The 60948-nt window shown below is 38.9% G+C and overlaps 4 protein-coding genes, 1 non-coding gene and 1 pseudogene across 7 annotated transcripts; 2 read left to right on the forward strand and 4 right to left on the reverse strand.

Annotated features, from left to right (window-relative positions):
* Nucleotides 1–12036: 12036 nt before the first annotated feature.
* LOC135706334 (regulator of microtubule dynamics protein 1-like) lies at nucleotides 12037–24138 on the reverse strand. 3 transcript variants are annotated; one of them, XM_065227948.1, is made up of 3 exons: nucleotides 23904–24138; nucleotides 23299–23538; nucleotides 12037–12773 (listed from the first exon to the last, which is right to left on the reverse strand). In XM_065227948.1, the coding sequence occupies exons 1-3, from the start codon at nucleotides 24093–24095 to the stop codon at nucleotides 12177–12179; spliced, it is 1029 nt and encodes a 342-aa protein (XP_065084020.1). In that variant the 5' UTR covers nucleotides 24096–24138; the 3' UTR covers nucleotides 12037–12176. The 3 variants fall into 3 exon arrangements, with proteins under 3 accessions (XP_065084020.1, XP_065084023.1, XP_065084021.1); XM_065227951.1 differs by lacking the exon at nucleotides 23904–24138 and adding an exon at nucleotides 23707–23801 and having other exon boundaries at nucleotides 12038–12773; XM_065227949.1 differs by lacking the exon at nucleotides 23904–24138 and adding an exon at nucleotides 23692–23784 and having other exon boundaries at nucleotides 12038–12773.
* A 12218-nt stretch (nucleotides 24139–36356) lies between these two features.
* On the reverse strand, nucleotides 36357–37295 carry Spase25 (Signal peptidase complex subunit Spase25). The gene is made up of 2 exons (XM_065228021.1): nucleotides 37155–37295; nucleotides 36357–37035 (listed from the first exon to the last, which is right to left on the reverse strand). The coding sequence occupies exons 1-2, from the start codon at nucleotides 37200–37202 to the stop codon at nucleotides 36499–36501; spliced, it is 585 nt and encodes a 194-aa protein (XP_065084093.1). The 5' UTR covers nucleotides 37203–37295; the 3' UTR covers nucleotides 36357–36498.
* A 150-nt stretch (nucleotides 37296–37445) lies between these two features.
* On the forward strand, nucleotides 37446–38770 carry PrBP (Prenyl-binding protein). Its single transcript, XM_065227967.1, has 4 exons — nucleotides 37446–37496; nucleotides 37533–37594; nucleotides 37663–37849; nucleotides 38029–38770. Exons 2-4 carry the CDS (start codon nucleotides 37542–37544, stop codon nucleotides 38242–38244), a joined length of 456 nt encoding a protein of 151 aa, XP_065084039.1. The 5' UTR covers nucleotides 37446–37496; nucleotides 37533–37541; the 3' UTR covers nucleotides 38245–38770.
* Nucleotides 38771–38837: 67 nt separating this feature from the next.
* Nucleotides 38838–40695, reverse strand: LOC135706414 (SET and MYND domain-containing protein 4-like). The gene is made up of 3 exons (XM_065228022.1): nucleotides 40643–40695; nucleotides 39217–40560; nucleotides 38838–39157 (listed from the first exon to the last, which is right to left on the reverse strand). Exons 2-3 carry the CDS (start codon nucleotides 40533–40535, stop codon nucleotides 38866–38868), a joined length of 1611 nt encoding a protein of 536 aa, XP_065084094.1. The 5' UTR covers nucleotides 40536–40560; nucleotides 40643–40695; the 3' UTR covers nucleotides 38838–38865.
* An 11031-nt stretch (nucleotides 40696–51726) lies between these two features.
* Nucleotides 51727–53711, forward strand: LOC135706415 (zinc finger protein 3-like; annotated as a pseudogene).
* Nucleotides 53712–53790: 79 nt separating this feature from the next.
* Nucleotides 53791–53862, reverse strand: TRNAD-GUC (transfer RNA aspartic acid (anticodon GUC)). The gene has a single exon. It is a non-coding gene; the product is annotated as a tRNA-Asp (tRNA).
* Nucleotides 53863–60948: the final 7086 nt, after the last annotated feature.

The following is a 60948-nucleotide window of genomic DNA, read 5'->3' on the forward strand; positions in this document are numbered from 1 at the left end:
TAGTGTATGGGTCTTCGAAATTATGACTGAACCTTTTAATGAAGCCTAGCATTCTGTTTGCTTTACTAATGATAGTATTATAATGTTCTCTAAAAGTTATTTTGGAGTCTAGGATTACACCTAGTTAGCTTACAATTTTGCATTTTTCTACTATTTGGTTGCCTAATGATATTTCAATATGCGGTGTTTCAATTTTTCTGCTAAATGCTATTGCACAACATTTTTTTACGTTCAGTTGAAGTAGACTTTTACACCAGGTGTTGAATATATTGATTTCATTCTGGAATTCTTCTGCATCGCTAGAATTACTTATTTCCATGAAGAGCTTCATGTCGTCTGCCTGCATATACAAGCAGTTTTATTTTTTTAAGTATGCAGGAAATGTCGTTTATATACAAAATAAAAAGCAGTGGGCCTAAATGAGAACCCTGTGCTACCCCAGAGGTGACTGAAATTAGTTCTGAAAGTTTATTTTGAAAGCGGACTATTTGTTTACGATGTGTTGTATGATTGAAGCCAATCCGAAAGTCCAGGCTCCATTCCTATTTTCTGCAATTTGAGGATTAATAATGGTTTGTCGATGCGGTCAAATGCTTTACTAAAGTCGGTGTATCCGTTACGAAACACGAATATTTCGTCTCGGAAAAAAGCATTTCATCCAATGAAAGTGAAACTTTGCCAAAAAAAGAAAAGACTGTAATGGTTGAATGTTTTAAACAACGATTCAAAAATAAGATGCTGGTGCATGGCCAAATGACTAGTGGGTTGAAATTTTCAATATTTAATTGAAGACTACTAAAATCTCAAAAGAACAGCTCGTGTTCAAAAGAAGGAAGCATTCCTAAAAATGTAATATTTTGATTTTTCACAAACTACTGTGAGCTGTGTCATGTCGTCAAAAAGGACATGTTGTTGATTGCCCATATCCTTAGATTTTGTATCATAAAGCAAAGCAAATTGAAAAATATTGAGATTGCCTATCTATATGTTTATTATAATTTATATAATTAATTTCAATGTGTTATTTATTTAACTTAAATATTGTTCCAAATGCTTGGAAAGGTTCTGGAAATATCCTTCGGAGGGTGGAACGCTAGGGCCTGATTTTTTTTAAATGCGATTGCAACTATGTGGTAGGATGCAGAAAAAAGTGGAACCAAGTCCTTCTTCTGCACGTGTTTCCATAAGTTTTGGCACAAATGGAACAGCCAGCCCATCACGCACCGCGGTCTATACATATGTAGTAAGTTGCTTTTGAAGCGTTGTAGTAGAACAGATGGAAACCAGATGGAAGTCTTACTGGGAACCATGCCGAACTCGATCCATCCGAAATCCGTGTTTTGCCCTGTGGGTCCATCTTCAGTCGCTTTTCACTGTTCACTCCTCATTTAAAGTCTGTTTCATTTAGAATTTGGCCGCACAAAATAGGTCATTTCTCCAAGGGGAAATAAAGTACAAAAACGCTAAAGGTATCATTTTGTAGGATTTTTATTTAGCTTTAAGGGAAGAATACAACACAAATTATTCGTCAGCTTTTCGGATGAATTTTCGAACTTTCACGGAATACCTCTCATCATGTCTTGCACAGTAGTACCAACAATCAATACGAAACTAACGATTTTAAATTGGCTCACCACTTTAGTAGCCTATTGGTCCCAAGCAAACGATTAACGTACCCTATTCTAATCGAAATTCTAGCACTACGCAATGTTTGTTTTGATTAGCTATGAAAGTTTGACAGATAAAATGAGGGGTTATTGGTTTTTCCTATGTTTCGAGGGGTGAATCGATTAGCTTGGGACCGAAGATAGTACCAGAGCTGAGCCAAAAAGTTGAGCACGTTTCTTCGGGACCTACTAGTCTTAGAGTTACCTCTATGGTAGTACCAACCGGTCGAAACTAACGATTTTAAATTGGCTCACTTCTTGACTAGCCTATAGGTCCCAAGCAAATCGATTAACGTATCCCATTCTAGTATAAATTTCAGCACTACACTATGTTTGTTTTGATTCGCTATGAAAGTTTGACAGATAAAATGAGGGGTTCGTGGATTTTCCTATGTTTCGAGGGATGCATCGATTAGCTTGGGACCGAAGATAGTACCAGAGCTGAGCCAAAAAGTTGAGCTCGTTTCTTCGGGACCTTCTGGTCTTAGAATTAATTCTATGGTCATATGTTCCACTTCTACGTTCGTTTTGTTTTGCACGATCCAACGTTAGTGTTTCCCGGTAACGTCCCAACAAACAATTCAAAGTCACAAATAAGCATACACATTGAATAAATGCTGTATAACAGTGTACAATGTTGAATAAAACAGGATGTCGAATTATGTGCTGAAAAAAGCTCATTGAGATCGATAGATGCGCTTTTATTCCGCCGTTTGCTCTGATATGATTAATTTCCTTATTAAAAGCTTTATAAACGTTGACTGTCTTCCTTATTCAGAACCAGAAGGATGATCTAATAACAAACTGAATAAGTGTAATTTGCACATACATTGTCGCTTTTATTCGACTGTTTTCAATTGACTGAATAAAATGCTTTTTTAAACATCTTATAAATGTTTTCTAGCTCCATTATTAGATTTCTTTGCATTGTTTTACAATATTGCTGTATAAAAGTGAATACACTCAGCAAAATAGCTCTTATACCACGCAACAAACAATTCAAAGTCACAAATAAGCATATATATTGAATAAATGCTGTATAACAGTGTGCAATGCTGAATAAAAAGAGTTGTCGAATTACGTGCTGAAAAAGCTCATTGTTCCACTCTCATCTGATTAATTTACTTATTAAAAGTTGTAAAAGTGTTAAATGTCTTCCCAATTCAACGCCAGAAGTTCGATGTAATAACAAACTGAATAAGTGTAATTTGTACATACATCGACTGTTTTCAATTGATTTAATAACATGCTTTATTAGACGTCTAATAAATGTTCTCCAGCTCCTTTATTAGATTTCATTGCATTACTTTACAATATTGCTGAATAAAGGTGAATACAGTTAGCATAATAGCTCTTATACAACTATGGGTCCATGTTGTAATCACATGATTTGTAAATGCTTTATAAAAGACGTAGGGGAATTTACGTATTCTTGTCAATCTAAGCAGCGTCCGAACTTCTATTAGCGATTTCTCAGCGTCACACACATAAATGACAGGTTTGTTTGTTGACATTTATCTGCTGCTTGCTGTTCTACCAATTCCAATCGACAGAATTGATCAAAACGGGTTGAACATGTTTTTACAACGCTCCAAACTTCTCAGGTGAGTGTGACTATTGTCGGCAGTCTCTTTTTCTTCGGCACCCTTTCCATTTGAACTGCGTGCTAACCAGCTGTTCTATTATCGGCAACTCGAAATCAGCCGTATTTTGTAGTGTGTATATTTCATTTAAAGAAAAATATGGCAGAACAGGATTGCACAGTCGTAAAAATGTAATCAGATTGAAGCTGAAAAGGTAAGGAATCGGCTTAATACATTCAGCGAAGAGTTTTGATGGGAAAATACAGTGAAATTAACGTTTCTATTTCGGTTGCCGAAAACAGTCAATGGGTGCCGAAGCCATAATTTACCCTATTAGATTCATTATTCCACAACACTGGTTCAGTCTTACAACAATACGAAATCAGTAGAGTAGTGGTTACCGTTTCCACTTTCCAAGTAGAAGGTCGTGAGTTCAATCCCAAGCTCAACCTTTTTTTTATTTGTGTAGAACATAATTAATTTAAATAGTAATATCGATCACAAGACTCACGATAATGAATTCATTGATCTAGTTTAAAATATAACCGAGCATCCTTTCTTTCGACTTGGAGATGTGAAGAGGCAACATTGGTCTCATTTAAAACAACGACGAATGAATTAATCATTCCCACAGGGCCTTGAAGGAGCTAGAGTTGCGATCGGGAGTGCTGATAGGTATTTACTTTCATGCAAGCTTTTATAGATTATTGAGTTGCCCATATGATGAATTCTAGGATAGCTCAGATGACAAGGCAAGCGGCTGGTGATCGGAAGGTACATGGTTCGAATCCCATACAATGGCATGTATAAGTATTTAATAAATTTTCTAATATCTGTGTGGTGCGAGCCCACGTCAGAAATATTAAAATACAATACACTTAAGAAACACACAACACCCTTCCGTTCCCTTCCCTGTCCCTGTCCCCGTGTCCTCTTATTTTCGGGTTAATTTTCCAATAGTTGAATAATCGTTAAATAAATGTATAATAATGTCTAATTAAACTTTACTTCATATGAGAATAAAGCGTATACAGAGCATCACTGTTTTAAGGAAGCAGTGATGTCTAATAAACACTGAATAATCAAAAATGTTGTCGTATAAACTCTGTTACAACTCATATAAGTCGAATAAAAGCTTCTAGACATACCTTATACAACACCAGTAGTTCAATGTTCAATGTTGAGGTTGAATAAATTCTCCAGATTTGTGTGAACAAAGCCTGAACAGAAGTTATTATTAAAAATAGTTCAAGTACTATTAAGCATGCAGTTGAATGAAATGGCCAAGAAGCCGTTTCTTCAATAGACGATTGTTTGTTGGGGTTTAAGCACGGTATTTACAGTCGATTTTGGAAATTTGAGAGCCTTTGCAATCATTCCTCCTGACCACGTTGGATTTTGCACGTGAGTTTGCAGATTTCTTTCACGTCTGTCACGTTCCATCTTCGATAACTTTTGAACAAGTAGGGAAAAAGTCGGCTTAGGTAATATCTTAACCTATTATCGTAAGGGGGTAAACAACGTCCTTGAGAGCTCAATTTTGACATGTGGATACATTGTGTTTCAGAGCATCTACTCGAACAAACACATGGCTGCACGTTTTCAAAGCACTATGCATGAACACTGATGGTTTGGAATGATGAATAGTAGGCGGTGGACGAAGTTTCGAAAATGATTCATGTAGCTTTTGTGCAAACTCGGTTTTATCGACGATCGTTGTCGGTGGTTCAAATAACTCTCCTGGAAGTCGCAGTGGCTACACTAAATCCGCAGAGGAACATTTGAGGTCTTCACGGTAAGCACTCCTAAGTCCTAAGGCCAAGGAGAACTAACGGCAATTCTTCGCTCCAACGATTCGCGTTCTTACACATTAATGCAGCTTTCAATGTACGGTGAAATTGTTCCACCATTCCGTTCGCTTGAGGGTGGTATGTAGTCGTATGGATATGGTGAGCTCCTAACATGAACACTAAAGGCCGGCGCACAATGCATACGTTTTCGGGTTTTTTGACAGATAATGCATGGGCTAACTGTAAAAAAAAACCTGAAAACGTATCTATTGTGCACCGGCCTTAATTCGCGAAACAGCTCCGACTCGAACTGATGCCCATGGTAAGACGTAACCGTTTCTGGTGCGCCAAACCTCGATATCCAACCCGATGTTATTGCCTTGGCGACGGTAGGAGCCGTCATGTCCTGTAAAGGAATTGCCTCAGGCCAACGCGTGAAGCATGGTTAGCATGTACCGGTTTCCATTTGATGGGGGATGTGGACATACCATAGAATGATGTGTATGTGCCAGAATCTGGACTTAGGAGCACCGAATGGAACAAGTGACGAAACGGTGTGGCGGTATATTTTCGAAAGCTGACAATCTATACACATTCGAACAAAATAATTGATGCCCTTGTTCATTGCAGGCCATACAAATCTGTCAGCAATCAGCTTGCATGTTGATCGTGCTCCAACGTGCGCAAGACCATGCAATTGCTGCAGTATAGCGACGCGATGTTTTACTAGAACGAAAGGACGAATTCGATTATAAAATATCGCAGTATACAAGTAGTGTGATGTTCGGGATTCCTATTGGTTCCATTTTCAATGAAGATGATGCCATTAGACTTTTCAGTTCTCCATCTCCGATTTGATCGTCGGCAATGGTGGATAAATCGATTGCAGCTACGGACTCCACTCTGGACAAAACATCAGCTACAGTATTGTCAACATCACTGATGTGACGAATGTCAGTGGTGAACTGCGAAATGTATCGCAAATACCTTTCTTCGTGAGGAAGTCTGCTCGAGGAATTGGTTCCTATAGCATATGTTAGTGGCTTGTGATCAGTAAGGGTGCAGAACTTACGACCCTCCAAGAAATGACGCAAGTATTTGACCGCCATCTTCATAGCTGTGAGTTCTCGACCGAAGGTTGAATAATTTCTTTGGGAATCCGAAAACTTTTCGGAATAGAATCCGAGAGGCTGCCACGCTGATGCAGATGGTGTTCATTTTTAAAGTAGTTAACGGTTTGCTGCCTCGATATTTGTGTGATCGGATTGAAAGAGGAAGTGATTTTCATAGATATAACACTAGAAACGCGGATGAAGTAAGAACACCACATCTTTTGAATAATGCTTCACAAAATTCATTATTTTTCAAAGGTATAAATGTTTTCAATTCGATGCCTAGACACATCAAGCGTGCAACTACACTTACAGAATTCAAGAGACGCTGCATTTCACATGTAAAAGCTGTTTTTTGAGCAGTTAATTTTTTATGAATGGATAAAACATGTATCTTGACAAAGTTATCACTAACGGATTAGTTTGTATGGAGACTGTCATCAAGACGTTTTAGTAATTTGTGTAGCATATACAAAAAACTACATTGTTTACCTCGATGGTGATGTTGAATTTTTAGTTTTTTTGATTTTGTAGTAGTAATAGTAAAAATAGCTTTGAGTAGTCTACAATGGTTTGAGCCTCGCGCGCGGAATACAGGTATAAATGACTAATACGTGGAAATTGTGGCAAAAGCCTTAAATTAGTAAAGGATTGGCTGGAAGTCGTTTCCTTGGATATAGTCCTGGCACTGCGGAAGCTTAAACGTGTAAATCCCAGGTCACGTGTAAATGGAAGTATTGTCGAGGACTATACTTGGACTTTTGATAACTAGCTACACCTTTGAATGTTTTTGGTTGATGCCTATAGCATATTTAACAGGACATTTATATCTGTAATTGTAACCAGCTCGATTTTGTTTGCAAACCTGGTTAAAATGTTTATATTTAATTATCTTAAAGATAACTCGTCCAGCTCAAACCTTTGTAGGGGTAAGAGGTGGGACCATCATCATCATCATCATCATCATCATCATCATCATCATCATCAGATAGCTGTGGAAGCACCGCACCCGCGGCATTGTTGGATGCGTCGATCATTAAGGCTAATGGTTTATTCGAATCAGGATAATGCAAGAGCGCGGAATTCGCCAACGACTTTTTGCATAGCTCAAAAGCTGCTTAGCTTATCAGCTGGTATCGTTCTTTTTATTGTCAGGTATCAGTTTTCGTAATTCTAATTGCATATCGACTGCCCTTGGAATGAACCGCTTGTAAACATCAACTAATGCCAAGAACCTGCGTAGGTCTTTAACGGTCGATGGACGTGTGTACTCGAGAACAGCTTGAACTCTCGATGGAAGCGGTTGTACGCCTTTGCTGCTCACCAAATATCCAAGGAATTCAAATTGAGGCTGTGCAAAATTGCATTTGGAAACATTGATCATCATACCATACTGCTTTAATCGATCAAAAACAATTCGCACGTGTACCATATGCTGTTCAAACGACGTCGATGCAATACAGACGTCATCGATAAAAACAACTACGAAGTCTAGATCACCAAAAATTTTATTCATGAAACCCCTCCTTTTTTCCTTTATTTCACGTCGGTCTTTGTTCCACAATCTAGTGCCAATCACCGACGGACATCCATTGCCATCCATTGACGTCAATCGAATGTGCAGGAAGGCAGCTTCCACACCAGCGTAGGATATCGCACCCATTCAAACACATATGAACCGGGACTAACGGCTTTACTTCCCTTCTGAGGAAGACGTGACCAGCGGTTTTTATGCCTCAGAAAAATCCCACCGACCTCGGCTGGGATTGAACCCAGACCCATTGGGGTAAGAAAGCAGTCACGCTTACCACGATTGGCTTGCGTTGCATAAGCCGAATTTCATTCGGGTCAACTCATACATCCCGAACGGAGTAATCACAGCTGTTTTGGGGATGTCAGCCGTTTCAACAGGTATCTGGTGATAAGCCCTTTGCAAATCTAAGGTAGTGAAAATTATCTTACCTTGAAGTGAGTTGAGCAAATCGTGCACGTGAGGTACGGGATAGCGATCCGGAACGGTGACCTTGTTCAGCAGTCGATATAGTCCCCAACGAACCTCCACTGTCCGTTCTTTTTTGGGATGCAGTGCAGCGGACTAGCCCGGCTGCTGCTAGACAGTATGCAGATACCTAGTTCCGACATCAACGCGAATTCTTCTTTTGCTGCTTTCAACTTGTCTGGGTGCATTCTCTTCATTTTCGTTGCAACCGGAGGACCCTTGGTTACAATGTGGTGCGAGACATCATGTCGAATAACCGCTTGCAACGTTTCCTGGAGTGTTATTTGCCGATATTCCATTAGCAGCTCGTGGAATGGATGATTCAGATTAACTGTAGTGATGCTGTGGATGTTTGTGGTCATCATGTCACCAGTGGACTGCAGGTTGGTCTTGGCATCGGCTAGCCTCCTGTTTCTAAGGTCGACTTGCAATCCGAAGTGTGCCAAAAAATCGGCACCGATTATCACGTGGCTGACATCGGACACCAAAAAGTTCCACGTGAAGCGTCTTCTTAAACCCAGGTCGGTTGAAATGAACTTTGATGAATTTGTTTTTATTCCCGAACCATTTGCCGCATGGAGCACGAAAGGCATTGGTCCTGAAAGTTTTTCTTTTCTCGTTGCTGGTACTATCGACACGTCGGAACCCGTATCGATTAAGGCTCTGAACCATTTGGTGGATTATTTTAACTTTTGGTTAAAATTTGACAGATGGAAAGTTATCGATTAACCCTGCTATCCGAGCGTGGTTATTTCTGACAGACAAAAAGTTAAATTTTGACGACCGTGGCTCGAAAACCGGTCGATCGACAGCACGGGGATTTTCGAACATAAGAAATAACTTTCGAAATGTCACTTTTAACTACGAGTTAAATTTAACTCGGCAAATGGTTCACAGCCTAAGAAGCAAAGTCCACTCGTTTTATTAAATAACTTGAGCCGCCGGCTAGTAAAAGCTCCACCTACCTCCACCGACTAGGTGAGCAGATTTTTAGTTTTTTGGTTCCTTGTAATAACATGCTTGCTTGCATCGCTGGGTTTGGCGGCCGTATTTACGATGATACCAGCAGGTTTCGTTCTCCATCCTGGACCGTGATGCCGAACGACTACGACGACCATCAGAACCACTTCTGATGCGACGAAATTCGGTGCTGAGTGTTTCTAGTTGCTCTTTTACCGGGTGAATCTGATCATCTGCCCCAGCCGAGGTGGAAACAACTGGGACGTGGGGTGATTCCATCATTTTGTCGGCCATCTCGGCCAGTTTTGTCAAGGTTCCATCGCTAATTGTCAGAATCGGTCGAACGTGCGGTGGCATACGTTGAACGAATAGCATTTTGAGGTCATTGTAATTTATAATCAAGCCGGTGGCCAATTCTTGCATTTTAGTCAAAAGATGCGTTGGGCACATGTCGCCAAGATCAGTAGACCCGAGGAGCCGTTCCAAGCGGGCTTCTGGCGAGAACGTGAATTGGGCAATCAAGCGATCATTTACCGCCTTATATTTCTCCTGCTGCGGTGGATTCGAGACCAAGTCAGCAATGTGGCAAATTATTGACTGATCCACCTTTGCCACTATGTGGTAAAATTTGGTTTCATCGTTTGTTACGTTCCCGAGGATGAATTGACCACTTTGTCAAGCAGTTTTGACGTGACTTTCTACCAGCGATTTCAAGGAACCAACTATTTTCTATTTTTTTTTATGAAACGCACAAATGTTGGCGACTTTTCTAGTTGTTCTAGAAGAAAAAATCTCAAAATAATGTTTTATTTCAAAGTTCCAGGGGTATAAAACGTCATTTTAACTGCTCGAATGAAATTGCGCTTCCGTCTGCGCGAACCACATTTCCGGATCTGTTTACCAGAATTTCGGAGGTTTGACGGAAACAAACGCTGCCTGCTGATTTTCGTTTGGCGACATTTTGAGGTTAGGAAACCGAAGCCGACGGAAAATTCGACCGGATGTTTACGAACTCCGTATGAGCGGGTTTCCGAGATGTCGCGATATCACGTCAGGGTCACCGTGGCGAACGGATGCGAATGGAATCGAATGAACACGTCTGTGATTAATAATAACTTCCTTTTATTCACTGCAAATTATGCGGTTGTTCTTCTATACTCTCTATGGTCAAACGAATGACTTCTTCTCTCTTCCTCGCTTCTTCTCATGACGTTTCTCCATAAGGGCGCGTCAACAATTACGTCACATACTTTTTTATTCAGAAATCCGGATGTTGTATATTCGATTGTCCCAGCAGTACTTAATTATAAACAAATTCGTATGTACATAAACGAGGTGTTAAGTATCAAATCAAACTAAAAAATGGTAAGAAATCGCAAGTAACGGCCAAACATCAATATCAATATCAAATTGAACCGTTCTACAGAACTCAGCAACGAAAACGTGTAAGCACAGCTGATTGGCGGTTTTCTCCACTTATGGGAAACATATTTCCCCGCCGCTCTCGCTAATGAGTGCAGTACACGCCATGTACTTATTTCATTCAATTAGCAAAGTGTTGATCGCGTCTATAAACTACGAATGACAAAATCAGTTCACGTACATACCTTTGCAGGTATGTAGGTGTAGACGGGGCAAGATCGCCACCCGGGGCAAGAGGAGTTGAAGGGTTTACAACATAAATCTTATATTTTTGAAAACTGCACTTACGTACCTTTCAACAATGATTCTAGGATGTAGCGTTGCAACGTGCCGACCGAAAAAAAATCCTCTCTTCCACTCACTTGCTAGATTAGATGATATAATGATATGTTGTACTTGCAAGTAACAAGAACAGGGTGTAACGTGTGTGTCTGATTATCATCGATCTCACGAGTGAGCGCTCACGAATCATCAAATCGCTGACTGTGACGCACCGAAAGCAATATTGACAGGTTGTAGTATCAAACACACACTTCACGACTTCCTCTTGTAACTTACAAGTACTGATTACCATTATAAGATCTAACGACCTCAAAATTACGAAAAATAACCTTCTACAGCAAGTGAGTGGAAGCAACCCTGCTTTGTAATAATTAATCTATACGTTCAATTAATGTTTCAACCTGGTGCTGGTATTTTATTTTAATAAACTAAGGAATATAATCCTTTAAAAACTTAAAAATATAAAAACAATTTCTGCTATGGGTGCATGTCTTCCCGCCCAGGGATGCTCATCTTGCCCCGGGGTGCCTGAGACCGGTGTTAGAAAGTTACTTTTTTAATTTCTTTTTAAACAATCCAAAATTTAATAGATACTTTGAAATGTATCAATGTGTAGGTGCTAGAACAGACATGACAAATCTAGCTTAGACAATGATTGACTGTATTAATTGCAATTATTACATACACACTAATCGAGTCAGTACGGTTTTACTGAGTTTTTGAATTGCGGAACTGTTCGGTAAAAGTTTAAAAATCTGTGTAAAATTTATTAATGAGAAAATTTGTTCTGAACTTGTACCTACTTAGTTCTGTTAACCCCATTTCATGATAGAAAATAAAATTGGTCGATTTCATTGATTCCTTACGGACAACGGTCATTTGAATTTTTACCGTCTTTTTCAGCAATTCAAAAACCCAGTAAAAAAATACTGACCCCTGTAAAAAAATCTTAGTGTGTATACACATTATATCAACCTTAGGGTGGCCATCTTGCCCCGTCTACCCCCTAGGTGCTGTTTACAACTCTTCCATGAATTGCTAAAATTGGCAGACAAACAATTAGCGCTGTAACTAATTTGGCAATCGACTAGGCACAGCGCGCGCAATCAAGTGAATTAGTAAACTCAAATTACAACACACACGTACACACACACACACACCCCGTTCGTCTTTGTTGAACTTAGTCGGACCAATCGCGAAAGGCAATTAAAACATTTAACTCGTTCCTATCGCACCAAAAAAAAATTTATTATATACTTTCCCACCTAACAATATCGATAACAAAAATATAGCATAATCAGTACAAAATGTGATATGGTTTCATGAATTGCAAGATTCTACAATAGCACCGAGCATCTAATCTACAACTTCTTCAAGAGCTTTGCCGCCTCCTCCTTGGCCTGCTTATCATCCTCGTTCAGCACCGTCACGTTGGCCGCCAACGAAAGATACTCCTTTGCCTTGTCATTCCTTTTAAGGGCCTGATTAGTTTTGCCCAACATCAGATGATTCATCGAGTAAAAGTTCGGCTTAGTTTGTTCGGCTTTCTCGAAGCACTCCAGCGCCTCCTCGTAGCTTCCCTCCGGAGGGGTAGCGAAGATCGTAGCGACAATTTTCCGCTGGTACCAGGGAAGATCGGCCAGACCGTAGTAGAACTGTCCCAGGATGTACCAACTGGTGGCGTCGGTTGGGTTCAGCTCCAAGGCGCGTTTCATGTGCTTCTTGACGTTCTCCAGCTGGGTGACACGTTCTTTGATGCCGTCCAGACCACTCTTGGTATCCAAGAGGATCGAGTACCACTTGTGCGAAGCGAAGTCGTTATCGTTCAGCGCTAGGGCTTCCGATGCAAACTGGAAACTTTCCCGGATCATCTGTTCCTTCTTGGGACTTGGAGTGCTCTTCGAGAGGTTGAACAGTGCACGAGCTGAGCGCCATTTGATCTCGTACGCTTCGGGGTTCTGGAATGGGAAAGTGGATTTATAATATAATTACATCTTCTCATCTATCGTATAAAAATGACCACTTCTAGTCTGTTATTTGAAACATAGCATCTTCGACTAAATATAATGATGGTTTTGGTGATTCTACTTTTTAAGTAAATTCACAAAACTTTTCAATAACAAATCGGCTGGAAGGCAGTAGTGTTTGACGCGGTTTTCAAGTTTGTCATTTAAGTGTGAACTCAGTGAATTTCGATCAAAAAGATAAAGAATTTTCTTGTCTGTAGCAAGTAGTTCGCGTTTGAAACCGCTGTGTAAATAGTGTTTCTAAATACAAAAAAGCTCGTTCAACGGTTTTGTTGTTGTACGGGCTGGAATTTTCGGCGAGTTCGGCATCCATCGTCGCCAGACCGTCTGGTTTCTTGTGGCGTCAATGTAATATCGATCAATGTAATAATGATGTAATAGCAAAAAGCAGATACAATATTACATCAACGCAAAATCGATGTTCATCGTACAACGTTATATTACACAACCGATGGATTGACCTGGTTGCAGCAGTTTGGATGTAATATTCAACAACTTTTTTTTCTGTGTAGGTAGTTAAACGGAGTGTCGTGAAGTCGCTAGTTTGATTAAGCGAAATTTTACCCGACGGTTGCCAAAATCCGTTGGTAGAGTCCCCATTACGCTACAACTCTGGGACCGTGACACTCGAGAGCTCGGACCGCAGAAGTACGAAGCCAATTGCGTACCTCGGTTCGGGTTTTAACCAAAGAGGGGGGAGATTTAATTTCATCTCGGGTGGTCATAGCGGAAACATAGTACACAGCAAAAAAATAATTTTGATATCACGTCAAAGTGGATGCACTACAATCATGTCGAAAATATGGTGTAATATTACTTGCTAAAAAGGACAAAATTATCATTAATACAATGCATGAACTGACATTACGCTGCTTTTACTGCATTTGTTTATTTATGTGGTCATAAAAATTACATGAAATTTTCGACATGATTGTAGTGCATCCACTTTGATGTGATATCAAAATTATTTTTTTGCTGTGTACGCAAAGCCGTGCGAATTCTCCTCCGCGGAGCGAATCTTCCGGGGAAAGCTCGACTCCGTCGATGCTAAGCTCTCTCGAAAGTAAATCGGAAGTCCAGCCACCACTACCTCCGCACCTTTAATTTCGGCCATACCGATATGCGGGTCATCTTTCGTCGCTGCACGCTATCCGCAGCTAGATCGGCGCCATTCCGAGACCGTCGCCATCATCACAGGTCGTCGGAAGGTCAACAGTCGCCATTGCCAGGACCTTGGCGATTGTTTTTTTGAACCGAGTTTAGTCCAACCCGAAATAATGTTGAAGAATGATGTGAAACTAGATTGAAATTTGAAGTTTTTCGTTGTGTTATTTATTTTTCCGTCACGATTTTTTAGCTGGCTCACTCGCCATGGAGTTCTTGGGCTCATTTTGGATTTGCATCAGACACATTCGGTCTAGCTTGGTTCATTAGGTTTAATGAAAATTGGGACTATAATTTGTGGACCTCTTTGAGATTACGGGTTTCCCTGATGGTGAATGGATCGTATAAAGGTGTTCCTCTGAGGATCAGTCTCTAAGTCGGGCAAAGCAAACACGACCGGTGGTCTCTCGTAAAGAGATTGGCGCTTAAGCCACCGAGTTTAACTTGAACCTCAAGGATTCTTCACGAATGGTTACATTACAAAAGTGCGAAACCGAACTTTTTGTCAGAACGAATCTCAACCTGCACGGTAAGAAAAAAGTACCCAAAATTGAGTTCCTTTCACTCATCACGTGGCTTCCGTGGGGCTAGGTAAAATTAAGTTAAAGAAGAAAATTCAATTTTGAGCAATCCTGATCGTTGATCAAGTTGACAAAAAAATAATAAAACGGAGCAGACTGGAACCGAACCATGGACGTTGAGATTACGGGGCCCGTGTGTTGACCACTCGTCTATCAACGCTTGTAAAACTGAAATGGTTAAAGGCGCATAAGAGCAACCTCAATGAAAATAAACTTATATTTGAGTTCATTTATCATTACTCAATAGTTGAGTAAATTTTAACCAACGCCGCTTTTCTGATTCACTCAACGGCAGACCTCAAATGATAGAACCCAAAGTTGAGTTTTTTAAAACTTAATTTTGAGTATTTTTTTCTTGCCCTGTGAGCTAGGTTTTTTTAAAAACAAACGAGCAAACTGACGTTTGTCAGAAAAAGAAGCAGTCCCAATCTTGATGCCCGATCCAGGTTGGAACTGAATAATAAACGAATTCGCTATAAGCATGCAACCATATCTAGATAGAGCTGGAATTAGGGTGTAACAGCTTTTGTAAACAATGACTTCTCTCGATAATTTCTAAGAACTCAATGCACGCCCACGCAAACCAACATAACCATCGGGTAGGAGAAGCACAGACAAACAGACGTAACATTTTGAAAAAGTTTATCTTGAAAACATAGTATATCAAAACATAGGTCCTCAGTAACGACATCTCTCTGGCTTCTCGCGGAAAACAAGCTTGCTCGCTAACTCGCAAACAATATTGCATACAAGTTCTATAGAATGTATAGAAACGTCAAAGTGATCCGATGCCAGCACTGCGTCGAGTAGTTCGCGGAACTGATAATATTCAAATCAACCGTTAAATGCGTGAACGAAGATACACAATAAAGAGTTACGTCTGTTTGTCTGTGGGGGAAGTCTTCTTCTACCCGATTAGGATGTTGGTTTGTGTGAGCGTGCCTTGAATTTCTAGAAATCATCGATAGAAGTCATTGTTTACAAAAGCTTTTTGGCCCTAATTCCAGCTCTATCTAGATATATCTGCTTTTAATTCATAAGAGCCAATGTCGCAAACGTGAACAACTACTTCTTCCGCGAATTTCGCGAGAATCTAAACTCACTCAAGTAAACCATCACGATGATTGTGTTATAGAGTTATACATATATGTTATAGATTGGCTTTGAACTACAAGAGGTTTACGACAGAAGCCATTGTTTATGTTTTCCACATTGGTCATTATGAACGTTCAGTGTCCAACTAAAATAGTTATACCAACCGGCGTAACTAATGGGGGTGCCAGGGGGGCCAGGCCCCCTCCAGAATTATCTGGGCCCCCTCCAGAATTGTTGGTGTTTGTTTTTGACTCACCGGTATTTTGTCAAGCTTGTTAAGTTCAAAGCTACTATTTAACAGTGATACAATTGGACCACCAACAAAGATTTTTTTAAGTCCTTTATGTTGATTACTTTTGTTATGTTCTGGACTAGAAGAAACAATTTTGAGAAATTATATTATATCAAATCGATGGCAATAAGACGTCTTCAGGATCTACAAACTATCCATGAGCCCAGGAATTTTTCTTTAACTTGTGGAAACTTCGTAAAAGTTCAAATAGAAGTTCAAGGAATTTGCAATAAATTCAGAGAACTTTGTAGAAGTTGAGGAAATTTTGTAAAACCTATGTTTTGTAGATGTTCAGGAAACGTTGCATAAGTTACAGGATATTCTTTCAAACATCCTTCCTAGACATCAGGAAATATTCGAAAGATTTCCATATAGTCCAAGATATTAGTAAAGTTCACTGGATATTTGGTAGGTTGTAGGTTGATCAGAAAGTATTCAAAAGTTTTCCAGCTAATGGAATCAGATGGAATCTTGAATGATGAATCTTGATTTACGGCCATATTTGTACATTATCTATAGGGAAGACCCGTGTCTTGGTGTTTTAGCTTGCACTCCAGCAGCTAAATTCTGTGCAGAGATTTCAATTTCTGCATATACCTAATATGTATAAATTTCTTTCGTTTCGATGAATTGTATGCCCGGAATTCAGCTGCAGGATAGTTTGCATGGATCAGTACATAAAAATTCCGTGCTTTTTGTTTGTATTTGTTGATTAAATAAATTACCTGAAAAAGTTCTTTTCTGTATAATGTACATGTAAATAATAAATTGATACCAAATGGGTTTAACCACAACTAACTAAATTTAAAAAAAATTAAAACATCCCAATTTTGTAAAAAAAAGTTAAATTACTATCTAGTTATAAGCAGGAATTCAATCATGCAAGTTTCGAGTGTATTCCTTTCGATTAGAAAAATAGTTAAATATTGATTTTGCTAGTTAGTTCAAAATTTTTTTTCACTTCAAATATCAGAATCATGACATTCAAAATCCAGTATCTTAAAAACCTGATGAAATTGAATTATAACCTGATTATTCACAATTTTTGCCACGAGTCAAGATTTTTCGAAATATTCGATTCCTATGTTTTTCTTACTTTCTTATATCGAACAATTTTTCTCTGGATAAATGCTGTGAGTCTCAGAATCAAAGTAAGTTTCCTAAGATCTTGAATTACGAATTTTGAAGACCAGGAGATTCAAAACTTGTCTAAGCCCATGATATGAAATTATTTATTATGTGGAGTTTTTTTTAACTCTTGATTAGGTCAAACATACTATTAGTATTAAAATTCTTATTTGTTTTTTATATTAATGTACTAGACTTTTGATGAAATGACTGTCCAGGAAGGATATTGCAATTTTATCTTAGTTATAAAAGTTAACGAATTTAGATCAATTATAAGATCTAAATTCGTTAACTTTTATTAACATTTGTATTCGAAGAATTTATGCTTACAATCTGTATCAAAGATATCCTTTTTTATTAGTTAAAAATCTTGAAAACATATGGGTTTGGGATCACAACACTATTTCTATTTTAACATTAACAATGTTAAGAATTGTGCATCTGAAGCATATGCATGTACGTAATAAGTGGATTTGTTGGTTATTTCGACGCTTTTTAACAATGCTTGAAATTTCCCAATTTTTAAATAATTTCTTGTTGAAAATCAGCAGCATTGCTATCAATGCGTAGAAATATTTCTGATCGATTGGTGATAAAATTATAGCAATTGGTCCAGGAGCAGCTGAGTTATTAACGTTCAAAATCTTTCATAATTTCGTTACATCTTCCATTTTTAGTTTTCACAAAGTGTACCCCCATATAGAAATAACCGACGTAGTCCTACATCAAAAAACTGTGCCTCTTGAACATTTTCATACGTCCTAAACGTATTAAATTTATTCTGTGTGCACTTTACCTTGAAACAGCAAGAATTTTATAAAATGATAAAATTCAAACTCCTAGAGTTTAATTTTGGTTCCTATGTCTGAGATTGGACTGATGGTGATATATTCAAAATCAGAAAAAAAAATCTAGTTGCAAAATTCATGAAATTATCTAACCCTGAGAGTTTTCTTAAGTTTGAGATGCTTACATTTACAAGATCCGGACTGTGATTTTATTACAAAAAACATGAACAAACGATCATTGCTTGTTCAAAATCAGTAAGAGTTTAAGTCTCTCCCAATCGAGGTCGCAATCGTTGTTATGGAATAAATATAATCAAATTTATTGTTTCACCATTAAAATAATAGTAAGCCTTAATGTCATATTATTGGTCACAGAAAAAAAATGTAACCAAAAATAAGTTGCCTTGGACGCAATTTGAGAGAGTTTTTAATAAACCGTAGTTTTGCAAAATTAAAAAGGGCAGCCGCCCCCCCCTTCGGCCCCCTCCAGATAAATTTTCTAGCTACGCCAATGCCAACCGATGGAAACTAACGATTTTAAATTGGCTCACTCCTTGACTAGCCTATTGGTCCCAAGCAAATCGATTAACGTACCCCATTCTAGTCGAAAATCTACTACTACACTATGTTTGTTTTGATTCGTTATGAAATTTTGAAAGATAAAATGAGGGGTTCGTGGATTTTTCTATGTTTCGAGGGGTGAATCGATTAGCTTGGGACCGAAGATAGTACCAGAGCTGAGCCAAAAAGATGAGCTCGATTCTTCGGGACCTCCTGGTCTTAGAGTTACCTTTATGGTTATTAGACTGATGCAAAATTTGAAATTTTCGCTCCACAGTGCTCAAACGGTTTCAAATCAGGTCCTGATTAGCCTCTCAAAATTTAAACTTTTTACAAACTATTCGAAATTTATATGGAAATTACTATGGAAAAACCAAACTTTTTGTTCATTGTCTTCTGCTAATTTTCCATATTGCTTTTTCGAAAATTTATGTAATTAATCTTACGGGAAATTTTCTAAGCTACAACTTTGCGGAATATAGTTTTTCAGCCAAATGTCAAATTGAATTAACTTGTTATTAACTGTTTAAGAGATTGATAATCTTATTGCATGATCAAGCAGCTGTTCTGTGGGCAACACTGTATTCTGCAGTGTGACATAGTAGCCATGATTAAAGAGCCTAATTTTATAAAGAGGCGACATGTCAAAATTGGAACAATCGATTGTCTGTCAAAGTCATATGAAAAGTCATTCCAATCGAGCAGAAGACCTGTCAAATGGATAAGATGTCGTCTCTTTATAAATTCAGGCTCTTTAGCCATGATATTTGTGCTCTATTCTTCGAACCTGTTGCCTGCTGAACAGTTGAATTAGCATAGTCATAAGACATCAGTGACTTGAATCATTAATAACTTTTGTTCCTTACATTTGATTGAAAAGTGGTTTTCAACAATGTGTGTTATGTGATGAACTAGCCTACGGCTAAAAATCACAAAAATAAAAAAAAAATAAAAAAAAACAATGTTGTAGCTATCATTTTTAAAAGCATAGTGATGTGGTGGATTGTTAGATAGATATGAACAAAAACAAAAGTTTTCCCATAGTAATTCCCATATAAACTTGAAATGGTTTGTGCCAAGTCAGTTTCTTAATAAAGTAGTTCAAATTTTGGGAGGCTAAGCAGGACCCAATTTGAAACCGTTTAAGCACTGTGGAGCGAAAATTTCAAATTTTGCATCAGTCTAATGGTTATACAACTGAGGTAGGGTTACCATATGGTATCCTAAAGGAGGACATGTCCTCCTTTTTCAACATTTTTTCACATGTCCTCCTTTTGCCTCAAAATATCCTCCTTTTTAATCCTTGAATATTTTCAAGCAAGATTTTAATAAATAAATTTTTCATTTTATTTTGACGCCTCATCCTATTTGAAAGGTTTTGAAGTTTTTAAACTGACGTTTTAATGCAAAACAGTTCATTAGTTCATTTCCAGGTATGTACAGAACCAGTCATATTATAAAGGGTCTAGTATAGGAAAGGAGCGGACTGGCTGGTTTTGAGCCAAACGAACTGTCAAAGCCAGAGCCAACCGAGCATCGCCTATCTTGATTCCATTGGCAGTTTCGCCAGAAACATCCCAGGCAGATGTTGCCAAGGCAGTTTGTTTTGAATCTGCTCCTCTCTTAAAGGGCTCATTGTAAAGTGTTTGTCTGTCCAAAAAAGTTCAAAGAGCTGTAATTTTTTAGTATGTGCATTTAAATTGCTGAAATTTAGGCTGCTGGTTGATCAAATATTCAAAATTTATCAGTATTTTTTAGAGCGATGATGAGTTGACTCTACATGAAGTATGAGTAATTTCAGTAAAACGAGTCTTGTTTGAACACCGTTTAAAAAATTGTAATTTCTTGAAGCACAATCAATTCTTAATTTCAATTCAACTTAATAAGTTCATACCGTTAATTTGTTATTATTCAACCAACCAGCAGTATCAATTTCAGAATTTTCAATACCATAATATTAAAAAGTTGCAGTCCATTAGACTTGTTTAGAGGGACAAAATTCCAGCATTAGTGCCCTAATATGACCGGTACTGTATAATTAAATTTGAAGGCTAGGTAGTAAGGTAGAGCACTACCTCGTCGTAATCATCCATTTCCGTTCTATCGAGCAGAAAACATCAGTATAATCAATGATTTCACCGTGCACAAAACAGTAATACGATTGTACTGATGCGTTAGTTCACAAGCTACAAAACGAAGCCTATTAGAGCGTATTGGCTGAATATTTACACTCATTGTTCTCAAAACAACAGAAGCGCTCCTAGCAAACTCGCTTTTTCTACCTTCATCCGTAGGACGAAGAAAATCCAATGGCGTTTCAATGCGTTTGGACGAAATTGAAATTCGTAGGACGAATATGGAATCAAGAAGCAGTGTTAGATTTTTAACAATATCTCAACAATGTGTGGCTCTTTATCAAATTCAACGGTACTTTGGAAAGGGGAATAAATTTAGAAGTCATCTTTGATAGAAACATTTCATTTATTGTTAAAACCCCGTTGAAGAAAGAGAGATAACGCGTGGGTTGTGCTTAGTAGGACGGAAATTAGATCAAAAACCCTAGTATCCGTTAGAAAGGATTACTGCTTTTTAATTGGACGTAACCCAATAGACAAACTACCAATTACCGAAAGGGAACGTAATGAATTTTCAAATTTATTCGGTTTAAACGAAAAACCTGCTTTTGAATTTCCAAAAAATTATGACGTCCCCTTTTTCCTTTAAAGAATAATGATTATAATCGAATTGATGACGACTACACTACACTACACCTTTTGAAAATCATAAATTTTGAGTAAGTGCATATGTTTTCAAAACGTTCGATAAAAACTCGTTGTCCTCCTCCATTGATGATACAAAATATATTCTATGTCCTCCCTTTTCTCTAAAATTGAAATGAAATGTCCTCCTTTTCAATTTTTTGAAATGGTAACCCTACACTGAGGCAACACAAAAAATAGGTCAACTTTTAGTCAGCTATTTTACATGAAGTTTCACATATGTTATGTGCTACCTTGCAGCATTTTGAATGGTATGAACTCATGTATAAGTGACATTTTGTTAATTTTAATTATGCTGGCGGATTAACCTTAATCATTGAAATAAAACGCCTAAATGCATACTAGGTATCTCCAACGTTTGGATAGGATTTTTTTAATAAATGTAGACCAACAATTGAAATAGGCGGAACAACCAAACGTAAACAATTGCTTTAAACACAAAATTCTCGAGAATTAAAACACCCCCACACAAACTAACAATACCATTCTATAAAGGAAGTTTGCTCTATCAGATGATGGTATTAGATTGCTTGGATGTGCTTTGATTCTCGTGGAATTTGCGTTTAAAGCCATTGTTTACGTTTGGTTGTTCCGCCTATTTCAATTGTTTAGGAATGATTATGTGCAACATCTATTAATGCGAACCGGAGACGAACCAGCCCATGGCTGAAAGTCTTCTTAATAAAGATATAAATATATTAATATTATATATATATTAATGCGAAAATACATATTATTTTTAAATTTTACCGACAGGACTACTTTTCACGGCAATATTTATGTATATTGAGATTTAATGTGATTGACATGAAGACGTTTTTTAAAGAACTTATGGGGTTTTTCGTCACATAAATCCAATGTAAGAAGATTGTGGTCTTAACCCTGGTGGAAGGATACATTTTTATTACCTGTAATTTTAACAAAGTTTGTATAATTTGGTTTCAGAGTCAAAAAATTGTAAATCCAAGTGGTAAGTAATCAAACCACTTACCCCATATCCGGGGGAAAGTATACAAAAAACAATGCGTGTCAATATCTTATAATTCTGCGTTTTATTTTTAAACTGCCCTTGTTTTGAGACATACAAACGATTTTAATTATACCACATGATTGATTTAAATTTAATAAACACAATCTGGGTGCCTAGCAGGCTTTAAAGAAAACTGTTGATTTTTCCGAACTCACTTCCCCCAGTGTATTTTATGTTGCAGATATTTATAACCATTTCAAACAAGTTCCAGAAGCCGAATTTTGCTTCTCATAAGGTTCAGATGCTGAAAATAGTTCCTAATAAGCTGCCTACAGCATGGGCATTTGAGTAGGTCAAGCTTGTATGATGGATTACAAGCCTCTGGATCTCATGCTCTTTCGATTTGAATTGATGTTCCCAACAACTAGCCAAATTAGAAAGAAACTTGGCAATATAGGATTTCGGGAGCTTTTTAAATTTTGTAAAACTGATAGAACATATTTATTTGCTTGCCGAAAAGTTTCACATTGCTCATTTTAAACTATACCTGAGACTTAGATTTGATAAACAACTTGACCGAAGACCACACATCGATTCGACTTATTTGCAAAAAGTTATTAATCAATTACCTGGAGGCACCATATTCGAAGCGGTTCCTAAATCGACGCACTCAATAATGTTCGAGTATGTATTTTCAATAATTATTTTTGAAATGTTACTTCTGCATATATTAGTTTCAGTGCTCAAGGGATGATGGTGTAACAAGGTTTAAAAAAATATCATGTCAAAATCGAGATGCGATCAAAAATAGACGAGTGCGTCATCATTAGGAACGCGTCAAACATAGTGCTGGCACGGTAATATTTTTCTGTGTATACAGACGTATACGAGATCAGTGGAGCTAGATTCTAAATGGCAAGTAACTTTTTGCAGAGGCTCCTAATCGTTCTGCATAGAGTAAGCCCAATCAAAATCTCAGTTATGGGCAATATTGAGCAATGTGTGTGTGAGCAAATATGTTCAGTAATATGTGATCAACATGCCTGCAAAGTATTCATGACTAATCAAAATGTGTGCATTATTCAATATTTACTCACCGCACTTTTTTGCAGCAAATCGTACGCCTCCTGGAAGTTGTTCTCATCGAACAACTGATCCGAGTGCTGTATCGTTTCGCTCATATTCTTAGCAGTTTCATCGGCCATTTTCGAGCTGACTTCTTTCTCGGTGGATTCCTTCTTCGAACTACTGGACGAGAACAATGAAAACGATGCTAGGAATGTAATCCCGGTAGTAGCACTAGTACGTGTTGGTTTCGCCTCAATGGATTTCCACAGCTGCAAAAAAAGGGATGCACGTAAATTAATCTCTTTTTCGACGAATTGACTTCACAGTAACGGATTATTAATAATTCACTCCTCACTGGTTTAAAACATTTAATTTACTATGGTTTTATATCCAATTGATAACAACACCGATAATCAACCGACCCAAATTAAACTCACACGCAATCAAGTAACTTAAGTGATTTCAAGTGTTGGACTTTGAACTGAGTCTTCCAACGAAGAAGACGACGATGGTAGCACTATCAACACTACTGCTCTCTGAACGGGATAACATTTATATACAGTAATATCGCACTACAGACAGCTGAAAAAACGCAAACAAAGTGCTTAGTCAGATCAAAACTCCAATTGCTCACCCTGGTGGTGTGTTGTAGAAGAGCCTGATGCAGTCGCGAGATGACGAGATCAGTATTGTTGCCCCGTTGTTGCTGCTGTTGTCTCTGCAAGTAGCTTCTCCAGCTTTGTGCCTGAGCTAGGGTGGTTACGTGTCTTAGTGCTATTGCACTAGCAATCAGCAGCCGTCGAGCGTAGGAACGTTGAATCACCATTGCTATTATTTGAATACTGAACAACAAACACAGATCTGATATAAAGGACTGTATACGGCAAACGAATTAACTTTTACGAAAAGAATGAAAACAGCAAAACACAAGCCGTCGTCAAAGACGAAAGAAAGTTGATGATACCGAGTGTAAAAACATAACACGAAATAAGCGATTGGCTGCAGCACGCAAACATACGCAGGCAGCGCTAACACATATATTTTGCATTATATGTACTAACACTGATGGCGGTATGCTCGAACTCGGATTAGCTTTTAATACCGTCACTGTTTGGATGATCTGCAAAATGTGTGCTTAAAGTCGCGTTGATTAACTCGGTTGTCGACATCAAAGCAGCCGGACAGTCTTGATCAGGATTTAATCCGAGTTGTAGCTTTCCACCATGAAACAGATTCGAAAATTGAAATAGGGGAATTTACGTATTCTCGTCAATCTAAGCAGCGTCCGCACTTCTAATAGCATTTTCACAGCGTCACGCACATATTTGACGTGTCTGTTTGTTTCAATTCATCTGCTGCTTGCTTCTCTATCCATTCCAATCGACAGAATTCTTCAAAACTGATTGAAAGCGTTTTTACAACGCTCTAAACTTCTCAGGTGAGTGTGACTATTGTCGTCAGCCTCTTTTTCTTCGGCAACCTTCCCATTAGAACTGCGTGTTAACCAGCTGTTCTATTATCGGCAACTCGAAATCAGCCCCATTTTGTAGTACGTATGCTTCATTTGAAGAAAAATCTGGCATAACAAGATTGCTCGGTCCTACAAATATAATCAGATTGAAGCTGAAAGACTAAAGAATCGTTTGGATATATTCAGGGAAGTGTGTTGATGGTAAAACATAGTGAAATTAACGTTTAAATTTTGGTTGCCGAAAACAGTCAATGGGTGCCGAAGCCGACATTTACCCTATATTAAATAAATGTCATGAGCAAACTAACGCCAACTACGATAAAAAAAAACTAGGAGAACAATTGAAATAAACGATTGTGACCCGAGTATCTCGCCGAGTATATAATAGTCAAAACACTACCTAAACAAATTCAATTTTCAAAACACTACCTAAACAATTTCAAATACCATGATTTTCTTTGTTGGAAACCATGAATTTCGTTGTGATGTTGATAATGGACAAAAATGTTCTATGTTTTGGCAGTACAATAACAATGAAAATCATTGTATTTTGATTGGATTTTTTTTACGGGCTCGCAGTGCTGAGTTGCAGTTTGGCTGGGTGAGGTACCCCTTGGAGCCGCACCTGCAGCTATACAGTGTTCCAACCTGGACCCGAGAGAGATCGAGAAAGTCAAGGCCGGCCAGAAGCAAGACTCCCCAAACGGTACTCTGGAGAGCTGAACGGACGCGATATGGTTTGTCCTGTGGTGGGCGTACAACACCCAGGAACGGGACCTTATGCGCAGCCAGGACTATCGGTTCGTCCACAACTGAGGAACGTGACTAAGTTTGCGGTAATTTACTTTACCGACGATAAGAAGTACGACTTGCTGTAGGATTACTATGCCCTGCACGTCACGCTTCACTTTGAAGTTTATAAAATACTTTCATCGTCACTCTACACTCTACAGAGCGGCTCTGCATCGATGGATCCTGTCCCGACAGGCCAACTGCATCGACATATCCAACAAGGGCTTCGAGGAATACTAATTTGCTTAAATCACTGTTCTCCTAAAACTAGACAGAATCTAAAAGATAAGAAAAATAAAACAGCGAGAGTAGAATGTTTTTTGACGTAGGATTACGTCTTCCGGCAACATATTGGGCGTACAATTTAAAAAAAAAACAAAATGGACCGCGTTACGAAAAGTGGTCAGGTTTTGACTAGTTATAACTCTGTCAATAGCGGATGGATTTTAATTCTAAACAAGCCAATCGATTGTAAATTTTTCTACAAATCTGCTAAAATGAACACTTTATAAATTTTCAATAGGTCACTATTGAAAATTACACAAATGTCCAACTGTTACAATGGTGATCAAATTATCACCGATTGCCTGCAAAAAGCGCTTTCCCTAACACAGATTTAAAAATCGAATTCCATCCGGTCTCACTGAACGGTGATTATTCAATCACCGTGTGTGGTGGTGTTCGGTTGTTCGTCAGTAGCAGTAGCAGCAGCAGTGCTTCCGGTGCGTGGCGTTGAACATTGTTCTCCAGTACACAAAGTGCGCTGAGCCCACAGCCCATTCACCGAAGAAGGAGGAAGAAGCCACACCGCTACTGATCGGAATCAATCGCTCTTCATGTGTTGCTGTGGACCATCTATGCCAAGTGCGTCACCCTCGTTCATCAAACAACATACAACTCACCAGCCTCATCTGTGTTGAACACCCTAATAGCTCAGCATTACTCAACCATCATGACAAAAGGGTCCTTTTCAGGACCACCTTACATTTGTTAGAGTATTTTCTGGACATTTCATCAAAGTTATCAATCGGATGTCAGTTTCCATTTGTTTAAATCTAACATACCATGTATTTTTAAGGCAACCAAAGTCGGTCGCGGCATGAAATTGGTCTGATTTTGATCCAGAGATGATGGATTTTTATTCATAATACTCCAATCGATAGGAATTTTTTCTTCGAATCTGTTAAAATTAAGACTATCAATTTTCAAAAGGTCACGATTAAAAATTGCATGAACGTGCAACTGTTGCTATGATAATTAAAATTATCATCGATTGCCTTTTTGATGCAATAAAATTCTTCCCGAATTTTCTTAATAAAGGCCCTAATAAACAAATACCATTATAAACTGTATCCCGGATGAGTAAACTATCCCATAAATGGTTTGGATGATACCTTGATCACATCGTTAAGCTCTCTTTTATGGTTATTTTTATTAGGGGAGGCTTAAAATTTGCATCAAAAAGCTTGAACGTAGGTACCATCCGGTATGCTCAGATTCTGTGATTGATGTGTTTTCCCTAACACAGATTTAATTTCCGAATACCAAAATTGATGGTTAGTTCAATCTTTTCAAATTTCTACAATTGTAGCATAGAGGTAACTCTAAGACTAGGAGGTCCCGAAATAACGTGCTCAACTTTTTGGCTCAGCTCTGGTACTCTCTTCGGTCCCAAGCTAATCGATTCACCCCTCGAAACATAAGAAAAACCAATAACCCCTCATTTTATCTGTCAAACTTTCATAGCGAATCAAAACAAACATTGCGTAGTAGTAGATTTTCGACTAGAATGGGGTACGTTGACGGCTACTCCCGCCTTGAGTTGTTACATTCAAAGTGTTTTTTATGTTACTTCATACGCGAAGTTAACGATTTTCAGAATAGGTTGGAAATGCTAACATGAAGCTTTAGTGTGATGATTTATTAGCTAGAGAATGATCTTTAGAAGAGGGTAGGTGGATAGTTCCGTTAGAGTACGGCAGTATGAAAATTGAATAGAAGTTGAAAATGAGCGAAGGGCCATTAAAGCGACAGTTTTCAAGATAGACGCACATTTTTGCCTAGCCCGTACGATGTACGCGGGGACTTGAAGTATGTCTCCAAGTCCACAGCCCACAGCCGCAGTCAGTTTATGAGCAACAAGAGGGACGCACATTTTTGCCTGTGGACTTGGAGACATACTTCAAGTCCCCGCGTACATCGTACGGGCTAGGCAAAAATGTGCGTCTATCTTGAAAACTGTCGCTTTAATGGCCCTTCGCTCATTTTCAACTTCTATTCAATTTTCATACTGCCGTACTCTAACGGAACTATCCACCTACCCTCTTCTAAAGATCATTCTCTAGCTAATAAATCATCACACTAAAGCTTCATGTTAGCATTTCCAACCAACTCTGAAAATCGTTAACTTCGCGTATGAAGTAACATAAAAAACACTTTGAATGAAACATAGTGTAGTAATAGAATTTCAACTAGAATAGGGTACACGCTTATTCTGGTCAACTCAAAATTGAGTCGAATGTGCTCATCTCAGCGGCAAGTATGGCTACTCAAAATTGAGTAGTCTTATGTTGACTCACTTTTGAGTAAACTACGTTCTCACGTAGACTGAGTCAAATCCACTCACCGGTATTTTCAGTTGCAGGGAGAGTTTTTGTTTTGATTTTTATTAAAGGAAATGAAAATTGCCTGCTCCGGATTCATTCTCCCGGAGCAAAAACCGGTCCAACACCGTTTCCCTAAGCAATTCGTACTTACTTGAAGGCATTTCAGCAAGTTTTGAGTAACATTTTCTATGAGGTTTCCTCCGACATGACTGGCATTTTTTCCAAGTCCAGGATTTTGCTGACTGAGTGGCTTTTACTCAGTTTGACATTTCTCGTTTACTCAATTTTTGACAACTCGATACATTCGACGAAAGTGAGTACGATCGACTCACCCGGTGAGTAAGCTGAATTTAGCGTGTACGTTAATCGTTTGCTTGGGACCAATAGGCTACTAAAGTGGTGATCCAATTTTAAATCGTTAGTTTCGTATTGATTGTTGGTATCACTTTGTATGGGAGTGAGCTGTCAGTTATTTTTTTAGTTTTGTGTCAAACAGTGAAGTTATTAATTTGCTTTAAATTTTGATTTAAATACCGAGATGAAAGTGTGTGGGTTCGAAAAAAATATCGCTGTGCTCAGAAAACGAAGGTCTTTCAGATGATGTAGAAAATCCAATACATTTTTCAAAATTAAAGAACCCAATTGAGGACTACTATGCCATCACCCTTCACCAAAATGTTCACCAATCGATCCAGGTGCAACGCATGAGGACCGCTATCATCTCCAAGAACATCGAAGAAATAATTTCTACAGCATTGTTCTAAACTGGCTTAGAAGCCTTCAACTTATCGGTCCTTTTCAGGACTACAAATAAAAGAGTTGTAATGAACTTGAAATTTAATGAATTTGTCTTTACAGTGTAACAGATTCCTATCCCTCTTTCGTCTTCAAATGGGTTCTATCTTTTCTATATGTAAGGGCATCTTTAGCGGTGGTCTGATCTAGATCCAAATTTATGTCACATTTGAAACAGCTAAAATGAAATAGATCAAGCTAAAATAGATCAAACTGCGTGCGTACGCACCGGTTGGTCTAGTTTTGGCCGTTCTATTTCAAACGTCAAAACCCGAGCAAAGTCAACAACTTTTTTTACCGCGAAATTGACCTCCGATGGTCGTTTCCGGGTGAGATATGTAGCTTTAACAAAAAGCCTTGAACTGTTCGTCATTTTTTAAAAATTGCTTCCCAGTAAAATAATAATAAAAACCTGTATTTATCCACCTATGGTCGCTCATGTTTTGTGACGGCTCATGTCAGAAACTGGCCACTTCTCTGGGGGTTCCTGAAAGTGGGTGAAGTAGTCCTGGGCACTATATTTGACTTCCATTGATCTTGTTTTTGAATTCAAGTGTGATTTGCTGTGTTGCATGATGGGTTTTGGGTCAAATCAGAAACTGGCCATTCCCCTGGAGGAACCCGGAACATACCCGGAAGGGGCCAACATGGTCCTGGGCACTATATTTGACTTCCATTGATTTGGTTTTTGAATTCATATGTGATTTGATGTGTCGCGTGATGGATTGTGGACTATGTCAGAAACTGGCCACTTCCCTGGAGGTTCCCGGAATATTCCCTGAAGTGGCCAAAGTGGTCCTGGGTACTTTATTTGATAACCATTGATCTTGTTTTTAAATTCTCATGTGATTTGATGTGTCGCGCGAAGGGTTTTAGATTAATTCAAAAACTGGCCACTTCCCTAGGGGCTCCCAGAACATGCCCTGAAGTAACCAAGGTGATCCGGGGTACTTTATTTCATTACCATTGATCTTATTTTTTGAATTCGCATATGATTTGATGTGTCAAAAGATGGGTTTGCAATCTCCAGAACCGGTGTACCGAATCCAAAAGAATTAAATAGCGTCAAATGGGGCCACAAGAAGAAGAGTCAAACAACAGAATAAATCATGCAGAACAGAAGTGTCCTTTGAAATTCAGAAAATCCGGATGTTCCCTACCTGATCCTTCCCTTGCGATGCTGTTGCATTTGCGACGATGACGGTGCCGATAGTAACAGCAGCATCGGTAGTGCGATAGAGCTGGAACTCCGCCAGTGTTAACAGCAGTCAATTGTTTATCGCTAGATATGACCACTTTGATGGAACCGCCTTCGTTTAGGAGAAAATCTAGGAAAACATCGGTTTGTTTTGCAGAAAAAATCCCAGTACCGAAAGAAAACAAAACATAACCACGAGTAGAACAGCTGTCAAACTGGTTTGGCATAGTGCTTGCCTTGACACAAATTAAGTTCAAAATAGATCAAGAATTATACTGGTTTAAAAAATTTACATTTTAGAACTAGTCTAAAACAAAATGTAGACCACCGGTGCAAGAGCTCAGTCTGGATCTGTTCCAAAATTTTAGACCAAATCAGCTAATTGGACCGCCGCTAAAGATGCCCTAATGCTCGATGTTATATACCTGAAAAGCAATTAACTTTGTTCCTTGAGGTTTGCTGTTGACAGAAGATAATAAAGTTGCTCTCTTGTATTTTGATCATTAACCAAAGCAGAAGTGTTTTATATTTAGTGAACTGGAAGAAGGACTTAACAGCTGACGACGAGGTAAAAGTAAAGTGAAAAACGCGTGTGAGAAATAGAAGTGATTTTGGAGAAAAAGTATTGGACAAAATTTAGCGGATTCTGGAGCGTTTGAAGGTGAGTTTAAAGGCCACTTACACACAGTTGTATGGTAGTATAACGTTGACCTCGGGCGGTGCTGAAAAAGCCTAATAGAGAAAAGGATTGAAACTAGCAGTCTGTGAATTCACAGTTCTTTTGTTTTAGAAAACAAAGTGTGGCTTTTGTGAGCTTATTCTAAAACTTTTGTTTTCTTTGTTCCATAGCCGGTACGAAGGTACTCGTGAGCAGCAAAGCAAGGATACGGTGAATTGAACTCTCAGGTTGAAATTGTTCCCTGGTTGAGGCCTCTGTCAGGAGTGTGAGGAAATTTTTGATTCGGTTGATGATTGCTGGTTGCTGTTGCTGTAAACTCGGTGGTGTAGCTTGTTGTTTGAAAGGTTCTGGTGGCTGGTGTTTTAAAAAGGTACGTGGTTAGAAATTTCTAGTTACGGGGCATTAGAATTCGATGTCGTATTTTTTTCTTCTTCTTGAATTTGTTTCTTCTTTTTGCGTTTCAAGTGGTGAACAATAAATAGACTATGGGGCTAATCGGCACTATTGACCCGTATGTACAAGGAACATCGTTCTCCTATTACGTAGAAAAAGTTAAGAAAAAAGATAGCTTTTTAAGTTTATGTGGGGTTACAGTATTCCATGAGCTTAAACGTCTTTATCCTGCTACAGATTTGAAGACTGTTTCATATGCCGACATTATCAAAAAGTTAAAAGAAAGGTACGACAAGGTAGAATCAGATATTGTAATGAGATATAGATTTAGATGCCGAGTTCAGGGACCAGCAGAGACAAATGAAAATTGTTTGCTTGATGTGAAATTGTTGGCTGAAACATGCGATTTTGGGGAATTCAGGGATTCCGCCATTAGGGATCAGTTAGTTTATGGAGTGTATGACAAAAACTTGCAGCAAAGGCTCCTGGATGAAGAGAACTTAACCCTAAAAGTGGCAGAGCGTATTCTTAAAACCAAAGAAGTGTCGACGAATAGTTCTCAGGCAATAAATAGGACTGGTGAAGTCCATTCAGTAAGAGAAAGATTAGGTCGGAAGGTTCCGAAAGATGATTCGAGAGGTTATGGAGAACGAGATGGTGTAGAAAGAGGTAGAGAGAGATTCAGACATGAGCGTGGACGTTATGATAGGCGCGTTCAGCAACCCTATGGGGGTTATAGGTCCAGATCAAGATCGCAAACTAAAGGGCGTTATGCCAATTTCATTTGCCATTATTGCAATTAAGGAGGACACATACAAAAGAATTGTTATAAATTGATTAACAAACAAAAGAATCCGACAGGGAATCCAGTTAGGTTTGTTGGTGAGGCTTCAAGTGAGGAAGATCCCCATGAATATTTTAAGCGGCTGAGTATGGACTACGATAGCGATGCGGACTCAGATTGCCATCGGAGCACATCTTCTCACGGCCCACAGGGGGCAGATAAAACTCATGAAGAAGAGTGAAAGGAAGCGAAATGTGTGGTTCCAGGTCGAAAGAAGTGGTGCGGATAGGCGTGGGCAAAAGAGAAAATACACAGCATCGCATGACGAAGAACCGTTCTGCGGTTTCAAGCAGTCGATGGACCCACCACCAGCTAGGAGGGAACTACACCCTGGAGTACTACGAGAAAATTGCGAGACCAAGGATTCCACAGTTGATCAGTTTGTAGGAATTCGAAAATTCTACAGGAAGAAAAGAAAACCAGCGCATGAAGAATTTATTTATTATTGAACAAACGTAGCATGAATATTGAGGGCCATCGAAATTGAATTTAGCTCTATGTGGTGAGCATTCGAATAATAGAACATATCAGCTTTTGTATTTACAGTTTAGATTATGTATTTCAACTTAATAGGGAAGGAGTTGTAATGAACTTGAAATTTAATGAATTTGTCTTAACAGTGTAACAGATTCCTATCCCTCTTACGTCTTCAAATGGGTTCTATCTTTTCTATGTAATGCTCGATGTTTGATCGCGCACAGGCGGGATCCTACGTTGTGTTTATGATCGTTGTGATAGGTACGGAGATGAAATTGATAAAACACACAGTTTGCTTGACCGTCCTGCCATGGCGGAGGTATTCGAGATACTGATATATTGTTTACTTGTATTCGTTTGTATAGTAGCTACAGTGGGTAGGGTAGTTGTACATGTAGATGACGTTGCACAAACAATGTTATATACCTGAAAGGCAATTAACTTTGTTCCTTGAGGTTTGCTGTTGACAGAAGATAATAAAGTTGCTCTCTTGTATTTTGATCATTAACCAAAGCAGAAGTGTTTTATATTTAGTGAACTGGAAGAAGGACTTAACAAGAGTTAAGTAAAGAATCCAGCGGACATATCGTCCAGGATTGGCTACATGGACACCGACAGAGCACCTCAAAAACAGATAACGATTTAAGAAATCATTTTATTATTTACTATACTTTTGCTGTGACACTAGCTGTGACATCAAAACTACCTTTCGTAATCATATGTCAAATCTACGGTTGTGTCTTGGATACAACCATACAACCTCTTACTTTTTTTTCTCAAATACGCTTATAAACAGATAAACTTACATAACAGCTAACATTTGAAAACGGCGCAAAAGCCATTTGTAAACAAATGGTTTGTGGGCCCTTTACTCGCTACCCGAAGAACGCCCACGCAAACCAACAGCATCGTCAGGAAGGGGAAAATTTCCCCTACCCGATGTTGCTGTTGTGTCGCGTGGGTGTACTTCAAGTAGTTAGTAAAGGGCCCACAAGCCATTTGTTTACAAATGGCTTTTGTGCCGTTTTCAAATGTTAGCACTGACATGACACCCAGATCTTCATCAGCTTCGTTTGAAATGGACGACTCTGTAGATGACTCAAGCTGAATGTTACTTGATGTGGATCTTGCTTGGGATCGTGTTCTCAATATCATCCACCTCCAAAAGCACCTTCGGAGGAGATGAAATTTCTGGACTGACAGCATCAGAAGCACGTCGTTTGGATAGTATGGACGCAACCAAATCTGAACCACTAGGATGCTTCAGGGCAACATGCCACGTAAAACTATAAATATTCCAGTTCCAGTTCCCAGTAGCATCAGCGGTTGCTGAGAGCTTATCTTTTTTTCCGGCAAAAGTACACAACGAACAAGTAACTTCGGCTCGGTATTGTTCCTGGTAACAGTACACAGCAATGATCAAGTTTGACATGAAGTATTGGTGATCGAAGTGATATTTCCTACGAAACAGAAAATTAAAATTTTAATTCAAAGGTTGCACCTATATTAGCTTTAATTTTAGGATGATCAGGACCAAGCGTCACATTACCGATGTCGGTCAAAACACCTTTTTGGTACAAGCTTAGTACAATGTAGTGCATTCTAAATTCGCTAATTTCATTTTAATTCCACACTTCTGTATACTTACGGATTGGCGAAATGGGCTTCAATCTTCATTCGGAGTTTTTCATTGTGGCCATCAAATTCGTCGTCTTGTTCCTCGGCGGACCAGATGCATCCGCATCCTGATTCGCGCTTTTTGCGTGCTTTTAAAAACGGCTTAATGCCATTTGTTCGCACAATATCCGCTGGATCCAGAATACACAGGATCTCTCCCTGCGTACCTCCCATAAATGCTTTCGAGAGATGGTCCAGCAATGGCTGCCTTCTCTGCCACGTCCTGTGCCATCTCTCACATATCTCTCTGAATGCGCAATATTTCTTCGCTGGTCAGTCTTGCTAATGACATGCTGACCAGGTTCGATAGCTGCAGCACCGAAAAACCGACATGAAACTTATGTCATTACCGTTTTTGCGGTGTAGCTACACCACCGACAAACCGACATGAAACTAAAACTTAACTCTTGATCGAGAATCCATAACGGCGGATTCAAATGTGCAGCGATCCCATCTGTCAAAACCATAGAAATTTGTTATCTAGATAAAAATAATTTGCCCGGAAAAGATTAGACACGAACCAACTCATACATTTAGTTTGTGTGTTCGTGGCTAGGATACACATTTTTCGCGAACACGACGGCAGATGTCAGTTTTGTGCGTCGATCAGAAATTTGATGATACTTTGTATGATCATTCATGTCGGTTTGTCGGTGGCCACACCACCGACAAACCGACATGAATGACCATAGCAAAACCAATAAAATTTCTGACCAAAGCACACTACTGACATCTGGCTCCGTGCTCGCGGGAAATATTTAGCTAATCCATGAACCAGCATGCAAAAGTTATGAATTGGTTCGTGTCTGATCTAATCTGGACAAATTATTTTTATCTAGATCAAAAAATCCTATGGTTTTGAAAGTTCGGATCACTGCATATTTAAATAGGCCGTTTACGATTTTCGGGCATAAGTCAGAATTTAGTGTCATGTCGGTTTGTCGGTGGCTGCACTGCCATACACTCAAAAAATTTCACATGTCATCATCATGTGCCTGAGGCACATGATGATGACATGTGAAATTTTTTGAGTGTACACCGAAATATTTTAGGTGTACCTTTGTTCACAAACAAATGATGTTGAGCTGTCAAAGACTCGCGCTTATTCCTGCTTACACTACACCAGTGCTACACCGCAAAAACGAAAACGACATTAAACTTCCAATCCATAACGACCGTTTCAAATGAGCAGCGATCCTATCTGTCAAAACCATAGAAATGTTTTACCTAGATAAAAATTATTTGTTCAAAATAGACAAGCCACGAACCAACTCATAAATTTTGTACACGTATTCATGGCTAGGATAAATATTTTCCGCGAACACGGCGGCAGATGTCAGTGTTGTGCTTTGATCAAAAAATTCTATGTAATTTGTATGATCATTCATGTCACCTACATGACGCTTAATTCTGACTTATGCCCGAAAATCGTAAACGGCCGATTTAAATGTGCAGTGATGCGAACTGTCAAAACCATAGGATTTTTTTTATCTAGATAAAAATAATGTGCGAAAAATAGATCAGACACGAACCAATTCATAACTTTTGCATGCGGGTTCATATCTTAGCTAAATATTTCAAATATTTTAAATTTTAATGATTTTGCTATGGTCATTCATGTCACTTTGTCGGTGCCGGTAGTGCCAAGTGATTGTGTTGTGCGCATTTTACATCAGTTGATATTAATTGCAAACTTAACTGATCAATTCATTCATTTATATCGTTTGAAAGACATGCAGAAGTGCAGAAGTTGAAAATTAAGATAAGGCGAATCGATAGCAAATCCACTGACAAACATACATAACACTCGCAAGTTGTTCTGCGAACACGCATTTAACGGTAAATTTAAATGTGTTTTAGTTGGTAGTTCCGCCACCGACAAACCTAAGGCACGCAGTACGACGAGGTACCTTTGAAAACGAAAATATTGACAAATATCAATCAATTTCAATACCGTTCCCCTCTGTAAAGTAAAACGATTCAAATGAACTATTCTTTGAACTACTTAAAAAAAATCTTTCCTAACATATGAAAGTGTCATAAATAAAGAAATCAGAAACTTTCCTAACATTATTATAAGACATGTTTTTCGCGAAGAGACGACCAATCGATTTTCGGATAGAAGCAAATCATACAATCGATGCTATTTTATCAGTCCAAACAATCCACAAGGAATCTCTAAAGGTAGACACATTTAATAAAGATCATCAATTTTGTCTTGTTGAAACACAAACTCTGGAAATGTGTGACTGTGCTTGACATACTTCATTCTAGATTCAGCTTACTTCTAAAACCCTTTACTTATCCTTCTTTTCGGAATTCAACGAATTCACGATGCGGCTCAGTTCGTTCGCCACCAAATCGTCCAGAATCGTTCCATTGGTGTCGACAAAGTTGGCCACCGACTTGACGACGGTCGCCTCGCGGACACCCCGCGCATCCCGCAGCTGAATCGTCAGCTCGTACTTGTCGTCGTACTTCTTCATGTCCGAGCTCGCCTGCCAGCGCTTCTGGTTGCCCTTGTCGTCCTTCTGATTACCGACGGCGAAAATTCCCTTCTCGACGTAGCTCGTGTACACGGTGAGCACTCCCATCAGGAAGAAGTAGAAACAAACGCACACGATCAGAACCGGCTTGGAACTCGGGAAGGAATACTGGTAGTCGTAGCCAAGGGCCACCAGGGCGGTCGCCACGGCCAGGGCACAGATCAGCAGCCGCCCATCGATGATGGCGTGGTGTTCCTTCATGTTGGTTCGATTCATCAGGGCCGTCTTGACCGAATCGTCCAGGGCGTGCTTGACGGCGGTTCCGTCCCATTTGTTGATCTTGACCGGCTAGGAAGAGAGAAACGTTTTGGGTGATGATTTTCTCTGACGTGTCGATTTTCATGGGGTGATTATCAAGCGATAAATTCACTTTGTTTAGATGAAATTGGAGGAGATTTAGTAGTTACCTCATCGTCCTTGCCGGAACTATCACCACGCTTTGATTTTGAACTCATTTTGGCCCTGAAAAATACGAATTTTTGTGCTAAATTTGAGGATACAAATTTTCGGTTCGATCCGCGAAAGCCACTTTTTGACAACTCGACAACGCGATGCTAAAGTGTTCGCTGCAGGGCTGCTTCCATTCGAGCGAGTCGAGAAATGTCAAACCCGATTTAACCGAACGCGGATCAGTTCGATCGGTTTGGAAACCCACCATCGAAAAGGAAAGCAGTGTTTGTTTTCGTTGGCGCATTCCAGTTTTGTCCTCAACTTTCTGCGGAGTTTTATTCGTCGAAAGTGTAACATCCAAAAGCGGAAATAAAGAATCCAAACCAAACCAAACTAAAAGCGGAATGGGAACGGACGACGTGGCCAGAAGTGAAAAAGTCCGCGAAGGCTTTCAAATGTAAGTACGCACGGTGACATGCGGATCGACGAAAGTGGATTACATTTCGTTCACGTTATTTTTCACAGAAACTGGTTGATTCTGCGGGATGCCGACACCGGTAAGATAATCTGGCAGGAGAACAAAGACTTTTCCTGTCCGGATGTGGAGCACGAAGCGCGGGTGCCGATAAAAATTTTGGACCTGAGGGCCGTCTCGAGGGAGATCAACTTCAGCACGGTAGAATCGATGGAGAACTTTCGGCTGGATCAGAAGGTGGGTGGTGAAAGGATTGAGGGTGGAAGGGAGATAATTAAGGACACTCACGAAAAGGCATTTTAATGTGTACTTTTGGACGTCCAGACTAATTGGGGTTGGGGGAGGAATGTAATTAGCTAGTACAAATGGGAATATGCTCATCAAGGTCGGTATGTGAATCGATTTTGTCATTGTAGGTCCTCTTCAAAGGTCGCATCATGGAGGAGTGGTTCTTCGAGATGGGTTGGGTCAGTCCGAATACAACCAACACGTGGCAGTCGACGATTGAAGCCGCACCCGAATCGCAGATGATGCCGGCCAAGGTACTCAACGGAAATGTGACCATCGAGACGAGTTTCTACGATGGCGAAACGCTTATCAGCAAATCGGTCGTAAGGTTGTACTACATCTAAGCAATAACGATAACAGGTAAGACAGCGTTACATCTAGTCCAGGGCCTGACTAGCGTGTGGTCGTTTGAATGACTGAGACCTTGATGACCCTTGTCGCCGCCAGAGCTCCCAGGGATCATATGAAATACGATAAAATTTAAAACACTAATTAGGATAGCCCCCAAGTCCTTTTTCGTGTAGAGCTTTGCGTGCACTTGCAGCACTTCAAAAACAGAACGACTCACTCAGATCACAAAAGATTGACCTAAATAGCATTTATAGTCGAAATGAAGAAAATTTAAGCAACGGACATCGGACAGATTGAAAACTGATTCATTGGTTTTCTGTTTCGGTGTGACGCCGGGAAGACGCGTAACAGCAGCACTATTTAAGGCATTTTTTACATTTAACAGTAAGCTACTCTCTAGGTTATCACTTAGTTTTATACAAAAGAAAGATGAGGTGTATTAAAGTACGCTGCACTACGATCTGTTTTCTAATTTGTAAGTCTAAAAGCAGTTCAAAATCTAGTTCGATGCATTGAATAATTAATAGACGGTAGCATAATATTGCATGTTCCGAGACAATCCGAAAGGCCTTCTCATATTTATTTATTAATAAGCAAAAGTTCAAAATCTTAAATTAGAAACGCTTCGATCTCTCCTGCTTGTACAAACTCCACGCTTCGACTATCTCCTTCTGCGGATACTTATCATCGTTCCGCTGCAGAAAGTCTTCCAATAGTTGCAATCGCTCATCGCCACTCTTATACTTCAGCGTCTCCAATTCACCCCTCAATTCAGCATTTTCTTCAATCGCACTCAGCAGAGGATAATCCAGAGAGCAGCCCAAACACTGACAGTCAAATTCAAACTCCTTCAGCAGCATCGTCTTCCGCTTGATCTTGTCCTTGTAGTCGGTGCTTCCGTTGGGACTGAAACGAAACAAGCATTAGTATCTATCCCTCATAACATCCACCGTCCAAATACTCACAAGTAGCACATCAAGATTTGCTCTCCTTCCTTAATCGGTCGCTTAACCACCAACATCGACCTCGTCCCACTCACAAACCGCTCAGCATTGGGAGCACACGAGTGATTCACCATCTGTAGCAACGGATAGACGCAAGTTAAATCGTCCACACTCTGATCGCAGACGCCCTTCGCAAGGAGAACCAATTTGTACAAAACCTCCAACAATAGACCCTCATTTTCGCTTCGAAAATTTTCCTGAACGGATCCATTCTCCTCCACGGCTACCTTGAACACCAACACCGTCAAGAACTGTGTCACCCCTTTTCCTGTGTGATCGGGACTCACATTCGGTTCACCATTCGCCAGAACGTGCAGATGAAGCTTCTGCTTCAAACCCACCACTTCCAGAGGATTCCGGAACGTCTTTAGCTGCACCGAGTACCCCTTCAGGAACTTCTCCCGGTCTTCGATCATACTTGCCATCGCCATCCAAAACAATCTCAACGCCAGCTGGAACATTCGTGTCGGTTTGGGTCCCCGGAACAGACTCTTCAGATCTTCCACGATCTCACATTCAAATTTGTGATACCTGTCGTGCGCTTCATCGCGACACTGATCCGAACAGTACATTGCTGACACACAGTCTCGACAAGGAATCAAATCCAGTTCGTTCTTCCTACCGCAGTGATTGCATCTGCAATAGACCGCTTCCGGTTCCAGTACCACCAAAAATGGATTCTCCATCAAGGCAATTTGCCCCACCTTCAATTCCTTCTTGCTCGTAAGACTCCTCCCGCATTGCGCCGTTTCGACCAGTTCCAAGTTTGCTCTTAGCTCAAGCTCATTGACCAAATCCACCTCGTTCCTATTTTCATCCCCGACCGTTTCCTCTAGCGCTTTCAAACATTTCCTTTCCCGTTCCAGCAGCTTGTCTAGCTTCTCCTCCGGATATCCACTTCCCTTGGCCCGCTCAACATTCCTCAAACACAGTCCGTACCTCTTCTGATTGAAGTAAACCGCCGATCGATTTCCGTAACCCAGACTCTCCTCCACCGATCCAACAGCCGCCCAACAAATAGCCTCATTGTACAATCGAAGCACTTTCTCGATTTCCCGTGGTTCCTTCCGGTAGCATTCGTTGGCTTGCTCGCGCAGTTTTTTGGCTTTCGCATTATCCTTCCGGGATTCCACTTTGGCAAATGGCCACAGCTCACGGCGAAAATCGCGCCTGATTTCGTCCAGCGATTCGGCCGGTCGCCCCTGGCGTGAGATGATCCACGATGTGGCCAGACCGAACGAGGGGCATGTCAGCTGCTTGACCACCTCCGGGCGAATCATTTCTTGCGACGATGGTATGTGAGATCTTAAAACAGTGGCACCAAGTTAAACAAAAAATAAGCTTTTAGTTTTTCACTAACACGAGATTTTTTTCAAAAGCCACTAACCGGCTTCAGGGAAGATTACGGATTCATTATATTACACGAACAACACAGATTGCTGATGACTGGCAGTACTGATGATGATTGTTGATTGTTTACTCTTGCTTACACGCTATTTTAAAACTACCCAATTTTGGTAGATTCCACCCAGATCTGTAAAAACTGAACCTACCCAAAAATGGGTAAACTGTGTTGGCAGTTACAAGTTGACAAATAATGAACAAAATCGACATGAATCCGATCGACGTTGTTAATTTGTCAACTTGTCACGCCCAACATAGTTTACCCATTTTTGGTAGGTTCAGTTTTGAAAGATCTGGGTGGGTTCTACCTAAATTTCGGTAGTTTTGAAATAGCGTGTATGCACACCAATGACAAGAATGCCAGGTATTAAGAAAAAAAAAAGTTATACTTAATACCCCATTCACATTACAGCGTATATCACGTGATATACGCTGTCTTGCAATGAGCACTCATACATCTAGTTTTCACTGGAAATCCTATGGATGAGTGCTCATTGCAAGACAGCCTATATTACGTGATATAGGCTGTAATGTGAACGGGGTATAAACCCTTCAGTCTTTGGATTTTTTAGAGACAGATAACAGCGCCAAACGGTTTGTGACGAAACAACGCAAAAATTGACAAAACCGCGACTAAATTGAATATCTCGGCTGCCAAACGGTTTCAGTCAACATGTTATACATATTCTCAAAGGAAAAATTCTGCTGAATCGATTGGTGGTGACTTTTGCGTACCGAGATAGAGGGCCGGGATCAAGCCGAATTCCCGGTAAAGTAGGAAATGCCACTATCTATCGACATAATTTTACACTTTACTTAACGTATATTACTGGAAATTGATAGTACTAAGTATATATGGTGTAAAGACACCTCAGGTAAAATCTACTGGCCTAAAGGAGGATCCGGAACGACCGATTAAGTGGCGGTATTATAAAAATTGACCTAGAACCTTGCGATTTTTTCTATGATGTTCAGAATCAAGAGATCAAAGCAGAGCTGAGATATTCAATTTAGTCGCGGTTTTGTCAATTTTTGCCCAGTGTGCCTTGGAAGAAAACACGCACACCAACATCTATACATGTACGAACCCACGCAACTGAGCGGACGGTACAGCGCAAATCAAAACACGAAGCGGTGTCATCACTCATCGTCTTCATTCAGCTTCTGCTACTTCCGTTTGCGTTTGCTTTCACCTGCGTTGACAAATCAACAATCAATACGAAACTAACGATTTTAAATTGGCTCACCACTTTAGTAGCCTATTGGTCCCAAGCAAACGATTAACGTACCCTATCCTAGTTGAAATTCTATTACTACACTATGTTTGTTTTGATTCGCTATGAAAGTTTGACAGATAACATCAGGGGTGTGTGGATTCATGCAGAACATGCAGGGGTGAGTGAAATAGCTTGGGACTGCTTGGGACCGTTGTTCTGGTACTGAGTGAGCCAAAAATAATAATGATTTTCTTCGGGACCCAGTGGTCTTAGAGTTACCTCTATGGACAAATGCTTCCTACGTTATAAAATAGGAAAGTAATGATTATTCCAATGAAATTTTTGAATAGAATGCGTGCTGCGTTGGCCAAAGAAGACGGCATATTTTATTACGTTTAGCAATGATTTCAATACGTTGCATTTCCAGTGACTGGGGTGTTGGAATAATTCTTTAGAGAGAGTGAATGCTTTTCCCATGTTAAGGTACTTCTATGCTTATATCGATGCTTATTAAGATTCTATTATTATTATTCAATTACTATTTGAGATTTGCATTTTACTGATACCGGTGGTATATTGGAAACTCTTTCGCTCGAAAGCAAAACATATTACAAGCACATCATTATGCGTGCTTGGATGTGTGATTGTTTTCTCAAGTGTTTCTGTTGCGTATAAAGTGGTAATGATTGAAAATCGGAACAATCACAAACAAGTAAAGGCCCCCGCACATTAGATCCGGATCGGACGCGTTGCGGCAAAGTGACAGCTAAATCTATTGTCTAACTGTCAAATTTACGTCAACGCAACGCAAACGGATCTAATGTGCGTGGCCTTTAAGAATCTTGCTATCGCAATATAATGATGATGACTTCGAGGATAATATCAACAATCAATACGAAACTAACGATTTTAAATTGGCTCACCACTTTAGTAGCCTATTGGTCCCAAGCAAACGATTAACGTACCCTATTCTAGTTGAAATTCTATTACTACACTATGTTTGTTTTGATTCGCTATGAAAGTTTGACAGATAACATCAGGGGTGTGTGGATTCATGCAGAACATGCAGGGGTGAGTGAAATAGCTTGGGACTGCTTGGGACCGTTGTTCTGGTACTGAGTGAGCCAAAAATAATAATGATTTTCTTCGGGACCCAGTGGTCTTAGAGTTACCTCTATGATAATATCGTCCTCTTTCCTCGGATGATCATCAACGTCCGCATTGACATCCATCATGCTGACACCTGTTAGTTATTGAACCGAGGTGGTGAAGTTGGCGGGGAACTCCCAACAGTTTCAATGTGTACACAGCAAAAAAAAATGTAATATCGATCAACGTAATTCAAGCTGATGTATGAAATAATGAGGTAATAGCAAAACGCAGATACAATATTACATCAATGTATGTAATTTTGTTCGCAAAATCGATGTACATTGTACAATGCGATATTACACAACCGATGGATTGACCTGGTTGCAGCAGTTTCGATGTAATATTCAACAACTTTTTTTGCTGTGTACTCAACATATGGCACTGCAATCACATACGGGTGGAATTATAAGCCTTGTATGAGGAATTGATTAGTGGGATATCTTGTTAATTAGATATCTTTGCCCCAGGCTTCGTTTAGTTGCCAGGTTTGTTTTGGTTGTCAAAAGGATCTAAAATACGATAGTAACACCGACAGAATTAATATGTGACTTGTTTAAAAGAGCCATTCCCATGCTAAGGAAGTCCTTTGGAAATCGCATTTTTAAACTAGTTACATATTCGATCTTTGGATGTTCAATTGTTAAACAAATTTATGATTTTATTTTATTTCATTTCACGAAAAAAAAATCTCCGTCCCTTCAGCCATCGGTCCCTTTTCTATCGTCTGCATCACGGGTTCCGCCCATAGATCAGGTAAATCCTCTGGTAAATCGTCAGTCTTTGGAACGGAATATATCTCGTCCTTTAGAAGAACCTGCTGGTAAACCAATGGATCTATTCTCAAATCGTCGCTGAAGTGGGCCAGCAACTTTGCTGGATGTTAAATTCACTGCCACGATATCGTCCTTCCGATAGTTGCCTGGGTCTCGATCTGGGTGGTAAAATGTCCACATTCCCTGTCGCGATTCAGTTTCCGAAACGTGCACATATACTTACCAAAAAAAAAACAGAATTTTCCTCCACGGGAACTGACTTTGAAAATCGCTGGGGAATATTCCTGCCTTCGATAATGGCCGGCGCACAATAGATACGTTTTCGGGTTTTTTGACAGATAATGCATGGGCTAACTGTCAAAAAACCTGAAAACGTATCTATTGTGCGCCGGCCTTAACTTTCGTCTACTCTGCGACCAGTACACAACAAAAACAAAGCTTTTCACAGCAAAAAAAAGTTGTTGAACACCCAAACAGCTGCACAGAAGTCATTCCGCCGGTTGTGTAATATTACCATATTACCAACAATCAATACGAAACTAACGATTTTTAATTGGCTCACTACTTTACTAGCCTATTGGTCCCAAGCAAACGATTAACGTACCCCATTCTAGTCGAAATTCTAGTACTACATAATGTTTGTTTTGATTCGCTATGAAAGTTTGACAGATAAAATGAGGGGTTATTGGATTTTCCTATGTTTCGAGGGGTGCATCGATTAGCTTGAGACCGAAGATAGTACCAGAGCTGAGCCAAAAAGTTGAGCACGTTATTTCGGGACCTTCTAGTCTTAGAGTTACCTCTATGATATTACGTTGTACGATGTACATAGATTTTGCGAACAAAATTACATCTATTGGTGTAATATTGTATCTGCTTTTTTTTTTAGAGATGTACTAGCCTAAGGCTAAAAATCTCTTTAATAAAGCCTTAAAAAAAAAAATCTGCTTTTTGCTATTTCATTATTATTTCATACATCAGCTTGAATTTTCTACAAACCAGATCTCACGAACACTGCGCTATAGATATCATAATATCATTTTACAAACACCAACGTATACTGTACGATTCTGAATTCCAATTGGCAAGTCAGGGTTGGCACTCGTGGAGGGTCGAGGAGCTGTGGAGGTGATGATGGTTTCGAGAATTAACCGATTTAACACGGTGAGGTGTGCGGGTGCAGTCTTGGAATGTATTGGCATTACAAGCAAATTATTTTAATAAAATATAGTTGATTATACGTTAGTAGAAAAAAAAATCAGGGCTACTCAATAGACATATGATATAGAAAAAATATTTCTTATCAGGTTTTAGTTGTTTACATAGATGTAAGCTTTTCTACCACTATGGCAGCAACCAGATTTAAATAGAATGCTCCATCTGAAAAATAAAAGCGATTTAGGATCGCACTCGAGTACCTCCCCGTGGGAGGTTTTGAGGCCGTCATCACTTTCATGGTTCTTCTTTTCTCCACGGGTGCCGGCTTTGATTTGCCAATTATCAGTGCAATTCTCGTTTTAGCCATGAGTGAATGTTTGGTTCGCACCGTGAATGCGTAGGGTTTTATTTAATTTGTGTTTAATTTTGTCTCAATAGACGGTTCTAGAAGCAAACAGAAAATTATACTTTTCAGAAGGACCAATGTAACATATCCGCCATTTTCCACCATGAATCCATACATTTTGCAACACTATTTTACCGTAGACAGTGAATAATAACGTTGAAATTCGGTAGAAACAGTAAAATCACAATTTTATTTTGAAATTAATGCTAAAATCACAGACAAACAGACGTAACTCTTAGAAAAACTTGTTCTTGAAAACATAGTATCTCAAAACATATAACCTCAGTAACGACATCTCTCTGGCTTCTCGCGGAAAACAAGCTTGCTCGCTAACTCGTAAACAATATTGCATAGAAGTTCTATAGAATATATAGAGACGTCAAAGTGATCCGATGCCAGCGCTGCGGCGAGTAGTTCGCGGAACTGATAATATTCAAATCAACCGTTAAATGCATGAACGAAGATACACAATGAAGAGTTACGTCTGTTTGTCTGTGCTAAAATATATATGAAAAAAATCACATAGGACGTTTTGACTAATCAAGTTGTACATCGGACATGTTACATTGGTCGATTTCTCTAAATGACATAATCAATGACGTTTTGTTATAAATGATACTAGATTTCCTACCACATATTTTGGAGTGGAGTGCCTAACTTTAGATTGGTTTTCCATGCCCCGCCTCTTGAAAGTGAGCAACCTGTCATAATAGGCAGCCCAAATTCCAAATTATCAATCAAGCGCCCATCAATTCAAACTGTAAATTTTGATCTATGATTATGTTGATTAAATGAGAGTAAATTTGGATGGGTGTTTTTTATATCACATAGCAATTTAGTTACAAGTAATTGAAAACTAGTGATTGAACAGATGAGAAAAGAACAGCAGCATTTTTTCATGCGTTTATATTAATTTATTTTAATGATGGCACGATGCTTGACGGTGCCAAGTAGCTATTCCTTTGGCGGTTGATCTAAGGGAGGCACAAATTGAAATTATTTATTTTCATTTTATTGTTCACTTCAACAGCATACTTCTTCATGGACCAAAAAATGTTGAAATTCAAAGATAATCTATCCATTCAAAAGAAATCCAAAACATATCTGAAATACTGGATTCATCGATATAAATTATTCAGGTTTATTTCAGCTCTTCGAGGATAAATCACAAAAAGACAAACATTAAAATAATCAACCTTCTGCAGACTACTAGATCTACCTACCCAACATTAGCTGGAACAATTATGTATTTATACCGTGTTGCATTACTCATCGAAATTATTATTAAGCGGATGACGTAGTGGAAGCAACAACAATACATAACATTATAAGCATATATTTTTTTATACAGGTTATAATATATAATATATTTTTCGTTGTGCATGGCATCATTTAGAGGAGATTGTTAGTCCTGTCAGTCATCAGTCACACTTTACACCTTACATTTACATCCTTACATTATTGTAAAGAGATAATATCAAGTATAATTACAGATAAAAATATATAATTGCTTAATATAACCTTGAAATTTCAGTGTTACATCCACTTGATATTGGGAGCTGAGGAAACATAGAGCTGCATCTTATTAAATGTAAAATATTTATTATTTTCAGTGCAGAATATCAACTATTTTATCTTTATAAATTTATATTCATTATTTCATAATTAATGTTCTGATCTATTCCATTGCACATTACATATATTTTCATTATACAAATAAATACTGGGCTGGGAGGGAGCATCAGGGTATCAATTGACCTGAAATTGGACGATGGAGTGGTATGACAACCGGAGTCTACACGAAACGAAAATCAATTATTTTATTCATGTGTTTCTCTTATACATTTTTGCCAAAGCATCAGCCTTATACATTCCATACGACAAACCACATAGGTCCTACAAGAATGCATAAAAGGTATGTGTGACCGCTTATACATTTCATTTGACACATAAGCTTCATTAACATTTTGCTAGGCGTTTGCTTATTAGTTGACTTATAGATTTTATGAATAATCAGCAATAGAAATTTGCCAAAAGGTATAAGGAGATTTCTATCCGTGTAGAAGGGAATAAACACTATCATTTTCTTTATCCTACCGATTCGATTGTGGTGGTGTGAATTCTAATTCAACAGTTTCAGTGAGATTGAAGCACCCTCCTTAACAAACCATCCTGTAGGAAGCTTAATAAGTATTGCGAATTGCGTTATTCGATTTGTTGGATCGTATCGTTGGAAGGAGATTCTTAAATTCCCGTGGATTTCGCGTAAGTGTCTCTGCTTACGGGTCCACCCCTCCGTTTTTGGCCCTTCATACAGCGATATTGTGGAGCTGCATACAAGACAAGATCTTTGAAGGGATGGTGGCTACCTTACTACATACATACATACATTTCATACATCAGCTTGAATTACGTTGATCGATATTTTATTTTTTTATGTGTATGCTACACAGCAAAAAAGGGGCCTCCCTTAGCTCAGTCGGTAAAGGCGCAGCTACAAAGCAAGACCATGCTGGAGGTGGCTGGGTTCAATTCCCGGTCCGGTCTAGGAATTTTTCGGGTTGGAAAATTTCTCGACTTCCCTGGGCATAGAAGCATGATTGGACTTGCCACACAATTATACCAATGCAAAAATGGTACAGGCATCGAAAGCTCTCAATTAATAACTGTGGAAATGCATCTAGAACACTAATTTGAGAGCACGCAATAAGCTAATATGCGATATGCAATAAGCTTGAAATGCGAAGAAGAAGAAGAAGAAGAAGAACACAGCAAAAAAAATGTAATTTCGATCAACGTTATTCAAGCTGATGTATGAAATAATGATGTAATAGCAAAACGCAGATACAAAATTACATCAATGGATGTAATTTTGTTCGCAAAATCGATGTACATCGTACAATATTACACAACCGATGGATTGACCTGGTTGCAGCAGTTTCGATGTAATATTCAACAACTTTTTTTGCTGTGTACGTGTAAACGTTGTGAATAACAAAAATGATTAAATTGTAAACTAACGACGACCACTAGCATATCAGAGTGCACCGCTACTGCTGCGTCTTGAACTGGGGGGGGGGGGGCGTACTGTCAAATCAGCCTACTGATCATACTTGTATGATACTGGTTCCAAACGTAAACAAACGCTGTAGGTTTCTTACGGCTTGTTTACGTTTGGAACAACCAGTTATGTGAGGTAGGCGACGATTGTTCGTATTTGACAGCCACCTCCCCCTTGGTCTTGAAAAGAAAATACCAGCACAGAATCACATGAATATTAGGAGGCCGATGAAATTCATATGCAAAATCATATGAAATTCATGAGATCGCATAAATGTTATGCGAAATTCAGATGAATTGCATTAATATTGATTATGGATGAAAATCATATGCGTTTCGAATGAAAGCTATACATGAAACTATTTTCGGTGTACCTCGACCCGCTCTACCTACACACAAAAATTATCGTCAATAAAATTATAAAAAAAACATGCCCATTAAAAAAATAATACCGAACTCGGTTTAATTTTCTACCGAACCTCTTCGGTTACCAACGAGAAACCGAATAAATCAAGCATAACTTTTCAAAAGGACGTATGTAACATTTGATATGAAATTAGAAAAATTGGATAGCAATGTCTATATGAGATTATTAAATCCTATTTAAAAGTTAATGCTATTTTTTTAAATCTGTTTGTGCTATTAGTTGGATAAAGGGATTGCGTTTAAGAGAATTGTGACAAATGTTGAGTTTTGCAAACACGGACAAGACTTTTGATAAAACAAAATCATACACCTTTTACTTGTGTACTATTCACATACACCCTGATTGATTCGTCGGTATTACACCTTAATTGTTACATACACCCTGCATGATTCGTCAATTTGACAGAAGGGTTTTCACATACGTCAAATCAGATACACCGGTTTTTGCTTTGCAGTGAAGATACGTCGGCAGCTCGAAAAACATTGAGGAATTGATGAATCTACGCGAAACTGCACCAGTGCATGCGACACCTAGGTTTGAATTCCAAAACCACAAAAGTGATGATGTACTAAAAAATATTCCATACGATTTGACAGCTACAAAAACGTCATTATCATTTTCACATCATTTCCATCTGCTGGCCGACCGTAACGTAGATTAATCAATTGTCGGATGGTTGGTTTATTTACATAACTAGCCAGAGTTGTGAAATAATTGATGTTAAAAGCGGAGATGAGAGGGTCATCGCATTATCTGCTGTCAGATTTGTGTTTTTCGTATAAGGAAAGCCCTGGTCAGAATGGTATGTGAAGTTCAATAATAAAGTCAAGATTAAAGTGCAATTTTATTAGAATACTTTTGAAATAATAAACATGTTGCTCCTGGAAATACAAAAACAAACATATCGCAGCGTTTTTTTTGCAGGATTCAAACAAAGACTTCATCGTAACCGGATGTAAAGCGACTCGGATATCATTAACCGATTGTCGTAAAGCGTTGTTATTATTCTGACGAGGAGAAGCATCATCGTGAACGTTTAGATCTAGGCTTGGAGGCAATCCTTCTTGTGGAATTGTTTCCACTTCCTCGAAATATCCCACGCTGGGAATATGTGCAGATGAAAACTGTTCTGACTCATCAAGCTGGGTGGCTAAATCTAAAAAAAATTTATAATATTTATGTTTTAGTCAAGAATATTTAATAAAACATATACCTAGCAGTAGCTGAATCCCGTTGAAATCCATTTTGTATCTACTTAGAAATAACTTGACGCATCTGTTGATTGATAGTGCTTGCTTTGTTTTTTTCACATACGACGCTTCACTGTGAGCGTAGCTGCAGTTTTGGTGTTATCATCAAATTTTAACAGTTAAGTCATGTTAACAATAAAAGGGTGTCCCAACAAACAATTTTAGCTGCAAATTAGCTTATACAGCCAAAATTTGCCTTATGCAGCTAATTTTTGCCTGTATAAGCTAAGCTGCAGCTAAAATTGTTTGTTGGGGTATCAACACCACTTTAAAAACAATGAAAGCAGGTCACATAGGGCGTTCATTAAATATATTTTCCATAATGCATTACAATTTCAAACCTTGTTTTTCATCAACTTGTAGGAAAAGCATGTGTTTTATATTCGTTTAGATGCAAAATATCGATTTGTTTATTTTTGCGACTTACGTCCTTTTGAAAAGTTATGCTTGAAATGGTTTAAAAACATTTTTTTCAGGCGTATATATCGAATCAGACCCGAATTTCGGTAAAATAGTATAAACTTGACATGATAGAAATGAAGGCTGAACCTCGGGCTGAACCGAAAAGTACGGTAAAGTATCGACATTTACGAATTCGGTACGTGAAAACCGAGAAACTCGGTAAACTGAACCGAATATTCGCTAAAACGTGTTAAACGTCAAACGCTTAAACGTCAAACGTTCCACTTGCGCTCAACTTCGTAACGGAAATTTTAACCAAAAACTCGGTTCTCTAAGCTGAGTCTATTTTTTTTCTCGCGTGTGCTCGTTGGACGTGTGCAACAATTCAGTGAAAATGGAAAAGTTCTGCACGTTTGATTGAAATCTTTTGTAATTATTAGATTCAAGTATATATTTGGAAGAGTTAATAAAAATAATAAATATTAGCATCTGTCGCATTACATAACTGGTTTTTTTTTATGAAACTTCGAAGCAACGTATCCTTAATCAAAATTTAAAGCAGGATTTGAAGAGAAAACCGAACACTGCCCAAGAGAACTGAATTCTGTAATTACAACAGGTGGTCGGTTTGTTTGACAGCGTTGGGTAATTTTTGAGTAAACCGATGTTCGGTTATTTCTGCTTAAGTTTATTGTTCGTCACTCGAGATTTTCGGTATCTTTGACACATTGTGGGTAAAAAAGAACTAACGACAGCTCGGTTATTCCTCTTTGAACCGAACAGACTACCGAGCGTTCAGCAGCGGATCTAATGTGCGTGGGCCTTAAGTGTGTGGATAAAATAAAAAGTTTGCATTGCTTCTTTTGGTAGAAAGTCATAAGCATTCAAAACAAAAGTTAGCCTAATGCCAGTTCAAAAGTTGTGAGCCCCCTACTTTTAAAAGTTAAAACTTTCAAAATAATAAACTTTTGACTTCCTGCGCTATAATGCCGAGATGAGTGGAAATAACTTAGTTTTGTGAACATTTACCTTACCGTGTGGTGTTTGCCACTCTTCCATGTCCGTGATTTGATTCTGGGAACACTGCAGCACAATTAATTGCAGGGCTGCTTTCTACCGTATGTAATTCTGTTTTGTTTACGACTCGAGTCTGCTCGGTAAAATCCAAGCGTCGATGGAGCTGTCAAATAGGAATCATTTAAAATCAAAGTCTGAAAAAAGTAATAAGCATCTTGTGTGGTCATGAGCTGCAGAATAAAATTCAAAATTTTGTGTAATTCTTAAGTAAAAAGTTAATGTTTCGTGTGTAAAACTTCTCAATCATCAGCCAGAGACATGAATTACGATCAATTAATTGCAAATTTGTAAGTAGATCTCTGTAATTTTGCCATGTGTCAGAAGGTTCGATAATAAGAATCCTTCCTCGAGGACGCTTGTTCCCTTGTTCAGAGCGTAGCGTTTTTTTTCCAATAGCTAGCAACGAATGAGGTTATAAAATTTAATTAACGAGCAACACTATTTTCGCATGGATCGATTTGAATTGAAAAATATGAATCATGTTTTTCATAAACTTTTTATTTTGCAGAGATCTCTCGGTATGCCGTTCAATTTGTCGACTATGTCTTGGAACCAATGGAAAAATGGAAGATTTGTTCTTCAACGAATCTGACGAGCATTTGAGTGAGAAAATTTTCCAATTCACTTCGGTTAAGGTAAAGAAAAATGATTATTTCAATAGGAACAATTCATTAAGTCGTGTTTGTTAATGGGACTTCATTTTAGTTGGTGCCGGCGAATGGGATAATCTCATCGATTTGTCGGCAGTGCATGTTGAGACTTACCGAGTTGTGCAAGTTCCGAGAGCAATGCTTGAGGTGCGAGGAGATTTTCCAAAGCAAGATGGAGAAGATGGAGAATGTGACGATCGAGGTGGTTCCGGATATTTTTGGATTGCACAGCGACGATGAGAATGAAGAGAGCTTTATAAGTGCGGGATCGGTTGACATCAAGGAGGAAAATGATAGTTGGCATGGAATGGATTATGAAGAAGCTATGGGTGTCACCGGAGGAGCATTCCTGATTAAAGCTTCTGGCAGGATGAACCAGGATACGGACAACGATTCTATGACGGACAGTTTCGACGATAGTAACGATAGGATGGAAAAATCCTATACATTGACCCCCGCAGATATTGATCTCAAATCATTGGTATTTTTCGTCAAGGATAAAAAGCACTGGAAATGTCCTCACTGCGAAAAGTATTTCAATCAATCAGGAAACCTTAAAGCTCACATCAATACTCATACCGGCTACAAACCGTACACGTGCAACCTTTGCAAAAGATCTTTCGCTCAGAAAAGTAATCTGAACTACCATATGAAAGCTTCGCACGACCCTCAACGCCCTTTCAAGTGCAACGAATGTGATCGGGCGTTTTCCTCCATGGATCAAATGGTCAGTCACCTGAAGAGCAAGCATGTACAACAAGTGGATCCGCAACGTTCCGTACCGCCGAAGAAGCACCAATGTCCTTACTGTGGAAAGGGATTTTCGCAAAGCTTCAACCTTAAACTGCACGTCAATACCCACACCGGTGAGAGGCCGTACAAGTGTGATCTCTGCGGCAAGACATTCACCCAGCGCAGCAATCTAAACGTTCACGTCAACAAAACTCACAAACAAAAAGCACAGCAGCAGCAGCAGCAGCCGGTAGTATCGTGAGGGACGATCGAATCCAGCGCCAGGAAGCACTTCAGGTGGCCATCGATCGCATAGTAGTAGGGCTCGAATGCGCAGAAATATTATTCCCAGACAGAAGGATTACAGTTTTATCATAAAGATACATACTCACGATTTTCTTGTCGGTTTTCTATTCTATTAAACACGTGTAGTAAAAGTTTGATACTTTAGAAAAAATAAATGAAACAAGTTAAGTGCAAAATGAAGTAACAAAAGCAAGCTACTCGAAGTTACACTCAGGAATGTAGGCAAATTTCCAAAGCAAATCACGTTAAGCATCTAAATATTCTATAGGATTTAGGTAAAGCACACATTAATAGTAGATTTCATTAATCATTTTAATAAGTTTAGAGTGGTTTAGTTTGACAGTGATTTTACTTTATACACAGTTCATCAACGTAAGATAATGATCATTTAATTTACAGTTTCATGGTATTATTTGTAATATGTATTGTTCTTTAAGCTCTTGTGTACGGCTAGTTGTCACAATAAAAATGATTCTACAATTGAAAAAGTAACATTCTTCATGTATAAATAAAAAGATTTCCTCCCCGACGGGGAATTGAACCCCGGTCTCCCGCGTGACAGGCGGGGATACTGACCACTATACTATCGAGGAATGTTTGCTCAAGATCTGTTTTTGTTGGAACAGATTATTTTTTTGGATTCTAAAAGAATGATCGTTAGTAGGATTAGGGACTGTTCAAAAACTACGTAGACCGTTTTTGAGAGGTGGGGTCTCAGGTAAGCCCTGAGTTCTCCCAGTAGATGATACATAGCCCAAATAGAAGCGGAACTTTTCTCTTTGGCAACCAAATGGTTCTTCAACTCGTGCTTATTTGCGAAAATTGTACTCTTATATTCTTGTGTAACCTATAGTCACAAGTCGTTAGGTTTTTGTTTTATATTCGTTGTTCTTGGAAACTTCACGTTTCTTATGTGTAAACAGAAGGCATCTACCACAAAGCAGCATAATTGTGCTGAATTAACATGATACAAGAGGACGGATGAGCAAAACTGAAAAAGAACTGATGCCAATCAATTCAACTGGCGCGAAGGTTCGACTTAATAGTGACAACTTTGTTTTTCGGATTCAATAAATATTATACTTTTTTAGCTAGCTACTGGAAAGTGAACTGCTTTATTGGTAAATTCAGGCATAAAATTTGATAACGGCACAAAAGCATTTGTAAACAAACTTTCTAAGGCCCTTTACACGCGAACCAAAGTACGCCCACGCAAACCATACCACTTTCGATGATGTTGTTGGTTTGCTTGGTTGCGTGTTGATTTTTTTTATTTGGCTTAACTACGGTTAAATAAAAACTTGCACAGATGCTAATTTTTGGGTGCATTTTTTCTGTGACTAATAATATGACATTGAGGCTTACTTTTATTTTAATTATGAAACAATAAATTTGATCATATTTATTTCATAGCAATGATCGGGACCTTGTTGGGGGGAACCTTAAAAGCTTACTGAATTTCAACAAGCAACGATCCTTTGTTCATGCTTTTTGTAATGAAATCACATAGCGTCCAGATGTCATAATTTTAAGCATCTCAAACTGAGGAAATGCTCAGCGTTAGGTGATTCCGTGAATTTTGTAACTAGCTTTTTTTAGATTCTGATTATTTCATCTTCAGTTAAATCTCAGACATAGGAACTAAAATTGAATTCCAGAAGTTTGAATTTGAAACATGGTAAAGTGCACACAGAATGAAAGTAACGAGCCTGAAGGGCTACGTCCAAGATCCCCTAACCTCTGGTCAAGCCACGGAGGTCGTCTGGGGTGGGCAACACACGCCTCTTTTGTTACTAGCTCACCTTATAATTCAAATTTCTCAGGGTCGGCCACCGACCTCGGGAGGACTCAGAACAAACGATCACTTACCTTGCTGTGCCGAAATGAAATAACCAGCGGACAATAAACCCTCATCTGCCGAACATGCTGGCTCTTTCGATCAAAAAGATAAGTAATTGGAAAGTGTTTTTTAGTTTGAATTACATATATTAAAGCCTACATATATTAAAGCCTGCTAAAGCGTACCTTTCTGCTTCGTGGTGGTTTCGTCGAAATTACCGAATGGTGCTGCCGATCTCGAGGGGTGAACGAACGACGGCAACGTCAGTGGAGATGTGTGCCGTATCCTAGTGGACTCTGCCACGTGGGTTGGAACGTGGACGTACAGTGGAGTCGGTCGAATCAGCTTTGCGGATCGTTAGCGGTAGATCGCAAGCTGAGGTGCTCGGGATGAAATTCACCTGCTGGCACGCTGGGAAACAGCGTAGCGTGCAACAGAATGGTGAAGTGAGTCAAACGGTAATTTACTCGACTTTGTACCGTGTAGCGTGGTACAAAACGGACCTCACAATCGCGAACTTTTCTGTGTTCGGGCTATTGGTTTAATCACCTGATTACTCCTTAGGGTAATCTTATCACCAACTCACTATGTTGCTCCTCGGAGCTTCACTACACCGTATCGACCTAACCTTTTAATGCGAGGGTTTTAATTAACTTCTGGTTTGTTTCCTAGTCCCGATTTGAGTGACCATCGCTCCCTCGGTAATCTGCTATCCAAGCCCTCCATCTTCCATCCTTTTCCTTTTCTCCCATCATCCTTTCCTTTTTCCTCCCGGATCCAGTGTTGATGTGGCGGTACCAATTGCCCATTTACAGCGTTTACTCCAACAAAGGCTTTTATACCACTTGCTTTCAGGCGGTGGCTCGATAGTAAAACTATTTTTAAATTCAAGTTAACAATGCTAGATTTTTGTATTATAATTAATAAACTACTCGCAGTTTTCAATGAGAGCCAGCAAAAGTTATTTACTAGGAAATAATGTTAATAAAATCTAGAAATTCAGTCAGATGAACATCTATTGTTCCGATTTCAAGTGGATCGGTAACAAGAATAAATTTCATACATTTAGGACTTAAACATGTTCAAGATTAATATTTAAAAATTTCGAAAAATATTGAAATGTCTGGTTACTTGGTTATTGGTCATGATTCTGATATATGAAGAGAAAAGAAAGTAATAAAGCATTTATTCAGAGCATTTATTCGGAGTCAATCATGATTTAACTTTAATTCTAATCGAAAGGAATGGACTCGACACTTGAATGATTGTATCCCTGTTTGTAACTAGATAATAATTGTATTTATTTTTACAAAAGCATTGGGATTTAAAAAAAAAATAAAAGAAGTTAAGCTTGGTTCTACCCGTTTGGAACCAATTTATTATTTACACGAACTGTTTTAGTGTTCTTGATTTATTTAATCAAAAATACACACACAAATCACGGATTTTTTCAAGTGCTAATAAGGCATTCAATCTATCATGCAGCTGAATTCCGGGCATAAATTTAATCGAAAAGAAATTTTTTTATACATATTATATATGTATGATGAAATGGCTCTAATGTTGGCTCTAATGGATCTAAGATTGGGCCCATCGCTAAAAATCTGCTTTTTATCAATTTTATCTAGATGAATGCGTCATTGGGACGGTACTAATTTATATTTTTGGTCGCTATTGAAAATTTAGTCGATTGTTGAAATTATGTATGGGCCCAAATTAGGGGCATTTAGGCTGACATTACATCCATTTCTCATTTGTAGAAATTTCCATCTTTTCGTTAAAATTTATGCCCAGAATTCAGCTGCTGGAGTGCTAATGCTTGACAATATAGCCACATATAGCTAAATCAGAATGTAGAAACCGAGAAGCGATCAACTTCATAAATCAGCTGAAACTAAAATACCCTAATAAAAATACTAAAAAATAACTCGAAAATATGTCGGCGCCGCCGGGATGTTCTGAGGCATAACATCTCTGATCACGCCTTCCTTCGGATGGGAAGTAAAGCCGTTGGTCCCCGGTTCATGAGTTGATGGGTCGATAGGTAGGGTCCAGGTGTGAGAGCTGCCTTCCTGGCACGTCGGTAGCATTGGTGCTCAGCTTGAGCTTGAGCTTGAGCTTGATTGACCGCCCACGGTTGCTACTCTGTTATTGCCAGATCAGCTGTAATTACACATAGAACCAATAGACGATGCTTGGGACTAGCAATCATCCTCAATGTGTAAAAACTGGTGATCTTAAATTAGGCAATACCAGCGCCGGCCGCGCCCGAACACAGGTCAAGAAAGGAATGGGAAGGATTGTGTTGACATGACACTCACTTTGATGGAAGCCGAGAACACCTCTGCACTTCCACGAGGAATCACTGGGATGTTGGATAAGAGGGTTGGGTTTGCAGCAGGGTTCGTTTTGGTAAACGATAAGCTGAATTGATTTCCTAACGATCATATAACGCGAAGGAGCTTGGGACTAAACCCACGGTCTTCTGCTCAGTAAGCAAAAACGTTTGCCACTAGGCAGACGAGCACCTTTTTAATCACCGAGTTGCTGTTATTACCATGTAGTCATATTAACAAATAAAACGATTGACGAATCTTGAATGTGGATGGGCCTGAGATTAGACTCATGATGTTCTGCTCAGTAAGCAAAAACGGTTGCTCTAAGGCCACCGAGCCCCTCATATCACATAATACCGTTGCTCAACTTTTTGTATCCATTCAAACCCGGAACCAACGACAACAACGAGTTTCGCAAAATACACGATACACAAGCGATTTTATCATAAATCTCTTTGATATGTAAGGACCTGGGACCGCGTTTTTCTGCTCAGTAAGCAGGCCACTGTAACCGACGATCTTTCAAATCCGAAAACTAAAAACTACGAAAAAGTACTTAGGCCTTCATTAAGTTCCACTTTCACGCGACGTTCAATGACAGGGTCCTATCCAGGATTACATCTGAAAAATCCAAATCTGGCCAACGCCCACCTAAACCTGTTCTAATCCACCTGAAATGACTAACGAATGGAAGACTTTGACTACCCAGCCATGCAATAGTCTCATTCCGTGCCTTATGGCAACTTGATGATTCTATTGCGCTCATCTTTTGGCACCACCCAGGGGAGACTTGGTCCTGTACCCAATGCTTAACTTATCTCCATTCCACTCAGCTACTCGCAATTTCTTGTGATATAGTGGGCGGAATATTATTATATGAGACAATTCAATGCAGACGTCTTTCCAAATTTGGCAGATCGACAGGTAATCGGTGAGTTACCACGATAGTCGCTATTCAACAACTCGCAACGTCCAATCGTCAACGCCTGCTATGAGAATTTCCCATTGCAGACGCCAACGAAATGATGTCATCGAGCTATCGATCAACTACCCTAGTTATCGCCTGGTACCTTATAGCACGATGCTAGGAGGCGAACCGGAAGAATCGATGAGCTACCTCCCCCTCGTCGGTAGCATTGGTGCTCAGCACGGAAAACAAGATCGACGGAAAAAACAAACCAAAGGGAAAAAAAAACTCGAAAATACGTTGTACACGAAAAATACATTTCATAATGAATTTAATACACTTTAATACAAAAATACACAAAACTTAAAAATACATAAATACGAAAAAACTACAAAATACACCTTTTCAAGTCGGGTAGATGAATCGAAAATACTCAAGTTGATAGCCCCTCGGTAGAAACATGTGCATAAATCTAGATTCATCATTCAAGCACAGACGTGAATCAAGATTCCATCAGATTCAATTAGCTGGAAAACTTTTGAATACTATAGTCCGGGGATAAATTGATCACTATTTAACGTAAATTAATAAATTTCTACAATAAACTTAGTTGAAAAACCAATGGTATATTAAATCAGTAGCTTAGAGCGAGGGGGGCGACACATCTAAATCTCAAGTTTAGATGGTCAACAAATCTTACACTAGCGAATCAATCTTCGAACAATCTTCTTTCATTTGTCGCATCTACTTACATCGCTCATCAATTTTTTGCAGGAAATCTTCAGAATCGTCATCAATCTTCTTTCTATCTACTCAGCGTGCGCGCAGCTAGCCACAGCAAAACACAATCTTTTTTGCATCGTTGATAGAGTCGTCCCCCTCGGCTTAGAGGGCTTCATCGTCCTGCATAATTGTGTTCTTTAAGGGTATTTAGGTAAATGCATATTCGTAATCTGCATTAAAAATGGAACCCAAAACCCAAAATTTCATCAATTTTGGTTCACTGGAACTATTTTAAATAAGAACGATTACATTTGCAAAAATCACCTTATTAGCGCCCCTCGGTGTCACTTTGTATGGCAGCGAGCTGTGAGTTTGTTAGTTTACTGTCAAACAGTGAAATTATTATTTTGCTTTAAATCTTGATTTAAAAATCGTGATGAAAGTGTGTAGGTTCGGAAAAAATATCGCTGGGCTCAGAAAACGAAGCTTTAACCGATATATTTTTCAAAATTAAAGAACCCAATTTCTTATAATATTGGATGTTCTGTTAATTTTAAGGAAATCTTTGATATCTTAAATTTGAAAATATCATTATGGGGTGAACCACTCAAATGGCTTCCCAGTGCATTTCTAGTAATTGTTCTTATTAAATGTGGATTCCATGAATCCGATTCAGATGCTAAAACCCTTGTGTGAAAAGTGATTTCAGGCCAAAAAAGATGTCATCAATGCACAGTTGCGCCTAAATGTAGGCAATTTCACTTAAATTCACTGGTAATTTTTCCAAAAACCCTGGATTTCTTGATACGTGAAACATTCTTCCGCAATTTATTAAATAATTCGGATTCATTGACACTTAGTTTAGTAAAACAAGATACTTGAATGGTAATGACACCAATCGTTGCAGTCCTATGATCATTTGTTTGGATGTTGATATTGTATGCTACTTAACGTCAGCTCTATAAAATTGAAATTTATGCAATATTTTTTTTTGCTAGGAAAAACACATCATGACACATTGGAGTCTCATGATGATATACTTTTAAGATTTCTCATGATATCTATCACCGACCATGTTATTTATACGTGACAATTAAAAGTGCAACGCATTATGATCAATTTCACCCCGGTGATCAATTTTCCCCCGGATTACGGTACTTTCTGAACAACCTACATTCTTGGATGAACATTGAATTTTTAAACAGTTGGAGATCCTCAGTGTGGTAGATAGTGTTGGATATGGAATAATAATAATAATTAACATGATAACAATACATACTGAATGTATATAATATTATTAAAACTATATATATATAATATATTAAAACTAGAAAGCTGAGCGTCGAGTAACGCCATACTCAATTTAAGTAGAATTAAGTTAGCGTGGAGCATGAATAGGGAGCTGCACCGTTGGGTTAACCTCACTTTTTTTTTTACATCTGGCAGTGGTTTGTTTACATGGACTTAGAAAAGAAAAATTAAAAAATGTATTAGAGGTTTTTTAAGATTTTTTTGGAGAGGCATATTTTTCAAACCAACATAGTCGGATTTAAAGATTTAAAACCTCTAATCCACTTGAATCGACTAACAAGCAAAGGTAAACAAATCACCACTGGATATCAAACTGATGAATGCGGGTTCATCGCGTTCATTCGTGACGTCAGCGTGCAGCATCCTATTGACCAATGCACGGAATGAACTGCATGAACAAATTTGACGTTTGAGCGGTGCCGTGTTTACTAAAAATGAACACATGATGTAATGCTTGCGTAACTTTAGAAAAGATCCTATCAACTTTTATAAACAAATTGTTAGGCCCTTTCCTCGCGAACCGAAGAACATCCACGCAAACCAAACCACTATTGAGTAGGGG

Source organism: Ochlerotatus camptorhynchus, unplaced genomic scaffold (genome assembly GCF_037179485.1).
Source record: "Ochlerotatus camptorhynchus isolate MF236.1 unplaced genomic scaffold, CSIRO-AGI_Acam_v1.1 ptg000277l, whole genome shotgun sequence".
Taxonomy (NCBI): domain Eukaryota; kingdom Metazoa; phylum Arthropoda; class Insecta; order Diptera; family Culicidae; genus Ochlerotatus; species Ochlerotatus camptorhynchus.

Coding starts and splice junctions, on each gene's coding strand:
- LOC135706334 (XM_065227948.1), bottom strand. CDS start 24,095: ATGGTGATTCAACGTTCCTACGCTCGACGGCTGCTGATTGCTAGTGCA. Junction 23,539..23,903: donor TTCTACAACACACCACCAGG/GTGAGCAATTGG, acceptor CTTTTTTTGCAG/CTGTGGAAATCCATTGAGGC. Junction 12,774..23,298: donor ATTTGCTGCAAAAAAGTGCG/GTGAGTAAATAT, acceptor TTCCCATTCCAG/AACCCCGAAGCGTACGAGAT.
- Spase25 (XM_065228021.1), bottom strand. CDS start 37,202: ATGAGTTCAAAATCAAAGCGTGGTGATAGTTCCGGCAAGGACGATGAG. Junction 37,036..37,154: donor GTTCCGGCAAGGACGATGAG/GTAACTACTAAA, acceptor CTCTCTTCCTAG/CCGGTCAAGATCAACAAATG.
- PrBP (XM_065227967.1), top strand. CDS start 37,542: ATGGGAACGGACGACGTGGCCAGAAGTGAAAAAGTCCGCGAAGGCTTT. Junction 37,595..37,662: donor GTCCGCGAAGGCTTTCAAAT/GTAAGTACGCAC, acceptor TATTTTTCACAG/AAACTGGTTGATTCTGCGGG. Junction 37,850..38,028: donor ACTTTCGGCTGGATCAGAAG/GTGGGTGGTGAA, acceptor TTGTCATTGTAG/GTCCTCTTCAAAGGTCGCAT.
- LOC135706414 (XM_065228022.1), bottom strand. CDS start 40,535: ATGATTCGCCCGGAGGTGGTCAAGCAGCTGACATGCCCCTCGTTCGGT. Junction 39,158..39,216: donor CAAATCTTGATGTGCTACTT/GTGAGTATTTGG, acceptor GTTTCGTTTCAG/TCCCAACGGAAGCACCGACT.